Source organism: Apteryx rowi, unplaced genomic scaffold, assembly GCF_003343035.1.
Source record: "Apteryx rowi isolate R43461 unplaced genomic scaffold, aptRow1 scaffold_157, whole genome shotgun sequence".
NCBI lineage: Eukaryota > Metazoa > Chordata > Aves > Apterygiformes > Apterygidae > Apteryx > Apteryx rowi.
Window position 1 is genome coordinate 1,133,610 of NW_020447830.1, and position 71,866 is coordinate 1,205,475.

Consider the following 71,866-nt stretch of genomic DNA (forward strand, 5'->3'; position numbering starts at 1 on the left):
GAAAAATTTTGTACTCATTTTTATTTCCAGTCTTGCCTAATCATGTCTTTGTGTATGTCTTTGACTAGGTTTTGCGTATGCCTTTGACAAACATGACGATAGTTTCCTTGATGACCTCAATACCCCATATGACTATGAGTCAGTCCTGCACTATGGACCATACTCTTTCAACATCAATAGCAACGTCCCATCCATTACAACAAAAATTCCTGAATTCAATGAGATTATTGGGCAGAGGTTGGATTTCAGCCGGATTGACTTACTGAGGTTGAATCGCATGTACAACTGCAGTAAGTTCATTCTCACACGTGTTTGAAAATCCTTATTCGTGCTTCACAAGAGCATGGATTGAATCACCTGACAGGCATACAAACACTTCACCTTTGGGAGGCTAAAAGAAATGATAGTTCTTATGCAGCAGCACGCTCCATGGTGGCTGGATGCCCATTTGTTTACAGAACACCTTTGGAGTGAATCAGGGGTCTAATATCTTTCATTCACATGGACTTCACTGTGAGTTTACTTGTAATAATACTTGTTTCATTCAGGTATGCTGCTAATGAAGATAAAATCTTCAGATAACAGTAGTCTGGAATTGGGGTCTCTGAAATCAGAGTATTTCAAGTTCCTTTCACTGCCTGTGTGATGTTAGATAAGACAATTGGGGTCAGAAGCATGGATGCGGATAATTGTACTTTCCATGGGCAAAGTTATGAAAGTGAATATTCCACTACACTGTGTGGTACTGACATACTGTGTTAACATAAACCCAGCAAAACCAAATATTGGTCCAACAGTAATACAGACAGGCTTAGAGAAAATGACAGATATCTGAAAGAGAAAATTAGCACTCAGGGGCCAAGTCTGGTCCCAGCAAGGAAGTATCAATGGAGAGGAGGAGAAGGAGATAGATGTTGCCTTCAGGAGGAAGCATCGTTTGGTAACAGAGATGTAGACGCAGAAGCCTGTGTAGTCTTTGGTTGCATTAAGAACATATTTACTGAAGTTAAATGCTGTATGTAAGCAGTCTGGGAATGGGGGTGACAGTGAAAGCCTTATTTGATATTGATGGACTGAAATATGTTACCCTATTTCCGGCAGCTTCAAGCCTCACCTTCTTGGACCAGTGCTCCTTTGAATACATCAATGTCTGTGGGATGGTGCAGAGTGGACAAGATGATGCTGACTGGGACCATACGTTGGGCAAACCAGGATATGAAGACCATACCATGGTGGGAAACTGTGCAGGTAGCAGCTCTATTTTTGGATGGTTATTAGACTTTACTATGGTTTTAAGACATGTGAAAATGAAAATACACAGAGATAAATAACAGACATTAGAAATGCCATAGTATTAAGCTTAATCACTGTATATCTGAAGGTAAACATGACTCAACTTTTCAGGTAGAAAGGCTAATCATTTTCATTTTTTAATGTTTAACTCTTCCTTAAACCTCTTTCCTACATTGTAACATCTCATGAAGAAAGGGGAATTTGAGATTTAGCTGCTGCAAATTGGTTGTAGTTCCATTAAAATCAAGGGAGCTCCACCACTTTGCAGTGACTGACTTCAGGGGAACTCCATGGAATTGAGTCAGGTGAGGATCAGTCCTCCTTTTCTGCATATTTTATGGCATTATGGTGGTTTTCTAGCTTTTTTAGTTAAAAAAAAAAAGCTAAAAGACACTTTCCCTTGGCACAGGAGTTCACTTCAGGTGTCCCCAYGGAATACATAATTAGACAAATATCACAAAACACAAACCTTGTTTATAAACAAAGTCTGACACTGAAGCTGATTCAGGATCATCAGAATAGCAACCTGAGTTTCGGCAAAGTGACACAAAGCAGGAAGCAACCACCCTCAGAAGACTTTGAGGGCTGGGTGCCGAGCAATACGGAGCCATATCTGCAAAGTGTAGCGGCTGCTAATTTAAAGTTTGTTYGAGCTGCACCACATAAGGAGGCTGAAGAATAATCCGAGAAATAAAGCAGCTGTGATTTCCCCTCTTCTGAGGAGAGTATTGCAGGGATCCTTTTGATCAAGGCTTTGGCTCAGGCTGCGCTGATTCAAGCATATATTGAACAAATAYGAATGTATTGAGTTCTGCAGTGTATTGATTGCTGTTGGGATACAGGAGTTGTGTAGGGTTTGTTTTTAAGGGCAGTGGGCAAGAAGTTGAACACCACAGAGCAAGTATTGTGCAGACACTCCAAAAGTCCTCTAGCAGAAAAGCTTTTTTTTGAAAGTCAGGTGCATGCACCTGGCTGTGCTGCGTACAAGTGGTCGCAGTCAGGCACATCTGTTTCCAAACCACAAATGGCAGTCAGTCACAGAAGTCCTCCACRGTGCAGGAGAGGGGAAGAAATACAGAACGGAAAAGAAGGCTGTTTCTGTGGGACTTGTTCCCAGGGAAGCGAGAGCAGGAGATGGCTTTGGGCAGTAACAGATCTTGTCTGTAACCTGTGGTTATAGGAAATTTGCAGTCTGTGAGGAGGAGAGCGGCCGTGTCGCAGGCCTGGCATGGGTTCGGATGTGCCTGGGCGAGAGGGCAGATCTGGGGGAAGGCGAAAGGCCACAGCCAGCGCTCGGGAGAGCCAGCGAGCAGGACGCAACRCGAGTGGGGGGGTTGTTTACATCCCAGGGCTGGCGAGGAAGGAACAATTTCTTGTTTGTGGGGCAATGAGCCTGTTTGTCTGTTGTTCGATGGGCTGTTTGCTTGCAGTCTGCAGGATGTGTGGTTTGCTGACACTGTAAAGACTGTGATGTGTGATAGAGCATGTGGCTGAGGAGCTGACAGCCGCTTCCTGCCCTGCGAGCCTAGCCACAGACAACTAACTGCCCATCTTCATTGTGGGAGAAGAAGAAGATGTAAACACCAAACAGCCAGCCTTCAAACGTTCCCTGAGAGCAAATGGGTCAGCAGATAGTGGAAAATAGGCAGCTTGCATGGGTGTTTGTAGGGGAACTTAATGCAGAATGCCAGCAATACCTATGGAAATGCACCCAAGGTGAGGAGGTGAGAGTGAAGCTCAGACTAGGACTAGGTGGTGGTTTCAGATCCATCGTTGTCTGCAGGGTCTCTGCTGTTGGCATCACTCAGCTCCTGAATGGACAGAAATCTGCAAACCCATAGATGCAACCACAGGGTATTTGGGGATCCCCAATGTGATGCAGCTTGAAAATGTTCATGCCACCAGGATAGATATTTCCTGTAGATATGGGAAATATTGACGCTATTACTGCTCAGCCACCTTCAAGAGACCGATTTAAAATTGGAATATACAGAACAGGGCTGATCCAGAGAATGAGAGTGGACTGAAAGTGGTCAGCCTCTGTAACCAGGAAGATCGCAGGCTCAGAAGAGGCATTGCTGCAGCCCACAGGTAGAACTGCAGGCTAAAAGTGAAAGAAAAGAAATACTTGAAACACATTAGCATGAGTGGGTAGAAGCTGGTCATGAAATAATTATGGCTAGAAGTTAAAAAATACTTTACTCATAGCAGAAGTAAAGCAAAAAAAGTCTTCAACTACTTTTATGGTGCAGCCTGATAAAAGGATTACATTACATGACACAGTTTCCAGTGAATGTAGAAGACTGAATGYCACGACCTAACAGGACCCTTCCAATGCATTCCCAGTTTGTCTTCAAAAAAATCCCTAGCCAGGTCCATTCATTTATATTTGTACATGTTCAYAGGATTGGCTCATGTACATTTTGCACTTCATTTCTAATGAATGGAACTGAATGGTTACTCCATTTAGTCAACTGAACACTAGTTTGCAAGCCATATTTCAGTGCATTCTCATTTTAATATGGATTTGCAATGTCAAGAGAATTCTCTTCTATTGATTTTTGTTTTCTACTTTGAAAATAATTTTCTAACCAGGCAAGTGGAAACTGTACTAAAGCTTGTTTAGCACTGGAGTTTCATTACTGAATGGAGCAAAAACTCGTATTGCATCACTGTGTTATGTGTTTCCTAGATGGAGGATATTTCATGCACTTAGATACAAAAACTGGACATGCTGGTCAGTCAGCTCTTTTGGAATCTCGTATCCTTTATCCAAGGAGGAAAGAAAAATGCCTTCAGTTTTTCTACAGGTTAAATGGAARTGCACAAGATAAGCTAGTTATCTGGGTTAAGAAAGATGATGGCACTGGAAACGTTAGGAGGATGGAAAAGCTGCATACTATCACAGGTAGGTGAATATGTTTCTTTTGTACCTGAAGTGCTGATGAACTTTGATGTAAGTCAGACCTGGGATGGTTTGTTGTACGATAATTTGCTTAAATGCCCCTGTAAATCTWACCTTCATTTCCTTTAGCTGAGTAATTCCAGAGTTAGTGCCCATGAAAGCAGAATTCGACCCAGCAGTGGTTTCTTTAAGACCATTCTTAGATTAGTTTGGRTGCAGGGCATCAGACAATCCTCATTCAGACAAACAGATCACAGGAAGCTTGAGGAAGACCCAGCATGATTTAGGATTGTGCCCTGGACTTTTCATTCTTAAATAGATTTATTTCTCCCTTCAGGTGATGGAGACCATCACTGGAAATTGGCCAGCATTCCCTTCGGTGTCCAAACCAAATTCCGCTATGGGTTTCAGGGCATCAGAGGAGATCCAGCCCAGTCTGAGGGGGGGATTGCCGTCGATGACACCAGCCTGACAGAGACAAACTGCCCCACCAACATCTGGCACATCAGAAACTTCACATCCCTTTTTAGCAGTACYTCAAAAGGCGATTATATCATAAGCCCTGTATTTTACAGCTCGGAAGGCTATGCCTTTGCTTTACAGCTGTATCCTCATGGAAGAAATACTTCACCTTACATGAATTACATGGGGATTACTTTCCATCTCTGCAGCAGTCAGAATGATGGCCTTCTTGAATGGCCAGCCGGACACAGACAAGTTATCTTGTCTGTTTTGGATCAAGACCCTGATGTAATCCACAGGATGTCCCTCAGCCTTAGCTTTACTACAGACCCAAAGCAACTAGTATTTGGTAAGTCAAAGTGCATCAGGGAGAAATATAGGAATGCAAAGGTTTTCTCAAGCTGGAGAAAAATGTTGAAAGCCAGGAGACTGGGCTGGATTTGTTCTGCATGTAACACTAGTAGGCTGACTGCTGATCAGCTTTAATTACTTGTATATATTTGCACAACAGGCAGAAATGACACRCTGCAGTGGGACAAACCATCAATCACTGGAAGTTTTTCTTCTTTCTGCAACTGTTATATGAGCCCAGGTGTTGGCTGGAATACCTTCCTGACACACAGGGAGCTGCATTGGAAAAAATTCCTTAAAAATGATGATCTTTTCATCTTTGCAGATTTTGAAGGTATAGTATTATCAGAATCCCCACTGGAATAGAGCACGTACATAGTATTCTGTTTGTAAAGAAAGCACAAAAGATGATGCTGATTAACAAACATCTAGAGTCATCTATTCCAGGGACCAGGTTTTCAAATGCCTAGTGATTTAAGGGCCYGGATTTTTGAAAGCCCAGCATGACCCTTTGAATAACTTTGATTCTCTGATCTTGGAATACCAGATTATCAGGACAGATTATACTTCTGTATCTTGAAAATAAGCTTACTTAATGGTGCTCCTATTTGCACCCACCCCCAAATCACTTCCTACTTAAGAAAATCCTGGTTTGAAAATGAAGGGGTTGTTTATTGGACCATGAAAAACAGAAGGAGTTTTTGATCGAAAGCCTTTTTCCTGAGGCTGCAGTTTTTGCCAGGAACGCATTTAGCTGCTCTGCTCTGACAAAAGAGGCAGGGGAGAGGAAGAAGGAAAAGAGCCGTCTAGTGCAGTCCTGGCACGCAGGCACCTCTCTGAGAAGGCCAAAGGGACTGTGCATGCCTGTCCTCTGTGACACAGCCCCATCTCAGATGACTGGGTTCATCTCACCTCATGTTAGCTGTCCAAAATTGAGCTTTCTAGACTCCCCTGTGGTTCATTAGAGAGCAACGGGTACCTCTGGGGAGCAGTTCAGCCCATCCTAAGGTACATGCAATGAMTTGTTCTTCTGATGTGCTGATCTCCATTTGCTGCAAAGCAATCCATCACTGATGGCTAATGACTGGTGAGACAAATCCCATCACTCTTCTGGGACAAGTTTCCTTTGGGCAACGGCAGTGCCTGGAAAGTGGAAACACTGTGCATAAACGAATGATCATGAAACCAGTTCTGACTCTAACACAGTGGTGAGAGCACTTGTCTCAGAGAGAAGAAGCCAGTTTGGAGTCTGCTGTGAATGTGGTGGCAATGGCACATGAGCCAGAATCACCCCACGTGGCCAAGCCTGCGACCCAGGCTAGGGACTGTCCTGGCAGGAGGCTTTCTCCCTGGTTCATCATGAAACAGTTTAGCAAAGTTCTTGCTCCTTGCACTGGAGAATGGAAACACTTCTGCAACTGCGCAAAGTTTTGCAAGGTGGGAAAACTGCTTCCCATGAATCTTTAACCAGGAAYGTGTAGTGCTTAATAAACACGCAAAGGGAAGTCTACATTCCTGGCATACAGAAAGGCCCAGCTTTTATGCAGGCTATGTAGGGCATTTGGCAACTCTTCCAAGTCCCCTTTGGCAATAAGAAAAGCAGCTGAGGCCTGATTCTGCTTTCCCTGACAGCACTTTGTACCAGGAGTAATTCACTGAGGGCAGTTCAGTCCCTCTGTGTGACGTGGAAGCCAGTGAGCCCGCAAGCATTGGTGAAATGGTATCTACAAAACTGAAAGCCTTGTTAGGAGACTGCAGTTAGGCTCCAGTTATGATCTGGTTCAGCTTAATTTCCAGATGTTAAATTCAATATGGTCACCTTTATAAAGGTCCAGCCTCTGCATTTTAATATTCATTTTGAGACCAGAGGCAGTGTTTCATTACCCTCTGACAAAAGTTGCAGGTTGCCTCTGTATAACCACTGAGGGTCTGCCCCATCCCTCCCACCTGTTCACAAGCCCTTCCACCCTCTCTCCTCACCTCCCAACCCAGTTTCAGATCATCTCTGACCCAAGCAACCTCCTCGCTTGCCCCAGTCTCCCTCCAGTTCCTATCTGAACTCAGTAACCCCAAGATCCCCCACTGTGCTTGACAAAGGCACAAGCTGGAGCTCCACGCATGTCTGCTACTCTCTGCCTCTCCAGTTTCCCCTCTCAGCTATTTTCCTGGGCACTTCTGCAGCCTCTGGAGCTATTAGGATGAGTTATTGTTGCTTTGTTACTCGCCCCTGAMAGTCAGCCTAACACACACGAAGGAACTGTACTATACGCCATGCATTACATTCTTTGCTGTAATCATCTTTTCTTACAGATCTCACCCCTTTGATTACATCGGAAGTCCTAGTCCATCACTGAAGTGCTCTGAAGCTCTTCACTGCAATTGCAAGCAACTACAAKTCCATCCATTACAGATAAAATACACTACTTCAATTAAGCAGCTATGTTCTGTGGCTTCTTCATTTTAAGACTTTGAACTAAGCTTCCCTGCTAGTTTTAAGAGAGTAAACACATAGGCTCAACATAGATTATTTTGGCCCAAGTAGCAAAGTTCTTCTCTCAGTTGTATCCAGTCTTTTTTCTTCCTACATTTTGTTCCTTTTGTTTMTCTCTGCTGTTGACAAGGCTTCCTTGTCAGCTTTTGTGTTTGAAGTCTCTCGGTCCAGTCTCGCCTAGCCAAGAGCACCAGTGCTTGACTTTCCAAGATCCTGTTTCCAGATCTTACATTCCCCCATGGCCATTACAGCTTCCACAAGTTCAGCTTTCTCTGATGCTCACTCCCAAGTATCCATCATGTTAGGTTATTGCCTAAAGAATGGTATGCTTTATCTGCTTCTAGACCCAATTAACATTATCGACAAGTTTTCAAGAAAACAGTATGGAGTTTGGTTGGATTTGGGGATGCAACTGGGGATGCATACATTGTGCACGAAAGGTGCTATATGAATATGTTGTATTGCATTACTATAACATGAGGCGGCTCCAAAAAAATTGTACTCTGTAACCTCAAACACATGCCTGTGTAGAATGACTGATCTTCACACATCCTCTTTACTTTTTTGGGTAGTCTTTAAGTTAAGGGAACTTAAAAACAAGTGTTTTTCAAGCTACTCCGATTTGGCTTCAGGTTTTTGTTCTTTTCTCACATGCACTGCCACACATCTACAAATCATGGTCTTTGTGCTGTGTTTTGACTCTCTTTGCTTGTCTGTGAAAACAGCTTGTACGTGATGTACTTTGAGACATGCTTCTCTAAGTCTTATGTGTAGGGCTTTTGCACGTGACTAGGAGCCACATGCACACACAGAGACTGCAAAAATGAAACTGATTTGAGGAAATTAGTTTAAATGATGCCTGCACATTTGGGATCTCTAAGGTTGAGGGYAGCAAGCATGCAGGCTAAGGTCCAAATTCCCAATGAGACTTACATACAGATCACGATATTCATAAATTCAGAGTCTTATTTCACCAAAATAAAGTAAAGTACAGGAATGTACAAGTACACACATTTTGTTATAGGGTTCCTTAAAAACAGTTGCTGGTAATACAGCATTTCTACTATGAACAAAGAATCATATCTTTAGTCAGTCCTTTCTCAGTTTAGCARTTCTCAACTTTATCAAATAGGGGCTATATTCCCAGGAATTCCTCTGACAAAGGGGTCTCCCAGAATCTGGAAGACTATCCAATTATAATTTAAAGAAATTTACAGCAAGGACAACTGGCTAAAGATTGAAGTCTCTGAGAGCATTAGGAAAAGAGAAGGAAAAAGTGTGAGACACTGAGTGAGAGAGAGAGAGCTTCACTTTCTCATATGAGTAAAGTGCGGTGATGCCTGTCCTTAAATTTTGTGGTAAGTGGAGTCAAGGTCCCTGGTGTCAGGTTGGGACCTGCTTGCTTTCCTTCCTTTCTTCTTTGCTTCTACTTCCCTCTCTCTCCCTTTTGCTATGTGCAGGCCCCATATTTATACAAAAAACTTACATTCGTTCTTATGGAGTCTTTTTAGATGTACATGTGTTACCAAAAAGGGGCTCCTATCTTAAAAGCTCTGTTTGGGGCCGTACTGGCAGAGAATAACCAATTGCTGTTCATTCCCTGAGTCAGGGGAGAGGTCAATGGCTGCTGCTCCTGGGAACAAAAGTGAGTCTCCAGAGAGCCATTACCTTGGAAATCCCACCCAGAGCAGGATCATCAAGAGTTTACAGGAGCTCTTTCTAGCTCTTTCTAGGTAGTGGGAGTTGTCCACAGAAGGAGACTGTATGATCATGAATGGAAGGAGAATTGCACTATTGTGCAATCCCATCCCATGCAGACCATAAGTTTTGCAGTCCTTRAGCTGGCACTGGAGAGTGTCCAGTTGATTCAGAAGCATTTGAGATTGACTGCCAATCAAGCCCATTTACTCTTCTTTATTGCCAGTGCTCCTGCCCAACTCACCCTGAGGCATGGTTGGGCTCAACAAAACATTTAAGCTATTGTCCACTTTGTAAAACTTTATAAGCATCATCTGTATAGATGGGGGAAATTGCTGGTTGATTCTCAGTTGAAATACAAAGGTTAAATAGCAAGTGAAGAACTAGGGGACTAAAACAGGACAAAGAAGAAAATGGATGGACCAGGAAACTAAATAATTTCATATCACCTTCAAGACAATATTTTTAAAATGTGCGAGTTATCTGAAAGGAATGATGCCACTATTGAAACGATCCCATGTAGTGGGGGGATGGTGGGTCCGACAGACCATGTTCACTTTGTTAGGTTTATAACATGTGCCTCAATAACATTTTCTCCTGCTGATTCAGATCTCAGATCTCAGTTAGCCCATGAGCCCTCCCTGACCTACGTCCCCTCAAAAAGAAGACAGCAAACAGCGGAACAAAAATTTTCAATCATTTTTCAAGTTTGCAGGGTAGCATGATGAGGAGTGGGATTACCTCCTCTTTCCTACCTGTAAGGTCTAAATCCTCTCTGAAACTCTCAGGAAAAGAAAGGGGCATTGAGCTGAATGGCCAAGGAGCTACTGGTGTGTGTGACCATCTCTGGAGGGCAGGGCTGGCATGTCGTGTGCTGGGGCATCAGTCCTGGGATGGAACCAGCCTTGGGAAACCACTGCCAGAGAGTTCATAATTATTTCTCTCTTATCTCTAAGTTTTATAATGTGGTGTTAATTATTAATTGAAAACAATTRGGGGCCAAATTCTAATACCACTGCAGTGCCAATAAACCCATGTGGACTGAAGATCAAAAGTTATCAMATTCCCATCTGTAACATTCCTTCAAAGTGGACTTAGGTAAATGATAATAACAATGCCATCACGTGTCATTTAGCAGGGAAACCATGCTACAAAGGTGGAAAGCTTAAAGCTGGTTGGCTGATGTTCTGTGAAAAGCTCAGTGGCATGCCCTATAAATTGCAAGAGATGAAAGGGACCAGTTTGTTTTTCCATYGCAAAAATGGGTTCCACCAGCTTCCTGCCCTGCCTAGCTCTCCTATTATATTATGCTTATGTTACTCCAATCTCTGTAAGTAGAAACCTGGTTTCTACAGTTCTCTCTCATTCCAGAGACCTATTGTACCTTATACTGGCTGTATTTTACTCTCTTTCAGGTCAAGCATCTCTCCAGTGAAGTTGGTAAGGACTCTGAGCTGTTTTGAGTACTGAAGCATTTTCTTTTGCTTGCTGTGTCACCACATCTGAATGCATTATTTTTTGTCCATCTTACAGCACAAGACGCTGATACTGGTGAGATAGTCAAAGACATTCCAGACATAAACTTAGGTGAGTTCATGTCTAAATTCTCATGCAGTCCCTCTGAGAAAGTCGTAAGCAGAAAGCTGAAGCTTCAGCATAGTAAAAAAGAGGCGGGTGACTGATGGTCAGGAAGAGAAGACCATGGTAACACGAGAAATAAACAGATATAATGAAGTGGGCTCCAAATTATCTTCCTCAGGCTGTTTTGCATAGACTCTTGAARTTATCCTAGGCTTCAAGGCACTTCAAGGCTTGGATGAAACTGGGCATCAGGTTGTAACTCTATATAAATGAGGGATGCAGATGTCTTTCACTTGAGGCTGTAATATGCTGTATCAATAGGAAAGGCTTTGGAGTCCCACTAGCGTTTCCCCCCATCTTTATAGGTGATTTTTATAGAATTTAACAAAGTGGACAATAGCTTATATGTTTTGTTGAGCTCTATATAAGCAGTAAGGTAATCAAAAGGAAAAGACACAAGACACYGTACCTTCTTTCTCTAATTTTTTAYGCCCTGTAATGCAAATTTCCAYATGTCCTTTGATGGTATACTACACAATATTGCTTACTGATGCATTATTACAAATTGCTATGTTCTCTAGAGTGTTGTTTCATCATGTGACTGTTGCCACTGGCTGGTAACAAGCAAGAGGTTATCACACAGACCACCAGATTTCTGCCACCCAGAAGCAGCCATTGCTGAGTAGTAAATATTGAGTAGAAGCTGCTCTCACTTTGAAGCCAGTGTAAAGAGAGGCTGATCCTTCTTTATTTTCTGTAAATGCCTGAGGGCATAAAACGTGTACAGTTCATAAATAGGTTCAATAAGCTTTATGAATTAAAATATATTTGATATTTCATTTCAATTGTCTTTCATTATACTGCTTTTCAGCTGCTGGACTGGACCTCTTTCAGGGGGATATCTTGCTCCCAGTAAGTAATGMAAAATGTTGTAGCTATTATTTGTCCTAATTGTATTTTCAGCACAAATCAACCCATCTTCCTACAACAGCATCATCATCAGCTGTTAATTCTCTTTTCAGCAAAATCAGCGAAATGCMCTAAGAAATGAGACATACAGATGGAAGTTCCCCATTCCCTATATTCTGGGTGATAACCTAGGTAATGCAGAYACTTTATTCAGATTTTAAGTCCAAACCCTGTTTGCACTGGAGTCACTGTGAGAAAAAATTTGTCTTTTTCAGAAGGGCTCTCCCACATTAAAATTCACTAATAACAACACTGCTCCTTTACTTGAAGATGAAATTTTTCTTCTACACCTATCGTAAAAACATATAATTTAATCAAACTCGATCACTTTTCCTTTGGTCCCACATGTATATCTCTGTCTACTTCTCACTTCTCTGGGGTGAGTGATCTGCAGTATGTTAAAAATGCGTTCCTGAAATATGTTTTCCAGATCTGAATGCCAAAGGAGTCATTCTTGAAGCACTTGAAATGTTCCGTCTGAAGTCTTGCATTGATTTCAAGCCATATGAAGGAGAGACAACCTACATATTCTTCAGAAAAGAAAATGGGTAAGGGTTATATCAGTTCCTGTTTAGTTTTGCTCTGCAGAATTAGTTGGAATTCATCTCATCTGACTTCCACAGTCTGAAGGTTTAGTCTAGGCTTGTTGTCTAAGCTCCATTTATAGTCAGTGAAGAAAAAGAGGCCACCAAGAGAACAATTCATCTCATTTTCTTAGACACATAGTTTAGAAGCAGCTGCCTCCTTCTGCTGACCACAGAGGATGCTGAGATGATGAACCTGGAATGGGCATCTAACATTTAGATGGCTCCTCTTTGATGAGGTGAATCCCAGCCATTCCTGGGTTGTCTTCAGCAGCTGCTACTTTCCTACCTGTGGATGTTTCCATTTCACTGGTGCGTGAAACAACCTCTGTGTATATTCTCTGAACTTGTTCCTGGGCTACATCAAGAAGTCCCCAGTGAACTGCCCGAGGAGCTCCTTTCCTCCTCAGCATGCTTGGCATCTGCCAAGCTGTGGAGAGGGGGCTGGATCCTTACACAAGAAGATATGTTTTCTCACCCCAGGCCAATGTATTGTATAGTTGCTCTTAAAAAGGACCAAATAATGCTAAAACCTCCCAGCTACTGGTGATCTTTTCTCTAGCCCAGGTGATTGRAAGAAAGCTCAGTCTCCCCTGATGAGTTTGCTGTTTCTATCTATGTACTGTTTCTTGTCATGTTTCTTGGCAAAACAGCAGCTGATATAGGACAAAACTGCGGATCTCAAAAATCAGGGGTGACCTTGTCTAACATGGAGGGTATGTAACATGCTGGCCTCATGCATGTGATAGCGAGTAAGTTTTCAGGGCTCAGGCTGCCTTCATTCTGCAGAGCATCARGGCACACAGTCAACAATTAAATAATAATGTATATATTTGTTTTGTATTTAAATCTTTTTTGATATTACTTTAAATCCAGTGAGCAGATTGGGACCTTAAATGCAGAAAAGAATACTTAATAGRCAATGAAATCTCTTTCTCAGGTGTTGGTCCATGGTGGGAGACCAGCAGACTGGACAGAACCTCTCTATTGGGTCAGGGTGTGACTACAAAGCAATTGTGGAACATGAGATCCTGCATGCTTTGGGATTTTACCATGAGCAGTCAAGGATGGACCGGGATGATTATGTGACAATCTGGTGGGATGAAATTCTTGCAGGTTGGTTTTGATCTTCAAGCCAAATTTTATGAAGTGCAGACTGACGGTATCTTCCCYCCTAGTTTTTAAAGCCTTCTTAAAGACGTGAATTTAGTGACATGGGGCCACACCTGAGACCCCCTGTATATCAATCTGTAGATGAAGCATGGTTTCCATGGAGTTTCTCTGGTGGAAGATAAGGAACAATCTAAGCCCAGAGGAGAGCAGTGCTCCTTGCAAGTTAGGAGGCTTTTTTGCCCCTTGGCTACAGGACTGGTCTACTCTCTGATTTTGAACAAAACACTTTCCCTCTCTAAGAGACTGTTTCCTCTCTTGCTGTGTAATGTGAAATATGATCTTCTGGGATGGTGTGGCGGGACTCCAACTTGTCCTGAGTTTTAAGGCTCTGCCACGCCCTCTTCTTTAATGTCAGGTCCTCTCAAAGTCTGAAAGGGTTTTATACTCAGAGACTCAGGTCTTCCAGAAACTGGAAAGATTCTCTTTGTACATAAAGAAGCTTCAAAGAGACTAGATCAGATGGGATACATAAAATAGGGTTCTGTCCCACTCTTTCCTGCCCACTGTGTCTCTGCAGATCCTTGGTTTCATGTTTAGTTTCATCAGATTTGGTAGCTTTCTGAGTTTCAGCAAACTCTCTATAGTCCTCCTGGTCCCTAGGTAGTTTCTCCTTTTGTCTCCTCTGAGGTCTGTCTCCCTTACTATTTAATGATAACATATTTGAAAAAGAGTGAATGGTAGTCTATAACATTCTTAAGGGCATGCTAGCAAAGGCACCAAGTGTAAACTCTTCTCTTGCTCCCAGTAGTGGTGCATTGTGACACCAGYGCAGCTAAATTGCCCTGCTATTGCTTGTGCTTCATGTGGACAAACAGATCATTTTGGTCTTCAGGGTTATGCACTTGCCATCTTTGCAAATAAGTGTAAAATACATGTGACATAGCGTGACAACATGCAAATGAATAGGATCCAGAGAGCTCTATGTTCTCACTTGGATAGATAAGAACTGCTGTACAAGCTATCTCTTCTGACCTCTAAGTGCAGTATCTGTTATTTTGTATTGCTCCAAGCTGTACAGCTATGTGCATTCATACCTGCCTCTGCTTGGTAACTGCATTCTCTTTTGAGGTGGCTGAGCAGTAGATGGGATGTGGATGTTGATGATTCTGCAGACCGTGATTTTTATTATTATGAAAAGCACTAAAACCAATTCACCTTATTACTAACTTGGTCTCAACTTGAATCATGGTGATGATGATGAYGGTGGTGATAATAATATCTAGAGCCTGACTTTTGGGACCCATTATCCTGTGCACTGTAACTAACCACCTCTTAAACCAAGAGTTTTATAATGGATTGTTATGAGCTTCATGTTGTACAGAGCTATTGAAAAGCTCAACAAAACAGTGCCACTTCTCAATGCAGGTATTTTTTTTCTTTATTTTCAAAAATACCTTGTTGGATGCTCTCATTTTATTTGTGGTGTATTCAGGAGCCACAAAAATGAAACACCAAAAGAACGATACAGATGATGCACTTCAGTGTAGCATTATTCTGAATGTAGTAAGTCCTGGGGCTAGTCTGATATCATTACAGTCGATTCCTACCTTCTATAGGTTTCCATCCATACTACGTAATCCTATTTTCCAGTGAGGAAAATACATTAGGTAGAAAACTAACTGTAGCTATCTGAAAGAACTAAAAGATTGGAGATGGAACAGAAAGGTTAGTCTGATGACCTAGTTTGCATTGGATTTAGCCAATGGGCAGAATTTGTTTCTTGTGGCTTTTGGTTTAGGATTCAGCTCACAGACTAATACATCTCAACATAGACGTCTGCCTCTATGTGTCTGCCAATGAGCTGTGTGTCTAAGCATGCGTTAAGCATGCATGTCTAAGACTGCGTTACCATGAGATGAGTCACTCTGGTCAGATGAATTCCACTGTGTTTGGGTCAGCATAGCCTGGATTTACTCTATGCTACAGAGGAAGGCACAAACCCCAAGAACACAAACAGCTTATCAAGTCTTCATTCAGGCAAGGCGCTTCAGCCTGGGTTTGTGGGTTTTTTTACCTTGTCCTGAAATATTATCTGCTCCTCTAAAGGGGAATATAAGGCTGGTGTGTCTGTCTGTCCATCTGTTTCCTCATTAATGATCTGAAAACCCAAATTTAATAGCATGGTAACAGTTTTGACCATAGTGCATTTCCATAAACTTCAGTGCAAAAATCTGGCTGATTAGAAAAAAAGATCTCTTATTCATGTTCCTGCTGACAGAAGAGCTAATAAGCTTATTAAACTTCAGAGAAAACACACAGGAAAGCCTAGGAAATGAAGTTGCCTTCTCRCTGAAGGGTTTACTTCTTTTAAAAACATCTAAAAGTTACTCTTTGACTGATAAGTATCTTAAAGAACAGMATTATTACATAGGGCTGTGTTTTGCCAAGATTTTATTCCCAGCTATAAAAAGCAATAGTACTTGATTAGCAAGATTCTCAACCTTTTTGATAAAAGGTCCAGTTCAAGTATCTGTAAGAAAATAACCCCCAAGCTCTTACATAATCTYGAGCCTCGAACTGAAGACCTTTGTGCTCAGTATAGAGCTCCAGAAGGGAAGGGCAGTTGTACACAGAGAAGCTGCAATTATCCACTGCGTACAGTCATGTGCTGTTTCTTCCTGGAGAGAGAATGAACCCAAATATTCTGGAAATATTATCTGTGGAAATGCTGGGAATCTCTCTTTACTTCCACACTGAAGCGTGTGAAATGCTCCCTCTCTCTGCCTCAGAGGATATTTCCACAGTGAAAAAAGAACCCTTTCTCTTAAAAGAAATGATTTCACCAAGGAACCGCAAGAAACGTGTTTCCATAAGACTTTTCAGAAAAAATTTTTGGTTAATAAAACAGAAACATGCAAATGGGTGTGACTGTAGCAATACCATCAATCTAGGGTAAAACCTCATTGCCTTCACACATTCATACCRTGTTTTTTGCACTGAAGGACAGCAGAGGCTGGGGGCACTCCAGAACTGCCATTGCTGTCCCCTCGATGAGTGAAGGGCTCCTCCTTGTTCCTATGGGATCTAATATCCTGGGAAATTTTTGCATYAATGTTCACAGAATCTGGAATGGAGTATATTCATCTTTAAATTTATTCCTTCAGGATGTTTACCAGGGACCATTAGACAATCTAATCTGACCTCCAATATATCATAGGTCTTTATGGCTAGCTTATATTTGATTTTGAACTTACAGAACTCACGTGGGGGCAGGAAACTGCAATCTAAAGATGTTTTGTGTTCAAATTACCTCATAAACAAATCACATCGAATTTGAACCCTTTATCAGAAAGCAATYGCTTTTGGATATATCAATTCTACCTCAGAGAATTGTATYCAAGGGGCCTGGCTAAATCCATTTCTTTTCTGATTACTCTAAGAATGAACCACTTTTCTGTTCTTTTTGCAGGAAAGGAACACAACTTTCTGAAGTATGATGACAGCTACATCACTGACTTGAACACCCCCTATGACTATGAATCAGTGATGCACTATGCACCATTTTCATTTAACAAAAATGAGAGCATCCCCACAATCACAGCGAAAATACCAGCATTTGATAACATCATTGGGCAACGTCTAGACTTCAGTGCCATTGACCTGGAAAGACTCAATCGCATGTATAACTGCAGTAAGTCATAATTTAAGTATGGCAAACTGTTTCCTATATTTACACTTTAACCTGCCTGATTTAACTCCCTTAAGTCTCTAAAAACAAGAAAATTCTTCTCAGGTGCTCTTGAGGCAATACTGAAGAGGGCCTGTGGTGCAGAGACTCAGATTGTTCATATCTTCCTTGGCTCTGGCTTCTCTTTGGCTCTGCCAACTGTCATTACTTTTGTAACAGTCCAATTAGTCAATGAAAGACAGTTCATTCCATCTTCCCTTCCATGTTGCTCCTAGGGGCTCAGACACACAGTTGYGTTCTGCTGGTTTGTGGGCAGTTTCCCTGTGCCTCTGTTGTGAGGTGAATGCAATTGTGCTTTGTTCTCTTTTACTGAAATTTAGACCAGATGCATAATTTTGCACCTGGTATGGGCTAAGTCTAGAGTCTGCCATTGGTTACTCAGCTGGTTAAAGATGTCATCACCACCTGTATTTTTTAGCAAGAAATTATCGTCCCCACAGCTCTGCCAACAGGAACATCCACTTGCAGGCAAACTTAGCTGAATTGACCTAAGCTAACTGGACAGACTTTGCCTGAAGTGGGTTAAACCATGCTCCTGAATCCAGGCACCCAGGTGAGCCATGGAGACTGATAACCTCCAGCAGTTAAATACAGGAATGGGATGATAACATCTTTAATCAACACCACTGTTCATAAAGTGACTGTGTCTCCAAGACTTACAAGCAGGCACAGAGACAGCCACCAGCAGTCACTCTGTTTCAGCTGATACATGCAAGTTTGTTAAGCTTCTGCAGTGTGGTGGGATCGTGGTATCTTTACGCAGGGAATCCCTCTGGGAATTAACCTTTTCTTCTCTTGAATCCTTGTCTTAGGACTCACATCTGCTGTGATCAGGTCTTCTGTACATGATATCTATACCAATATAAACAAAAAAACAAACCAGAGTAGAAATATCCAAATTTTGTTTTAAATGGGATACTTCTTTGGGKGTAACCATGTATGCGTTTTTTTCAGCTTCCACTCACACTCTTTTGGACCAGTGTGCTTTTGAGTTTGAAAATATCTGTGGCATGATTCAAGGCACCAGAGATGACCTAGACTGGGTCCATCAACAGAACAGTGCTACAGGGCAAGAAGACCACACACTTGCTGGGCGTTGTAAAGGTAAAGCCAAGTAACAGAACACTTAYCCATAGAAAAGGGGTTAGCTGGGGAAATGGTCACTTGTGCATGTCTGTGCTGGGCTGTTCAGTTTAAAGGAAGGTTTAGAGAAGTTGTTAAAGATGTTATCACTGTAGTCAACCCTCGAGAAACGCTAGCATTGGCTACTCTGAAAACARAATATTAGATGACTACATTCAGGAGACTATCCAGCAGACATCTTAGCTGTAATGTTTCTAGTTAAGCAAAAAGTCCCTTTCCTTTTCACATGTCTTGGCACTGTGAGTCTGAGCTTATATTCTCTTTAGTGTTATCATTAAGCTTTCTGAACATAGTGCAGTGTTCTCCAGACCAGCAGTATAAAAGGGAACAAAGAACCATCTGAACTGGAGTCCTTTTAAATATAGCCTGGAAGAGGATTTACTGCAACTTTCAAAGTCTGAGTAAGAGTTATGCTGCTACATGATAAGAATGAAATAGCACTCATAAACCACTGATAAATGCTGCATTTGCAAAGTGAACAATAAGTTAAACTTGAGGAGTACATGCTCTGGAGGTAGAAGAAAGTCACGTTTTGTGATAATGTTCTTTTAAAATGTTAATTTGACATTTTTCAAAGGAAGAGAATTTCAAAAAGGGTGGAGTCAGCTCCAGTCACAGTTGCAGGTTGCTCGTTTACAAGTGAAAGTAAAGATTAAGCAAGGGCATGATTTGTCATTATTTAGTCAGCAGAAACTATTACAGACTTCAAGAAACTTTAGTGGAAAAATCTGCCTAAGTATAGAATGAAAGAATCATGGCCCAAAGCACATTCAGTTGTGCTTTTTTATTCTTYGATGAGGGAAGAATTTGACTTGTTGTCATCAGGAAGAGAGTCTATTCTCCTTATGTTGAACCAGTCACTGGAAAGAAGAACAGAGCCTCAACCTCTCATAATGCTGGTAGTTATCAATCAGGTGTGAGAATGAAAAATAACTCAAGAAAACCATCTGACATCTTCTACAAGAACATGCTCCTAACCTTCCTCTAATATTTTTCCTTCTTTCTCCTTTTTTTTTTTTTGCATTATATAACTGTTACTGAAAAAGAGTTCAGCTGAGTTGTTTGATATTATCGGGTTTGAGCCTGTCTAAAATAAGTACTTAACTTGCACTTAYGCTTTAGCATCTAGTGACTCAGTTAGCATAAAATAAGTAACCATGTTCCCTGAAGAGTTAATGGAGAGAGGTAGGTGCCTTTGAGGATCTCCAGAGTGCCTAAATGAATTGCSAGGTTAGGGAGTGCCTCTCCTTTTGAAGGCCTTCAAAGGCTCATTAACTCCATCAGGAATTTAGATACTTTTGGAGAACTGCTTTTGCAGCTATCTCAAGTGGGGGCTAATTTTAGGTTTCTAACACAGATGGACCATATTTAGCTCAAACAGTCGCCAATCCAGTGTTTTTTACTTTTTCCTGGCCTACCTGAGGAAGGGAAAGTACAGCTTAATGGTCAGAGAGAGGACCTAGCAGCCAGACTTTTGCTTTGATCCCTGTATGCCCTTGCTGAAGTCCCCAAAGACCATATCCTGACTGTCTGCCATAGGTGCTTAATGTTGCCTTTGTTAATGTTTCTCTTTGTTAACAAAAAGGAGATAAAGTCTAGTTCCTCTGGGGCTTTGATACTATAACACACTCCACAACAAAGTTAGGCACCTGAATAAGGCTCACAGCCCTGTCTCCCACTTGGAGCAATAGTAATCATAGATCCTACTTGCTTAACAGTGCATATAAAGCAACTAGGCACCCTTGACAAAGTTTCCATAGGGTATGTGATCAAAGCATTGCTACCAGGTGGGAGGCAACAGAGAATATTCCCCAGACCTGGTTAGAAGGAACATGAAACACAGAATAGCTCTGAGAGCTCCACTGGCCATGCAGGTGGCTGTACTGTGATTATGCAACTGCAGGTTTGACTGGTGACGCCCCAGATGCTAGCTGCAACCATGAGAGTCCAAGAAACCTGCCCCAAGAAGAGGAGGCTTTCACACAATAGCTAAAAGAATTTCACTTAATAGTGTAATCATAGACTGTAATGAATAGCTATAGAGCAATACAATACAGATAAGATGCGACAAGGTCGTGTGATACCAAGATAAGAAATGTGTGCAAATGGTGAATTTGTGAATGTCAAATGAAAACAAAGGTAAATATAAGGATAAAGGTAGATACTTCAAATCTACGTAAAGATCACTTCAGAGAATGTTAGTGGGGAATTAAATTAGAGGGGTAAAAATTCTTACCCCAAATCCCCAAATTGAGGAGCTAAGTTTTGAAAAGTATTTGGACAAGCTGTAAAAAGGAGCTTCTCCATGTTCAAGGTCAGGAGAGTGCTAGTTCAGTGTCCAACCCTTTTTTATTATCTTAATCACTGATACAAAATTATCTTATTCTTTATAAGGTAATAGCATATGAACATATCACCTTATCTTCAATCTAAATCAAGTAATAATTATGTCTACTAGTTACTTGCAGTTAGGTTGTTTCCTTCAACCCTTCTCTGTGTGGAAGGCCCTATATCATTTTTGTCTCAYATCTTTGACATTTCTGAGGCATCTAACTTCCAGCTAAAGCAACTGACACAAAATTGACATAAGGAGCCTGCAGTGAGTTACAAACATATATATGCTAAACTACTAGTCATATTCTTACCTTGTTCTATCTTAACTGGTTATCATATACTGTTTCCTTCTGCTATTTATGTCAATTACTACATTTAGGCCTACTAAAAGAGTGGGGTTGAAATAACTGGTTTCTACTATGCAGCTAGCAGGAAAGCTGGGAAGAGACACTGATACTCTGCACTTTCTTCCCAGATGCTGGCTATTTCATGTACTTCAGTACCAGCTCTGGCCAGGCAGATGAGGTGGCAGTTCTAGAGTCTCGAATCCTTTATCCAAAGAGAACTCAGCAGTGCCTCCAGTTCTTCTATAGGATCACAGGAAGCCTTTCCGACAAGCTGGTCATCTGGGTCAAAGAGGATGATGGCACTGGAAATGTTCGCAAGATGAGGAAAATCCAAACCTTTCAAGGTAATTCTGGAAATATGAGGAATATACAAAATATTGGGAGAGGAAAGGTTGATTTACTGAGTTCAGGAATAWGGTGAATTGGCTCAGAATTCAAAAGGTGTTCCCTAACCTACCAGAAGAGCATCTTGCAATCCAGCTAATGATTCTGGTATTGCAGAAGTGTATGCGTCAGTGAAACTGTGGCTTTTAATAGTGCAATTCAGGTGGTCCACAGCAGAAGTCACAACTTTCCTGATAATATTATGTTGCACTTAATGAATGGGACCTCAAACTTTGCTGGAGTTTTATCAGTCTATATTTCCACTGGCCATAATATGATCTGACGCTGACTTGCTGACATGTAAATACCTGTGCTCACATTACTCAATAAGAAGCCCAGGCTGATTTTTTATATGGCCAGAAATGAAAAAAATACAGGTAATTTTGGAAATGTGAGTTCCCACTTTGGGTGATTTTGCTGCATAGGACAAATCCAGCTACCGTGGGACTATGCATTTAATGCTGTCAAAACCCAAGACGTGATAACCTGCCTATACTGAGCTGCTGGAATTTCATGGAAGAAGGACAAGTTCATGAAAAACTGGTGGTAATACTTGATTCCAACATCCTGGGATACTTACTCCCATCTGTTTGTTATGTCTTGGCCTTTAGCATCTTGCCCTTTGAATTAGAGACTGTCATTCACTAATATCTGCATACTTCCTAATACAATGTGTCCAAGGCATTTAGATGATAATGTCTTGTAATGTGAGTATATTGTAATCATAATAGCAACTTAAGATCTCTAGCCTTCAGGACTCTGTGAGAAAACCAGTTGCCTAAAAATGCAGCTTGGATGGATGGATGGCTAGGAATAAGCTGCTTCATAATATGACTAATCATGCTGATGGCAGTTTTGCTTTTCTTTTACAAAAGCGGATAATGACTATAACTGGAAAATTGCCCATGTAACCCTCAATGCTCAAAAGAAGTTCCGATACCTCTTCCAAGGACTAAAGGGCGACCCCAGCTCTTCATCTGGTGGGATTGCTATCGATGATGTGACGCTCACAGAAACACCCTGTCCCACGGCTGTGTGGGTCATTCGGAATTTCAGCCAAATCCTCCAAAACACATCGAGCAGTGTTATTCAAAGCCCTCGGTTTTATAGCCCTGAGGGTTATGGCTATGGCATAAGTTTGTATCCCCACTCCAGAATCAGTGGCTACACTCGGATTGCCTTTCACTTRTGCAGTGGAGAGAACGACGGTGTTCTGGAGTGGCCAGCTCTGAACCGCCAGGCTATCCTCACAGTGCTGGACCAGGATCCTGACATCTTGAAAAGGATGTCCGCAAGTAGAAGCTTCACCACAGGCAAAAACCATGTTATCTCAGGTAAGTGGTGTTTGCATGAAAATGGAAAAAATGATGAAAAAGAAAGCTAAGGAGTCTGAGCCACAGGATTGAGTGCAGGATTCAAAAGTTGGGCARCTTTGTCTGCCTTTCCTGATTTGGGCCTTTTCCCTGTGTATGACTCRGAATTCCTGTCTATTAAAGGCCATCTGATGTGAAAAGTGTTGCAAAGAGGGTTGTTGTTGTTATTATGAAGAATCCATGGGATGTCTGAGTTTGACTATCTGAGTTTGACACAGTTCTCCTGTGYCAAAGAGTTGCCAAATCCCATTCTATCTGCAGTTTGAGAATGTATTTCCTAGTTTCTGTGCTCTTTCATGTTAGTGCCCAATATGATGAGTGTTACGTCAGCACATGATAGTGCAATGTCAGCAGGGTGCTGTATTCCAGTGCTAATACAACATTAATTAAGTTAAAACTACATTTTGGGGGCTCAGTTAACTTGAATATAYATGGTCTGAAAGCATAGGGTTCACACTGTAGCTGTATTCAAGGAACAAAATACCTGCAAACACCTGTGAGATCAGTCTGCAGCATTTGAAACTTATCTCCCTTTGCTGGGTGTAGACTGCAGGCTACAAACTCTTTCAGATAGGGACTGTCTTGTAGCTCCAGATTTATATCGCATGTAGCACCACTGTTCTATGTCCAGGCCTAGGATTCCCTATGGGTGTGGTAATTCAAAGAAATAAGAAAAGGACAATACTGAATTTGCTGCAGAATAAAATACTAGCGATGAGTTTCCATCCGTCTTTACTTTTTCCAGTGGAACAATGGTACATGCCTTTTCAGTAGGAAGTTTTAAATTCCAGGTATGATTTTTTTTAACACAATCATAGCAAYGAACAAAACCCATTAGACTCTAAACCATAGGTGCTTAAAAGCTGAATGTGAGCACTCAGCCATGCTGAGGGGTGTCCTTRTGCAGGAGGGTGCTCTTAGTTGGTGACAACAGGGAAAGTAATTTGAACTAGTTTAGYCCTCAATGAAAGGAGAGCTGTGGAATTTAAATGCCCTCACATGGGCTAAGAGTCCTCATGTAGACTATTTCTAAGCACCTGCTGGCACCCATAGTTTGTCAGTGCTCTGTGACTTCTTTGGGCATCTGAGCCCTGAACTTGATTTTGCAGCMTAAATCCTGTTTAATGTGGGGTAAAAGTCATGTCATACTTCCAGTTTGGAAGATTTTATGGTGCTCATTTCTCACCCATACTCTCTTTGCAGACGYTAACACAACCTTAATATGGGAGAGACCATCTATTGTTGGAAAATTTGATGCCTCATGCAATTGCTATAGAAGTATAGACTGGGGGTGGAATAACTTCATATCCCACAGCCAGATGAGACGGAGAAGCTTCCTGAAAAATGATGATCTGATTATTTTTGCAGAATTTCATGGTAAAGACTCTTTTCTAGCTTCTCCTTACAAAAACAAGTGGATCATCTCTTTTCTGTCTCTTTTCTATCTATCTCTTTTCACATGCTCAGTCAAATAACTATTGTCTCCAGTCTCTAAGCCCTCTTCTCTTCTAACAGGAAGAACTTTTAAAAGGATTCGTTCACCTTAATTTCAGCAGGCAATATCAACTGAAGTGTTTGTGAGTTCAGAGGAATCTAAATGGCAATGATTTATTGAGGGTTAACTTCTTAGGCACCTTTAAGCACCCTAACCAGTAGCTATCTCCATTTCTAGGCATGTGAACATATTAAAAAGCCTTTTCCATTGTGTTTGTTTTCAAAAAGAGCAGTCACACTTATCACAGTCTTCCAAAGCAGGAAATGCTTCTGATTTACCTAACTAGTTACCATATATTCAGTATTATTTTCTATTTTGTGCTTTAAATATGCAGTACTTCCTGTGGCACAGCAAGAGCTCTCTAAGGGGCTTATGGACAAGGAGTCTCCTCCAGTCCACAAAGCAGCCTGTGAAGCTCTGACACAAAGAATACTGCATAGAATAAAACCACTCACTGTTATCTGACGTCCTTCTCTCCTCTTTCTTTCTTTAAAAGATCTAATTCACCTCAATAACACTGAAGTCCCTGTAGAGCCTGCACAATCTTCCATCACGGAAGGCCTCATTCTCGAACGGCACAAGAGAGCAGCCCAGGATACTGAGCCTGTTCAAGACTGGCTTCCTTATCTGCAAGACCCGTGTAACCCAAATCCTTGCCAGAATGATGGAGTCTGTGTGAATATCAAAGGGAAAGCAAGCTGCAGGTACCACTGACCTCTCCCCTGTCAGCCTCGATTTTCTTATGAACTAAGTAACACAAGTGATAAGTATTCAGAGCTACAATCCCCAAAGATCTGAGCTACTAGGTTTTCAGGCAACAGCAGGAACAAAACACCTCACTGCAGTGACTGTTTTTTACTAGCAGCCCCAGGAAAACCCTCTCTGTGGTGCTTTTCAGGGGATGTAAATAGCCTTCCAACAAGGTGGGGATGTTGTGATGTGAACCTCTCTAATGGGAACTGCCCATGCAGAACAGTGAGTGTGGGACCTATAGGTGGGTCTATAGGGTGGGACACAATCCCTGCTACACATGAATCTGTGGTTTATTTTCRCAGGTGCCCATCAGGACAAGCCTTCTTCTTTACGGGTGAGAGATGTCAGTCAATGCAGGTCCATGGAAACATCCTGGGACTGACAGTTGGTGGAATTGCTGGAACCATTGTCTTAACCATTGTCCTCGTTTCCATGATGGGCAGAAGATAAAGAGTTGTAGGGGGATAAATCTCAGTCCAGTATTTTTCAAGACTTCAAAAGACATCAGTTTGCAGTGAAAAATTTTAAAATACAACTTGTAAAAGACCAGTCYGCATATGAACGTTGAAAGCAAAACAAATAATTTTTTAACAGTTTATGCCTTAACATGCCTGATTATCTGGCTGGACCTGACCATGGGCAAAGGATAGTTACAGATCCAATTACCTTCTGCAAGCTGCTCCAGCCAGGGGAGTCCCCCACGAAAGTTTTCGAGTTCATAAATTACCCAGGTTTATATAAMAAATGACAAAAAAATCCATAAAGATGAATAAAATTGCAAGCCCTGCTTGGTAGTTCATGTGTGAGACAGAGAAACAGGAATGAAGCCATGTGGCTGMTCCTTATTCATCTGCAAGATTTATGAGAGGAGTTGCCATCATTTCATGCAAGCATGTCTGCCCTCARGTTTCCCCCCCTTCATTTCTCCTCTCTCCAGATCTCTTTCCCCCTTAATGMTATACAAAGCTTCCATGCAGAGGGACATCACATGAAAGCATCCAGGCAAGTCCTGGTTAAATCCTCTCCTCCACATAATTTTGGTGRTGCTGGACAGCAAGTTGCCCCTACCCTGGAATTACTTTACCCTCAGTCAGCAGCAGGTATCAGGGGTCTGTGCCAGACAGTGCCWTCACTGATAGAGATGAGGAAGATCACAAAGATATCTCAAGGATTAGGGCTGTGAAGAAAACACGGGKGAGTGCCAGTGGTGGGACACATTCACCAGAAGAGGCTTCTGCCCACTCCACCTCTGCACCAGGAACAGTTGCTTTCTGGAGTTTGGGCTGGCAGAGTTTCATGGCAACAGGCTAGAAGCMTGCTCAAAATTAGTGACTGCCTCTTAGCTGAGGGCAGTAAGCTTCAACCAAAGCTGCAGGGGAAATCACSTTGTCATTTCCTCTAACACAAGTGCAGGCACTGTCTTTACCACATCTGGAGTAATAAGACATTGCAACAACTGGCAAAAGACATAAAGGCATTAAGTGGATTAGCAGAAACATAATAGAAGAGCAATCAGGAATAGAAAGAAAGATTTAACCAGCTGAGAAAGCTCTTTCTTAGTGGTAATGACATGGAGGCAGAAGGAGACTTGTCAGAAGCCAAACTGAGTCTGACTTTGCAAAGGAAGTGAAAACAAACAGCAGTGGGCCTTTTTTCAGCCCTATTAATGAAAAGAAAATATGGGACAATGAAGAAATGCAGCAATGAGCATAGGGGTAAGACAGAGAGAAGCTCATCCAAGTGCACCAGAGTTTTCCTGTGTTTTGGTGAGGAGCACGGGCAGGAAGGCAGGATGGCTATGAATATAATGGTGTGGAAAYGGAAATTACTCTGAGATGGAAGTGAAATCTGGTAATCAGGCTGAATGAAGAGCAAGGGCTAGATATGCCCACTTGGTTCTTTGGCAAGAGCTGGAAAATGCTCTTCTTGCTTTCACAGTGATGTTCTCATAAATCCCCTGACTCCAGGGGCTGGTGCACCAAACACCAAGAAAATCAAGGGTAGAACTGCAAGTTGGCATTAGTCACTACAAAAACATACATGGACTCTGGCGCTGTTCAGTTTACGTATGTTGACAAAGCACATGTCTTCATGCCCTGCCAAACCACACACTGACTTCTCCATACAAGGGGACTTGTGATGGTGTCCAGTCTCAGAGGATGTCGAAACAGGGAGGTTTGGGTGCACCTGGGCCCTCCTTGATACTCTAGTTCTCGGTTGAAACCTGAGAATAAAAGTTTGTCCCCAGCCCCAAGAGAAGGGGATGGAGCTGCTCTCCCTTAGGAAAGAAGTGTCCCCACCCTGTGCACTCCATATCAGGGACATGTCTTTATGTGSAGAGCTTCTGTCCCCTTGTAGGGCCTCACTGGGATCTGTGGCTCACTGGGTCCATGTCCCACTTCACCCAAGGCCTTCTGGAACGACACTGTCACATCTGTCTAGGCTGCTGGTGGCCAGGCCCAGGGATTTCTTATCCTCCATCAGGAAGCTGGTTTTACACTGCTCTCCTGCATCTTCAGAGCCTGTTGACAGCAGAACATGCTGGTTGGGAAAGATGGCAGGGACTGGCCCTGCTCCCTCTGGTTGCTCCTACTTTGAGCCTTTGCATTGGAAAAGGAACACATCCCAGCTGCACCTGGGCTGGGCCCTGGCCCCRCCAGCCCCTCACCCTGAGAGTAACAATCAGAGTCCAAATCATCTCATCAGTACAGAAAAAATGCCTCAAGAATACAGCTGCAGTCACTCTACAAACATGTCAGTATCTGCCCCTTTTCTGAAGACCTGTGCTCACCTGCTCCGTTTTTCTTGAGATCTGAAGACTGACAGTGTCAGTCTTCCAAAAAGATGCCCAAAAGGACAAGCCTAAAACAGATTTCATCAGCAGACCATCATATGGAAACCTCCTAAACTCTGACAAATGAAGCTGTCCCTGACATAGGGACTGCTCAGGCCAAACTGGCATTCATAGGAACCCCACAGCACGGGACACAAGACAGTCCTCTCTTAGCAGCTCAAGGCAGAGAAAGCACTTCTGTCCAGAACTGCAYGTCCCCAAGTGCCCAGGAACTTGCAGCTCTTCAAATCATCTAATTCTGGGAGCTCCTTATATCAAGACGGTGAAACAACTCTCCTCCAAAATACAGGGATTTGGATGCACSACCATGACACAGAAGAGAAGACAYGGTGGGCAAGATAATGCTCTGAACAGAGCAGCAAAACCAGCAACAGTTGTTGCAGGGCCAGATGCTTGTTGCTATACTGTTGGAAGGGGAAAACTCTCACAAGGGCAAGAACAGCCTCAGAGAGCAGCTTTGTCTTTMCTGTGTTGTCTTCCAAGCTGAGTTAACTCATCCATTTTTAATACAGGCTTGTGGTTCACATTTCTGGATCTTCCTGCCTCTGAGTTGATGCAGGAATACAGCACAAGAATGGATGAAAGCAGCCATAGCTACAGGTGCAGTGCAGTTTTCTGGGACTCCTGGAGTTCAAGTAAAAGTAATCATCATGGCATAAACTATCTCCCAAGTGCAAATGCTGCAGTCAGCCCATGGGCTATAAACAATAAGAAAACCAAGCTYCTAAGGACTATAGTTTTCGTTAGTTCCTTTTCCCAGTGTCTGTATTGCAATAAAGTCATGTGTTTTCTCTCTTGGCTCTCTCAAACATCATGTCTAATAGAGGCAGCTTTGCCACAGTCRTTGGAGCTGAATGTTGAAAGCATGAGTTTCTAAGGCTCTTAAATAAAGCTGGCATGAAGTTACCCTGAAGCACTGAGTAYCTGCAATTTCTAGCCTGAGAGTTAGTTTGATCTGTACCTCTAAACACCAGGCCAGCTCTAGCAAGGCCCCTTAACTCYTATCCTCCAAGAGGGGGATTGCTATAACCCTGACTTGTCATCTGGAATTTCTCTAGAGAAATGGTGCTTTTTGGAAACTGTATCTCAGATTTCTTTATACACAGTGTTGTACCAAGGAGAAAAATTGTTTTGTGGACAAATGCAAACAGTAKCTGAAGGTCCGGTGAATTTAGCTCATGGCAAAAGCCTGAGTAGGTCTTTGTTTCTTCTTCAAACTGGCATCTAGGAGATTTCCCTAAAAGCAAAGAATTGTGTTTCCAGTTGTCGATCTTTGCTTAGCTTGTATCACTTGCATGAGAAGTTGGAGTTCCTGTAGTGTAATGAAGAACCTCTTTTACTGCACACCTCCACCCACAAGATTTCAGTGCAGGGCATCATTCTTGCTTGGTTGCTCTAGGCCAGTAAGGCTGATGGAGCTGTGTTAGCTTAAAGCTCGTTTGGACTTTGCTTTTTTTAGCACAGACCTGCAACTCTGGCAAGTGGTAGCAATTGCAAATATCTTGCTTGCCTTACAAATCCATTCTACCTCACAACACTGAAATGAAAACAACAGTGGTCCAAGGTGACAGAGACTGCTACCACTACTGACCTGGAACAYGGCAAAGAGATTCCACACTAACCCCTTAGCTTCTGAAAAGGTMGGGGTGTTTGTGGGGCTGCAGGGGAGAAGACTGAGGAAGAGCTCCCAGGGCCTCTGCCTCGTCTTCCAGCAGCTACCTTCCTCCCCATGGCACACACGGAGGGGTCTGCAGCATGCCAGGGCCCGTGGGCACCTGGTGGCAGGGCAGGCTACATGCTGCCCACGTGCCGGTGGCTCCTCGAGTGTCAGCCCTGAGTCAGGCAGTTCTTAGAGGGCCCCCGTAACACAAGCTGGGCACTTGCCCAGCCCTCCCACGCAGGCCTTTGGCAGGCTGCTGCCTGTCCAGCCATCCTGGCACCACCAGCGAAAGGGCCCACTTGTGTTGGAGCCTTCAGGGAGTGTGCGGTGTGCTGGCACTGGCCTAAGTGTCTGGGGAGATGTCACTGCTGCGATTCCCTGCACGGCCAGGACACGGGATTCTGGCACTGGCAGGCAAAGGCCACCGCCTTTGTACGGGCTTGCCAGGGACGGGTCTCCGGTTTTGTCAGGGTTTCTCATGGCTGCAGCTGTCTTGGGCTCGTCCTTGCAGTGCTGAGAACTGTCAGTGTTTGGGTGACGGGAGTGACAGTTCAGCCCCGGGGGTGCCCTCACACCCGAGSTGTGTCGAAGTGATGTCGCCATCACAACCCCTGCTCTTTCTGAAGGTGGGGCCGAGAGAGCCTCAGGTGCCACTTTGCCTGCGAGCGAGCGAGCGAGTGGGTGAAGAGTGTGGCATTGAGCTGGGACGAAGGAGCAAGGCAGCCRGGTAAGAGCTGGCTCCTTTGGTCTCTCCCCAGTCTCTCCTCCTCTTGCGGTGATCGGCCTGTGTCTGTCGGCCTCCTCAGTGCCCAAAAACYACTGCACGCTCCCTCCTTGGGCAGCGCCCACCCAAGAAACTGGGTGGATGCGCTGCTGGTTGGGGGACGTGCTGGGATTGAACTCCCCCTCCCTCAACATGTCCCGCTGCAAGTGCCAGAACCATGGAAACATCCCCTCAGCAAAGCCCAGCAACGTTCGGGGACGATTCTKTGCACTTCTTGCCGAGGACAGGGTGTCCCAGTGGAACACGTGTGAAACCAGCCCCAGCAGCGGGCAACCAGGGAAGGCAGATCGACTGAGCTGACTGTGCCCTTCTTCTTCCCAAATTGCTCTCTTGGCRGCCTTTTGCTCTTCTCCTTGTGGCAGATTGGTGCTGCCAATCTTGGGGCACGGAGCAATGTGCAAAGGGTGAGCCCAAGAGCAGAGAAGAGGGGGCAGGGACTGGGAGGATGGTGGACCGCATGGGAAGGGAATTGTTCAGCAGCAGTTTGTGTCATGCTGACCTCCCTTGGGCTGGGAGGGTCTAGGTTGCTGTAAGGGGACCACTGCTAAGAGCTGTGTGCTGTGTTTTGGCTTGCACTCTTGAAACAGGACTTGGACATTGAGCGCTGTGCAGGCTGCACGCTTGAGGTGCGCTCCCTTTGGCGGCATGGAGCCGCGGAGGCTGAGGGCCATGTGCGAGCTCGTGGCACTGAGCTTTTTGCTCCTGTGCCTGCTCAACATCCCCTCGGCCTGCAACGTCCTCCTGGCTCTCCTGATGGTGGTCTTCAGGCCTGGCTTCAAAAGCCCCTGGCCCAAGGTAGGAATCAGGTTTGGAATTGCCCCAACCATTCCCAGGGGCAGGGCCCATCCCTGGGGTAGTATGCATGGGCCCTGCTTTTGCAGGCAGCTCAGCGGCCTGGCCAGGGCTGGCCTGGCTGCAGGGGGCTTCTGCCCTGGTTTGGCCTCTGGTTGACCTGCTGCCTGTGATGCTGGCAGCACCATATTCCTAAGAAATCCCATCATTTCACCAGAGTCCTTGTGTCGCTGGTAGTTTAGATACTGAAGCGACTTTGAACTGCAGTATGCTAAATGCTGTTACTGAAATACTATGTAAAAAAAAAACTATTAAAGGGCAGTAAAATTTTCCAGTTTTCCCTTTTTTTTTTCAGTCGGTGTCTTGCTCATGGGCTGCCCGGTTTGGTGGTGCTCCCAGCAATGCTGGCGGGGGGTGGGGGTGGGGATTCTTCTTTCTCGGGGGCCGCGGCTCCATGCCCTTCCCTAGGGGCTGGGAACAGGCTTTTATTCYCCGGTTTCACTACCGATCTGGAGCGTTTCGTAGTAGCCGAGTGCCCCCGCACCTCCCCGCCGGGACACCGCGGGCCCGGCCGCCGTTGCCCCGGGTAACGAGCCCCGCCCCAACGGTCGGGGTAGCGGGGCGGGCTCCGCGCACGCGCGGCGGCGGCCGTTGCCAGGCAACGCGGGGGGCGGTTGCCCGCCTCCGTGTGGGGAGAAGGGCCGCGACAGGGGCCCCGGGGAGTGGGAGGTGGGTGYTCGTGTACACACCCCGGCCAGGTTTTCCCACTGACACTTGCGATGTGGCTGCGTGTGTGGGAGCGAAAAGTGTCCGGAGGGAGGGAGAGGGGGGAGAGAGAGCGGGAGGAGATAGAAGGAGAGAGGGAGAGGGAGAGAGAGCGAGGGGGAGAGAGAAGGGGAGAGGGAGAGAGAGAAGGGGAGGGGGAAGAGGGGGAGAGGAGGGGAAGGGGGGGAGAGAGAGAAGGGGGAGAGAGGGGGAGAGAGAGAATGGGGGGGAGAAGGGAGAGAGGGAGGTGTGCCTGGGAGGAATGATCCAGGAAGAGGCTGTAAGAGGATTAGCACTCCTTATCCTGAAGAAAAAGTGAAAAGAACTTGGAGTAAGTTTGAAGAAATGATCCTAGATTTTGTGGAGATTGTATCGTATCTTTTACCCTGGTTTTCTAACAGGAAAATTCTCAGGAAATCACATGGTCTGTGTGTGTTTGCTGCCTGCCAGCCCCCTGCTTCTCAATAGCACTGAATCCTGTTGGCCTTTTTTTAACCAAAAGCGCTGAAAAAGTTCTCTTTGTAAGTTCATGAGTATTGATGGTTGGGTAGAGCTTATTAAAGTTTCCCCYAAGGGAGAGATAGGCAGGATGTGACCACTACTCGTTCTCTTGGCACAGTGAGCTGCGTAGTCGGCTGTGTGCCCCAGATGGACATTCAGCATCTCTGTAGCTCRGCCCTTGCTGCAGCACATCCAATTTCCTACCAGCTGTTGGCCAACGAGGTGGGTGAGGGACAATGAGTCAGCAGAAAGCTCAGTGTGCCTCCAGGGCAGGAGGTTTAGGGGGGCCCAAAGCTCTATGGGGCAGGGAGAATGGATGTGTGAGGAAGACTGTGGAGGCCAGGATGATTGGAAGGATACAGGACAGAAACCTTTAACAAATTACTTATTTCATCTGCTCATGGGATTGACCAATCCACTTGTGATCTCAGGTGCTGCAACATAAGTATCCAGCTGGATAGCCCTTAAAGACTATGCAAGTTGTACATGAGGTGTTCTTATTCCTGCCTAATTTGACTTTTCCAAAATGCAGCCGTTTCCTGAATATAAGTTTATTGGGGCAGTGTAAGAAGCACACACTGGCCAGACCACTAGCCTGTGAAAGCATCACAGAGATCAGAGCATAACTGGCTTCATGGTCCAAAGAAAAGGCATCCGGAACTGCACACCTGTAAACCCCTGGTTTGGGGCACATATATTTTCACTGTCTGCTGCACTATGGATAAAATGGTCCTGGCCTCTTTGCACCGTTCATTTTGAGAATTCCCAAAGCCTTTTAGAAGCAAAGGGTGAAATCTGGGCTCGTAGCATAAACAAGAGATGGTCGGCAATTGACACAGTCCAGGAACAACTAGGGAGGGTGGAAGAAGGCAGGTCTGTCCCTCAGAGGCCTGAATGTCACAATTCCATCCTTTGCTGTTTTTCCTGAATTGAAATAAATCACATGAAGGTGCCAGGGTAGTGACTGTTCCCCACCCACAGCCACAGAAGGAAGGTGGGTAAGGGAGAGATCCCACCTGTTCTAGAGATCAGGTGGGCTTGACAGGTCAAAAGAGAGCTCTCACTGCTCTATTCCGCCTGGCACAGGCACATGCTCGGACTCAGAATCTCGGTCTCTTATTTTATGTGTTGTGCTCCCCTGCATTCTACCTTTCCAGCTACCAGGGATATTCCTTAGCAAGAAAGTATTTTGAGCCTGTTTAGGCCTCCTCAGCTCTTTAATAAGATAGAGGCTCTCATTGTGTTTTGTAACACTGTACTTATACCTGGTAGGTGTACTTACCCTTCCAGCTTACCTGGGGGAGGTATGTGGGTGATAGTCATACATAGTAATCATGAAACAAGCCCTGCAGCAGCCTTTACTTGAGGAAAGAGGATGACTGGAGGACTTTGGTCAGGATGCAGGGGAGTCAGGCTTACTGTTTGCCATTCTTCCTTCATTCAGCACTCACTTCCAGCTCTCCTTCTCTCTCYGTTTCTCTTTATCCCTGTGTCAAGACCAGTGAAATCCTGGCTGCTAGTCTTTAAGGCTGGCACAGTTCATTTCCTAGCCACTTCTCTTTCACAAACTATCACGGCATTTATAATGCTGACAAGGACCTTTTGAAGATCTACCCAAAGGTAGCCCTTCAGTGCTGGGTAGCTCAGCATCACACCCTGATTTCTCGTTCACATACWCACTAGACCCAGGTTTACCTGATCTTGGAGATGTGATGAAACCTCAGAGATGAAATGGCTGCAGAGATAAGTTGTGGTGGAACTGTGCTGTCTATAGGGACTCACACTGCACAGTTTATAAGCAGCCTATCCCACTGAAAGGGGATTCCTTCTGCAGCATTATTGCATAAACTACTTCTGGAGTAGGTTAGACCAAATGGCTGTCCAAAGTCAAATTTTACTTGGAATAATAAATGGCCTTTCTGGAAAGGTGAAGGTCTGATTTTCAAGTTTCCACTGTCCATACAGTTCAGAGATTCTGGATTTTCAAGTAACTCTTAATCTGTAACTGTGTTCTAGTATTACATACAGTATACAATTTCAAACAAAAATGGCTTTCTCTATAAATAATACACTTGGTTGATGCTTGTTTATTGTCTTCAGTCATCATTACCATCAACACCTGCCCATCTCAAACTTCCACACATCCCCATAACTGAAAACAACAGTTTCCCATTCTGGCCCATTCCAAAGTCCAGGGAACGAGTTCTCTGCTGCTGAACATAGGCCTGGTTTTCCCAGGAACCAAATGGGGCTTCACCACCTGACAACAGTATTTGATATTGGCCCCAAATCTAAATCTTCATGATTTGTGAAATTCCTTCTATCATATTTTGCATTAAGATTTCTTAACATTTGTCTGTGCTACAAATACTTTGCAGGCACTTTCATAACCCTCTGCTTAAGCCTGCCTTTAAAGGCATAGGGGCTTGAAAATAACATTGCACAAATGTAGCATTAGAGCAATAATTTATATAGAACCTTTCATCCTGCCTGGCACGTGGTGGTTTCTATTCACTGCAGAATTGACTCTCTGAGCCCTCCAAGTGTGAGTCTCCTCTGTTGAGCAACAGAAGATCTAAACATACAGACTTTATACAAGAGAATCCKTGTGTACTTAACACTAAATAAATGCAGCCCCCTCTGAAAAGGTAAAGGGCAGCAACCATCTTTCTCTTATCACATTACGTATCAAGGGAGGCAGAATTAGAGAATTGTAGTTAGGGATATAAAGCTTGCTTCCTTTTCTTAAAAACATGCCACATGGAGCTTTCGGTGCATCCCATATGAAAGATAACCATGCAGGAATCATCATGGTCTTCATTTTTATCTGACTCAAAAGTGAAGATCTGAAATGGACCTTCTCAGCTGTGAATCTTTGGTTCCACAAAGTCTTAAATAGAAAATGCAGAGCACTATACCCTTTGGCTGTTCCAGACTCTTAACAGGAGGGTGGATGAGAAGCTATGAGGTATTTGTGTATCTACATAGGCTTTTGACATCGTTCAGAGAGTTGGCAACAGGAAATACTAGAATCACTGGACAACAGCTGTGATAGCACTGTGTTTTATGGCTCAGTACTGTGCAGTGCGAAGCACCCTCGTAGAGGCTGAGAATTCTTCAATCCCGATGTCTTTACTGGCACTTGAAGGCCTTCAAATCCTTCTAAGTTTGAAATGTCTTGTAATCTCTTCTGGCATTGGCAGAATGTAAAATTCCACCTCACAAAGCTTGCTTGCCTTACACATTAACCAGAAAGGATTATTCCAGAAGTATGCACCAAGGCACAGTTTAGTCAATATGAAGCAGTTCACTTCTTGATGATCCACAGATGCTTTTGTCTGCGACTCAGAAAGGGCATGGGTCCTTTTACAGGTACATTGTTTAGCATTTGCAGTGCCTCAGTTCAGCAAAGAATATGACTTGGAAGTGTTTTCAGAGGAAGAGGTGGATGGCTCTGAAGAAGATATTCTGTATTTTCCTGCAAAGCAAAGCAAAGTGATTAGACATGAGGACAAACAGTGTGAGACATGTTGGCAATGACAAATAAGGACAGTTAGAGATACTCATCCTGATGACCCCAGAGGCCTTGACTTGCCCTGCAGCCCTGACACTAGCTTCCATTTCTGGGTTATGGCAATGCCAGAGAATAAAAAAGTCAATGTGTTTGGTAGCACAGCCTAGATCTGTCAGTTTGAACTGAGGATCATGTCATAGGGTTGTAATTTACTCACACGAATGGAGCGGCTGAGTGGTTCTCCTTGAGCATGGGGAACCATCTAGAAAATATGTTCTTCAGGTGAGTCCCAGCTCCCTCCCTCCTGTGACCACGAGGCTCTAAACTGAAACCCTGACGCACAGAGCATGCCAAGTGGTGATAATATGGGAGTTTCAGGCACAGCAGCGTGGGAGGCAGTTGTAGGCAAGTTTTATTGCTGTGGTGGGAGGCTTTTTGTACCTGGCTAGTATGCTCACATATACTTTCAGTATCAGAGTCAGAGACTAAGTTCTTGTTCCACTATCTAACTCATAACCAGATTATTAAAAAGCAGTTGCTTATCTTTATATCAACCTCCTTTATATCCCACACTTTGACCAAACTCACCATCTACTCTGAGCAGCAGTTGAACATAAAGATCACATGTTTAGGAATTAAGTTATTCATATTTTCATCACTGCTTCTTGTAAAATAAAGTCATACCTGAAATGGTAACCTCCATAAAATAACTGCCAGAGAACCTTTGAATAGCTACAGCTATAAGCTGCAAGGTGGTAGGGAGTACAGGAACACAAAACTGAGGAGCACTGTGTCATGAGATCACTGAGTTAAAAACAAAGCTCAAAGCTTAGTGGATTTTAGAATTGATGAGACATGCTACCATCCAGTTCTCCTTTTAGTGTTAYACAGTTATGCTACAGATTCCAATGACTTGAGTTATTACAATTCCTTCATACTAGAAGATGAAACTGCCATCTATGGATGGATGGATAGAGGAATAGATTGATAGATATGGGGATAGACAGACTCTGGGAATTAGAACTCAGGAAAAATCCCTTTTGAACTTCAGTAGGAGAAGTCTATCATCACATACCTGTTTTGCCACATAAGTTGTTAAAAGTTCTTGAAAATGGATAGCTCATAGAGAACATTGGAGTGACCAGGATCAGGGAGGTTGACTGTAAGAGAGAAATTGCTTTTTGTCAAAAGCCTAGAACTTTCTTTGTAGTCACATTTAGGGGGAAAAAATAGTTACAGTAAAATGCTGATCAGTGGTACAAGCAGGCAGTCCAAAAAGGGGCATCATACATTTGCATGTTCATGTTGGCAATGAAGGAGATAAAGTACAGGACACAAAAAGAAACAGGCTGTATCTAACTGTTGGCCAGGGAACATGGCTTAGGCTTCAGAGTCTGTCATGCCAGACAGCACAGARTTCTAGTCCCTCATCTGAGGGAGAATATCCATTAAGGTAGCCAGAAAAACTGTGATTTTTATGCTTTTGGGGAAGGCCAATGGGCTGAGATAATCAGAGGCAAATTTAACTTGATCCACTAGAGGGCAATGGAACACAGCTTTGTACAGTCCAGGTGGGAAGGAAAAAAGTGAGCTTTTGCTACGGAAAACAAAAGAAGTTTCTTTTTTGGTTCTGAAATGATTCCATCAGGTTTGAGAATTTAATGGGATTCCTGCAAGAGATATGTWAAAAAAAAAAAAAGTATGGAAAACAAATCTCTGTTCAGTTCTTTGCTGTTCTTTAGGTTATAATGCGATGTGGAAAATTACTTCTGTGCACTGTCACCTAGTTCATAAGGTGATAGAGGAAGAATGTAAATAAATCACATCTGAAATAAATCATTAAAAAGTTTGATCAAAGATTTTGATCATGCTTTGTTTGTTCCTTATCAGCAGAACAGCCAGGGAAAACAGGCGCACTGTCTGGGGCAGTTTCAGCAGCATCAAACAGAGTTGAAAGCGTCTGGCCCAGAAGATTTTGCCGAAAATGAATTCAGAATTGGGGCCTATGACTTAACAAGTTGTTCTCTCTACTTTATTCTGCAGGATGTATCAATACAGGAGGGAATGAAGAAACTGACATGCTTATTTGTTAGTTGTACTGTTTATTCTTGGTTGGGAATGACTTAATCCAGCTGCCTGGGGAAAAGGAAGTATTCCCACAGTCCAAATAGCACCACATCCAGCAGCTGCCATTTTCAAACCATAGAGAAGGAACAGCACTTTAAAATGCATTAGGGAATGTTCCCAGCCCCAAATTTCCAGCACTTATACTCCTGCAGAATGGCCAGAATACTTTGAGTGCCAGTTAAAAAAAAAAAAGAACAGGTGGATGATTCTGGGGATCCCAGACCAAGTGGAGTGAGGCAGAATCCTCATCATCCCTGTCTTATTCTGACACAGAGCCTTGATGTGGAAAAGGGCTGAAGCACCTAAAAATCACACTGCTGCTCTGCCTTGCTGATCAGAGGCTGCCTCCTTCTGGGCCTTCAGCACGTCACTTGAGGGGACATACAGTGGGGTCAGTATGGGGTCCAATACTGTTTCACATCTTCATTAATGATTTAGACAATGGGACAAGGTACACCCTCATCACGTGTGCAAATAATACGAAACTAGGAGAAGTGGTTGATACGCCAGGTGGTTGTACTGCTATTCAGAGGGACCTCGACGGACTGGAGAAGTGGGCCGACAGGAACTTCCTGAAGTTCAACAAAGGGAAATGCCAAGTCCTGCCCCTGGGGAGAAGTAACCCCATGCACCAGTAAAGCCTGGGGACTGACTGGCTGGAAAACAGCTTGGCAAAAAAGGGTCCTGGGGCCCTTGGTGGAGACCAAATTGACCATGAGCCAGCCCTTGAGGCAAAGAAAGCTAACAGCCTCCTGCGCTCCACTGGGACAGGTGTTGCCAGCAGGTTGAGGGAGGTGATTATTCCTCTTCATTCAGCATTGGTCAGACCACATCTGGAGTACTACTCAGGCCTGGTGGCTGGACTGCGTCTAGATTCAAGCTAGACACTCTCACCACCCTGCGGCTCATTGCATGACTTCCTTCAGCTCAGGTCACTTCTCTGCACTCAGCAGGATATGGCTTATTCCACCTTATCCTTCTGTCCAGCTCTCAGATTTTCACTCTCTCTCTCTTCCAGACAGACACAAGCCTCTCTTGAACCATGCCCAGCCCCGTGTCTTTTCTAGGGTCTTTGGGACACGTGTTCTCATTTGATACCAGAGTTAGTGCTGAGAAGACTTCCTGGTTCTGGCTGCATCTGGAGCAGCGTGCCCCGTTCTGGGCTGCCCAGTGCCAGAGAGACATGGACATACTGGATTGAGTCCGGCGAAGGGTCACGAGGATGTTTGGGTGGCTTGGAGCGTCTGTCATGCAAGGAGAAGCTGAGAGAGCCGGGCTTGTTCAGACTGGAGAAGAGAAGGCTCGGTGATCTTATCAATGTGTGTAAATACCTGATGGGGGGCTTAAAGAAGATGGAGCCAGACTCTTGCCAGTGGTGCCCGGTGAAAGGACAAGAGGCAATGGGCACAAACTGAAATACAGGCAATTCTGCTTCAACGTAAGAGAAAACTTTTTTCCTGTGCGGCTGTTTGAACACTGGAAGAGGTTGCCCAGAGAGGTTGTGGAGTCTCCATCCTTGGAGATATTCRAAGTCTGAGTGGACGTGGCTCTGAGCAACGTGCTCTAGTTGACTCTGCCCTGAGCATGGGGTTGGCCTAGATGATCTCCGGAGGTGCCAACCTCAGCGATTCTGTGCTTCTGTGGGAGCTGGGATGACTGGAGCCAATGCTGCCCGCCTCAACTGAGAGTCCAGCCATGCTTTCCTTCATTCCTTAGGGACTACATACTCAGTTCTCTTAACCACGTCATTCTTCCAAGTCTGCTTTCCAGTTCTTGAGCAATCCATCTAGAGGCTCTTCTGAATAAAGCCAGTTCAGATACCAGCCTAAACTCTCATCGTATAATAGCGATGCAAACATTTCCCACCATTTGCTCTTTCCAAAGCACGCCCCAGTGGTTAAATTCTGGTGCCTTCATCCCTGATCCACCCTGGAGTGCCTTCTTTGGTGAGGGGTCATCAATGCAAAGGTGTAAGTTGAAGCCAGCGTTTCAAGGGAAGAGAACATTATGGCGGCCACAAAGGCAGTGAACCGAGATGTAATAAGATGAAACTAAAAAGAGGCAAAAGGAGATTTGCTGTCCAGAAGAGTTCCCCAAGGGTGAAGTGAAGAAGGCAGTGGAATAATTTCCCTGGTGAAAAGTGCTGCCAAGTTAGAGTAGACCATGGCACTCACAAATTTACTGCAAAGGGATGAGCAAGAGATGGCTCATAGATTTATGGTGATGAGGCTGGAGGAGATCGTTGTGATCTCTGCTCTAATATCTTGAATGACATAGGTTAATGATTCCTCTTTCAGGAGCTAATGYGGTAGGGCTTCCATTTTTTTTACTCTGCAGCTGTTATGTTGAAACATGAAGTTAAATATATTGCAGTGTAGAATACCCAGAAATATCCATCTTCATGTAGGCTTCTTGAGCTAGTGTTTTTTATTCCTCTTGGCTGAAACATTTATATATTCTGTGTTTGGGAATGTGACGCTTCCTGTGGGAAGTGTTGGCAGTGACAGCAGAGGTAGGGGTGAACACGTCTCTACCAGAAGCAGGAAGACAGTAACAGCCAACCATGTGAGAGGAGCCTTACAGGAGCTCCCTTAAGGATCCAGGCCCTTTTCCCAACACTGTTTCTATTTTTTAGCCCCAGACTGTTCTGTACTAAATTGCAGGAGTTTGCTGGGCATGGAACCCAAATCTCTCATCTTCTAGGAGTGTATCCAGGTGACTCGGTTACAAAACCATCTGCATTTATGTGCTGTTTTTGGCTCAGTGAAGTCTGATTCTTTGCTTCAGATGGATACAGTTTTGACAAGAGATTCTTACTTCCTCCCATCCTCTGTTCTCAGCATGAACTGTGGGCTAACCTGTCTTGGAAGTCCCAAGGGTTAGAGTCTCCATCCTTTCCTGCCCATAGCCGAACTTCTTACCAAGAAGTTCCCTTTGCATTTCTGGTATGGTTGCATATATTAATGGTGCCACTGAAATTTTCTGATTTTTCTAACTTTCAGTTACATTTCTTCTTACAGACTTTAGCAAGTTTTTTTATATATTGCTTATAATCAAATATCGACCAACCTCCTCTCATTTTTGAACCACAGGTGAAATAACTTTGAAAAAGGGGGGAAGGGAGCATTTTCGTAGTTATGTTGTTAGTTTCTCTGAGCACTCTTTCACTGACCAGTTCTAATAAATAATTAGTAATATAAAGTGCATTTGACTAAAAAGACACAAGGAGTGTGTTAGACTGTTCAACGGTAACTCAGAAATACATTCTTAGGGAAAGAATTTAACCTTTGTTTGCTGTGAACTCCATCTGGACAGTGAATTCCTCTTCAGCAAGGCTTCTTGTATCTATTTTTTCAAAAAAAGTCAATCAGTAAATACAGCAATTATGTTTGAATTCCAACAATATCTTTCACACAATATAAGTAGTAGTTTGAATTCTTACCTTCTTGTCCCAGAGAGTCCCAAACACCAAAATGAATAATCCCTAGGGGACAGAAAATTACATTCAGTCCTTGATGACATCAACCTTTTATGTGCAGTACCTCATAGTTATCTCAAATGTTGTCCATATTGACTATTTAAACTCTGATTTCTTTGGTAGAGGGCATTTTTCTTACTGCATCTCACTTAACAGACCTCTGATATGGTAGAGGTCTCCAGGCCTAGCCTGCCTAAACCATAGGTATATCTGGTCTTCAGAAGTGACACAGGTAGTTTCCTAGCATTAAGCATACTTGGTAGGATAGACTTTCATGTATGGAAGACATGCCCTACCTGTGCCCCCAAGGTAAGCTAGAAGGCTCACAATATAAAAGGCAGGTGAGTTTGGTCTGAAACGTGCAATCTTGAAGCCACCTTAAGAGAGAGAGTAAACATAACCATTGCGTCCATAAGAAATCCTTTTATATCTGGATACTGGTGGCTAGTTAAATATGTTATTAGAAAAATCTTACTGATTGATTGAAAATAATCAGTCATCTGGATTTCGGTCAGTTATCCTCTTTTTTCTTAGTACTGATCTGCTGGTTTTGGTGACTTCCCTGCTGTTTACACTCCCTCATTACTTCAACCCACAAGAACATCCTATGATACTTCCAGATGCACTGTAAATGAGAGCAGACATGCTGAAGCTTGCCCACCTGCATACAGCATGGTTATTTTTTTAATCTTTGGGATGCAAATTCTCCCCAAAGCAACTGTCAAAGTCAGAAGTTATCTTGATGTTAGCTTTATCTGCAAGGCTCATCTGTTAATGATGCTGCTAGAATGGGTTTCCCAAAGAGCCCTTTGGAAATAAGGATGTGTAAGACAAACCTGAACTTTTTTGCAAACTGTGTTTATTCTCCCCAAGCACAGCACTGCAGTAATGTTACTACATGTTAAATGGTCATAGAGAAAAAAAACCCATGCACATGTGTAACTCACCTGCAAAGAATTGAGCAGAGCAAAGAGGATGTGGAATGCCCGGGAGCTGCTTTTGATGATGGTGGCAAGGCCAAATCCCCAGGTGAGGCCTAACAGCGGTGTCAGGACGGCCACACTTTTGCCAATTTGAATCAAAGAGTTCTTCTCCTGCTTGTTTGTCCTGTCCCCAATGGTTGGCCTCAGTATTTTTATTATGACGACTGCAGTGATGAACAAATTAATGGCCACAATGACCAGGACAGGTATGACAAAGGCCAAGAGAGCATTGCTGTCCTCCCAGTTGAGCCAGCAGACTTTCTTTCTGGTGTAAACGTCCCTTGGCAGAGTGACAGCGATGGTAATGACTGCAATGACAAAGGGGCACCCATATCCCAGACAGAATGCCACCACTTTCTGAGCGGTCTTGCTTGTGTTGTGTAAGATGAAGACCAGTCGGTAGAAAAGAATGAGGCCCAGGCTGAGCATCCAGAAAAAGACACTGAGGTAGAATAAATGGATGAAGAAGGTGACCACTGTACAGATAGGCTTTTTGTTATGAATAGAGGCAGTGACAAGGAACCAAATGTCAGCAAGCAGGAGTGACATAGCTATGTTGAGTATACAGACATGGCGTATATAGGAGGTTGTGTTGTTCGTCACATATTTCCAGACTAAGGATTCAATTATAATGCAGACCACCAAACTGAAGATGGAAATGGCCAGGCCAGTGTAGGTAATATAATCTTCAGCGCTTCCCTGATGGGATTCATCAGGTGACATAAGAATTGAAAATGATGTCAAGTGAGTGCAGGAGCAAATGACATCACTTCCTACCTCTGTGGGTGTGCAACCACTACTATTCCAATCGCCGCCGCTACTGGGACCGAAGTTCCAAAAGACACACTGTGGATCCTTTAGGGAAGTATTTTTCTTTGCAAAAGTCATATTAACAGAGATGCTCTGGCTTCTGTTTCTGCTCACAGTTGTTGTTAGCAGTAAGCCATTCACGAGCATGGACTTATTCTGGGGCAAAATACGTCCAAGTGTTGAGTAGGCCACACTGACAATGGTTGAGTTTTGTGGCAGAGTCTGAATTTCAGCTTCACCTATTAGCACATTAACTGTGAGGTTTTCTTTACTGGTGAAGTTCTTACTATAGTCTGCCTTGCTATTTTCTGTCACTACTATACCATCTAGCTGAATGGTATTTGTGTTGACAAGAGGAATGGTATTATTAACTGGTTGGAGGTGCTCTGAAAATCTTTCTACTGAAAGCAGTAACAAAGAACTTTTATGTGGCTGCTGCATATCCAGTGCTTCCCAAGTTTCTATTTTGGAATCATTAACAATCGTGTCCACTGTAGAGAGGAAATTCTGTAATGACAAGAGTAATGGTGTTATTGAAATCCCATACAAATCATTGTTATTTCTGGTGATATTTTCTGTGTGGTACTAGAATTGCCTTTTGGAAAAGCCCAGCATTTCCTCTTTTTCCCAAGCCATATGAAACCTTCAGTCATTATCCCTCTACATGCCGTATTTTCAAGTCAAGGTTTTGAAAAGTTCAGCTGCTTGGCTTTTCTTGTYATATTATTTACTACTTTCTCTTTTCCAGCCTTCTGTCTGAGGCCTCAGTCTTTGTGCTATTCTTGATTCCTCTGTCTCTCATTTATGGTTCTGTAGCTACAAAACATCAAATATTCTGGCACTTTTCTGCTTAGAAAAGCAGTGCTGTTCTTCTATTCCTCACAGTTAAGGCTTTCAAGCATTTCTGAGATATGTTCTGCTATTTATTTGTTGTTACATTTGGTTGATTTTCCTCACTTGATCATGGCTCCTGGAATTAACTCTCCTCATCTTTATTTTAACCCTTTCCTTCTTTGTACTCCCGCTCCTAGTCTATCATTATTTGTCCTTTCCTCAGATGTTTAGTGCCAGAGACATTTATGGATCCTAGAACATTTCTATTTGCTAAGCATGTAGTAGTTTCTCTTCCTAGCGCTTAAGTCCTTTTGTCCTCTTTCATGCATAGGCTCTTGGTCTTCATCTTGGTTTTTCATAAGCTCTTCTGTATCTTTCTGTCATTTCATCTCATTCCCTTAATTCCCACCTGCTCATGACTCTAACTGTTAAATTTCTTGAGGAGAATTTCTTCCTCTGTGGCACAGAGGCCAAAGGGCTTGGTAAGTATTGGTAAGACTTAAAATAAAACCTTACTGTAACAGTGGCAGTCTTTGCATCTACGGGGATAGAGGAGACCAAATCCAGGATGGTAACAATTGCTCCTAGGTTTGCAGTCTCATTTAGTGCACTTTGCTCCTCTGCTGACTTTCTCTGAAGCTCCTCAAGATATTCAGGTAGGTCTGCTCTTGCCTCAGGGTTGTTGACCAAAGACTGGAATGGAAGATAACACTGCGTTACTTGCATGCAATTTGCCTGGAGTTTGATCCTCCTTCATAATGGCTATACCTATACTAGTTAAGTAAACAGAACCAGGCCCATTCTAGCCATGCTGATAGTATTGAACCCTCTTGTCCCTCCAGAATGGGGTATCCAGACTGCCTGTTGAAAATGGTCTCCTGCCTGTGCTAACTCCTAGGCTGTTTCTGGGAATTATTTGGGAGAAAATAGTTGGCCTGGGCCTAAACCATACCAGGGAGTATCCTAGAAAAAAAGTTATGAAAATAAATGATTGAGTAGCTGTACCTCTGCTTGGGCCCTTGTTATGTCTAATTTACTAAAATAAACATAGTCAGTGAATATTYAATGAAAGAAAGATAATTTCTGTCAYCTAACTTCACAGAGAAAAGGGTGAYTCTGGATGGTCTGTGGAAGTGAACCACGCTATATGATAGGACAGCTACCCCTCCCCAAAAACCTAAGCCCGGCACCTATCTGGGAAGTGCAGTGGCTGAGGGAACATGCTAAACAGGGTCTGCGCATAGGCTCGGGCAATGGCCCATAGTTGTCCATACTGCTTCATTGTTAGTGTGCTTGGTGGCATGATTTGGGCTTGTGCCAACTAGCRTTCACTCAGGCAACACCTGAGCATGGTTCAGAGTATGCCAGATGCCAGGGACTTTTCCCAGTAGACACTATGAATAAGGTCATCTTGTCTGGGGGAGAGGGCATTTAAGTGTATGGATGTCAGCCATGCAGTGCCACGTGCCTCTGGGCCAGAGAAAGGGAGCTGGCCTCTTTTACTGRCTTATATAGATAGAGCCAATTGTTCTTTATGTCTTTTAAAAGATATAATTAAATATTTTTATTTTTAATACTTAATATATTTTAGATATTCTTGAGCAAAAAGTCCATTTTTGTTCTCTCTTTTAAAGCTACCCCTTCCCCCGAAGCCCCAAACCTCAGAAAAACTCATAAATGTTACCTCAGCATTCAGAAGCAAGTTGTTTATTGGTACCGAAAGGCAGTCATTTCTGGCAACCACCCAGGAGGTGCTGGAACACACATAAGTTACATTGCCTCGGTTAAAACCATCTGCATTGTTTAACTCAGTGCACGGCTTCGTTATTTTGGCCCCTTCTTCTCCAATGCCCAAACTGCCTGAGCAGTGAACTTTCCCACCTGTATTGAGAAAAAGAGAGAGAGATGGAAAACTGAGAAATAGAGAGATACCCCTTATCAGACCTGTGAGCTCCCAAAGTTCAGAGGTCTTTAACCCTTAACTCGCAGGGGTTAGCATTTCAGTTTGCCATCTTTGATAATCATGACTTTTGAGTGTGTATATGCCTTGGAAGCTGTATTTTTTCAACAACTTCCAAGCCTTTGCTACTCTCCACAATAAGAATAAAATGCAAATATTTATATCTTCAAATCTTGCTCTGAAGCCTGAGAATGAGCTTTCTTGAGGGTTAGGAAACTTTTCTTGGGACACTGTAAAATGTTTTCTCATTTACAGACATCTTAGCACCTGCTGATTCTGTCAGGCACGAGAAGCAAGATGCTTGAAACTCAGTATTTTTTGCAGCTGAAACAAAAGCAAGAAGCAAAACCTGGTGAAAAAAAAAACACACAAAAGAATGAAAACAAAAAACAAACTCCTTTTAAATTCCCAGTCTGATTTTTTGGGAATCATGAAATTAAAAAGAAAATTGAGTCAAACCCMTTGTTTTTGAGTACTGAACCAAGTCCAAAAAGCAAGACCCAAACATTTAGAATTTGTCCATTAGATTWCATAAGAAAATAGGGGTGCAGGTGAGATTATATTGGCCACTATGTGAATTGTAATTCTTTGTATGTACGTGGCCATCTCTAGCCCGAGGGTTATTTTACTCTTTTAAGGGGACTCAGTGCTGCTGCAGCACTAACAGGAAATTCATTTAGACCTTGATAGTGAGGCCTCAACACCTTTTTCATGAACAGTGACTTTTTCAAATAATCTAATCAGCTTTGATTAAGTTAGTCATACCAGTAAGTAGCTACTGACTAAAGTAAATAAAGTGTTTGCAGCCTGATCCTAAGGCACACTGTATTTATTGCCAAAGAGAGTGAAATCTGGCCAAATACACTTGAGTCCGTGGTAGGCTCCACTGTTTATACTGTGGAAGAAACAGAATTTCTGCACCATAGGGATGACTATTGTTTTTTGTTTGTTTGTTTGTTTGTTTGTTTTTTTCTGATTCAGAATAAGAAGCTGAAATACCCAAACTCTGGTCAGAACAAAACTTACCATTAAAACTGGATTTAGGAACGTTGAATTCTAATTACCCAGTATTTCTTCCAGAGCTGACTGGAAACTAGGCCTGCCCAGGTCTCTGCAACACTTCAGGGAAGTTGCCGCTCTTGTGTTTAAGGTGGATATGCTCTCCCACAGACTGACCTCCTGAGCTAGACAACTTCTTCCTGAGGCACCACAGTTTTTACCCTTGCCAAATTGTTGGTKCAAGCTGAGATGTTTATGGCTACACTACAACGTGGGAGACTGCGCAGTGGGGCAGGCCACACCAGGCGGAAGTAGGGACAGAAGATGACTGAGCTATGAAAGCTCAGGAACATACTGGGCCACTGTCAAATAGAGTGAAAACAATTTTTTTTTTTTTTTAATTTCAGCAAAACCCATTCTTTCCTCTGTATTTCAAAATTTCCCATTAAAAAAGAGACAAAAATTTCTTGGCTAACACAAACTTGCTCCTGTTACATGTCATGAGTAATAAATTTGCAGCCTCTGACTTAACAAAGTTATGGGGATATTTAACAAACAACTTTAAATAGTAGTGTTTTCTTACCAGATATCGGCTTCAGTGTTATATTGTTACTCTTGACTTCATCTCCAATGCGATTAACGAACTTACAATATGCCTGGAGGGGCGGTGCRTTGCTGTCTGGTTTTGGTTCTGTGTAGTTGTACATTGTGTAATAGCACAACAAATTCCCTTCTTTCTTTTTCCCTGCATGGAAAGATTGAGACAGGTTAATATAGATTTGGGGTCAATCAGCTAGCAGAGAGCAGAAAGCTTCTGTAAAACTTTTTTCCATGGGTCCTGGAGGAAGGCTTTCTTTGTGGAGAGTCTGTGTATGCTGATCTGTCTGTTGCTGATTTATTAAAATTATTAAAAAGTTTAAAAATCTATTAAAAGGTAAATCTTYTGGCAGCTACTGTATGATCAGCATCCTTTTCAATTGTTGGTGTATGAGCAAATCCTGCTCAAACACTCTTACTATGCAGGAACCAAAATTTGCCTTAGAAACACTTCTGGTGAATGGTCTTCCTGCTTCTGCTTCTACCACAGGCATTTGATTTAGGCTGGGAATTTCTTTTTTCTGTTCGCACATGATTCTTTCAAACTCAGGATCTGCCCTGCACTCCCACTGCTTTTCAGTGTGCCTGAGGGTCTCTGGTTGCAGTCTTTTCCAAAGGGATCTTAGCATTTTTTCTTAGCAACTCAGAGATCCAGCCTCCACCCACCTTATATTTCAGCCTGTTGTTTTTGCACTCCTGCATGTTTTCTGAGTTAGTTTAGGTGGCTCTTCTGTGCTCTTTTCTAATCTAGCTATTTTGTGAGCCACTTGACAACTCCTAGCATATAAAACATGCCACTAAGTTTAAGATATAGAAAACTAGGCTTTTGTGCTGTTAATTATATGTTACCGGTATCCTTGACGAATATAGTATAGTTCTCTGAATTGCATTCTTAGTATATTATTCTACATTTTTCATGAATTAATAGATCTTCTTTGTAAGTAACATTTCCTCAATACTGAATTCATAAAATGTCAGAGTGGAAGATAAAAGCAAATAAACAGAATTCACCAATTTCTAATCTGAACAGTGGTGAGGATGCTTATTCTCACTGCCTGGCAAGGCACACCAAACCATTGAATTTACTCATTTTTATATTTATCACTACAGCAGTTGACTTTAATATTCTTCTGATTAATGTTAGCCATGCTTCCCAGGCACTGCAGGCACCCTAAAAAAAAATGGTCTATTTCCTTGTTTTTATACACTCGGGAGTCCTTGTAGGTGATCATAATAGCAATAAGTATGAATTGGTTACATGGACTCAACTGAAGAAAACCCCAAACCCTGAGACACTAAAATAAAATATTCAAAAGAATCTAAGTAATGACAAGGTGAGTAAAAGTCACTGGTAAGAATAAAGAAGGATTCTAAGAATATCTGTAAAACATTACGTTAATCACATTTTGACTGATTCTACATAGGCCRAGGTAAAGATCTGATGCTTTCTGACAACTAGTAGTAAGAAGAATGGGCTAATAGACGATAGTAAAACAGGAAGAAACTGGACATGAGTAAGGGTGAGAAGGAACTTAATGTATACAACCCCAAATCATGTGAAAAATAGTTACATTTGTTAATTCACTAACGGTGGAGATCATGAAAAGAATCCTACAGGCTGGGGTTGTGACTTGTAACTGTTAATTCAACAAGTTTATTGTTTCTTACCAACTTGAAGTTCATTTTGTTGAACCACAAATGTAACATTATAATTTTCACTGGCTTTAGCATCTATGCAGCACTTAAGGGCTTGCAGCTTGTTGTTCTGTATAAATGCTGTGATGGGATCTAGCAGGATGTTCTGCTTCAGAGGCAAGAGAACAACTGTGACTGTCACATTGGCAGAACTGTTCAAATACTTCTGGGAGAACGTGCAGATGTAGGTGCCTGAAAGCAATGACACAAAAACTACGTCTTAGTCAACATAAGGGCTTCTCAGCTTTTGTCTGGTCATGAGTCCCAATACTGAACAAGGACAATGTTGTGGCCAGCTTCATGCCTTGCTGTCCTCCAGCAGTTTTGATTTTAACACTTTTTTATTTCCTGTGGTCAGGCATCACAGTAATTTGCCGGACTAAGGATGCTGTAAATGATCTAGTACAGAGAATTCATTGCCTCTGTAGTCAATACAAACTGTATTCACTCACCGCTCCAGTCCTCAGTGGCAGTCCTCACACTGAGCACGGATTTGGCTGGGAATTTGCTGCTATTGATGCACATAGCACAGTCGATAATTTTCGTGTTATTTCTGTCCTGGATTTCCCAGCTGACGCTGTCATAATTGCTCACATCACTTGTGCACGTTAGATTAAATGAACGTCCCACAGAAACAAATGTTTTTATGCTTGAAGTTATGGTTACATGTGCTGAGATGACACAAGATAAATGACATGTTATTGACAGTCACTTGTTATAGTCAGTCACTTACAAATGGCATGTGCCACAGATGCCACCTGGGCATCAGAGAGCTTATGGTCTGTGTTACATGCTACCTGGTTCTTACCTGTTTGGAAATATGTCACTCGGATGTTTTGACTGGTGCTTGCACCGTGTCCAGTATGCAGCTCACATGTGTATGTTGTCACTGTACCTGACTTCTCAGGTGGGCATAGCAATGCATTGACTTTGAGCTTGTATTCAGTGCAGTTTCCAGTGAAACTGGAGACTCCTAGAGTGAAATAAATGATCCTTGAGGGGCTATGGATGTCCAAAAATACCTGGGCTCTGAAAATCGCAAGCAATCACAATAGCTAAGGAAAATCCTGTGGGTTTATATGTCGTCTTTGGTAGCGTAGCACTTTTAACTCATCAGTGCTAAAATCCATGCACACCCTTTACTCTGGCAGCACTCACAGTGGTCTCCAAAGGCCAGAAGCCCAACTCTCAGCCCAGTGCTGAGCACCTACTGCCAAAAACAATCCCCCTAACCTTATTACCTGTCATATTTAAGATGAGTAAGATATAAGTAAAATAAGAGGAAATACTGCAGATTCTAAGGTCATCTTATTTTGAAATAAATATTGTGAGGATCTTGACAGGCATTCAACTTTAAATCTGAAGAGTGCAGGTTTAGCTGAAAGGGGACAAAACTGCTAAAGCTATCCCATGCTAAAGCTGAGTGTGCATCTGGTTTATGAGCAAAGCTCATAAAACCTGGCCACAGTGAATCGAGCAAAACAGCTGATTACAGTAGGCCAGTATTTCATCCTTTCTGTCTGCAAACACTCCTGCACACCCTTAACTGTCCTCTGTAGAAATGGCTGGGTGCATGAACTTTGAAGGTTTTCTCTCATTTTGCTGTTTCACTTTCTGCTAAAGTTTCATTTATAACAGACAGTTAATAATAAACGGTTAATACACAGCCATAAAATATTTAAGAGTCCAGTAGGGCATTAGACTGTTTATGACTATGTTTTATAGACATTTATGATGGTTTCTATTCATGCTATCTTGTAATTGTCTCTAGCACACTGTTCTTAGAGCTGTATTAACTCTTTATGATCGTATTATAAAAAAAGCCTTTCGGGAAGTCTGACTGAATAGGCATGTGATAGATCGCAGCTACACATGGAGAGGGAAATTGTGGAGTCATTTTTTTGCTATGTTGCAGGTATGTTGTACCACCTGCCCCCTTGGTTGCCAGATCTTGGTATGTGGTACCCAGAGGCTTTTCACACATCAAGGGTGATTCTGGATATATCCCTAGAGGCTGATCCACCACCCTTGCTCTCAAAACTAGAGAATGCAAAAATAAGCTTTTTGGAAAAAGTCACTATGGTGCTGGTCCAGGCAGAGGCTTCCAACCAGGATGGCACAGTTTTGAGCAACAGTGTTTGCACAGTGCATGGAAATGCCCAAAATCCTACTGGGACCAAGACAACACAAATGAACCACTCTGTCCCCCCTTTGGAACACATACCCAATATTCATCCTAGGACTTGGCCTTTTGGGGGGAGCTGCTGCAAAATAAGAGGAGGCCTCTGAAGAACAAACAAACCAGACAGGCTAAAGACAATCTTTTGTTAATCTTACCTGTAATGTTGACAGGTCCATTTACTTTCCAGTCACCAGTTAGTGATGGTAATTGTCTGTCAATACAGCAGAACAGCAAAGGACCATTTGTCTGCATTTCAGGACTGTCACACGTAACATCAATGTCATTTAAGTGTGAAATGATGTGTAGTGGAGAGACATCTATTGCTTTCATGGCCTTATATATCAGCTTGTAGTACAGACTGCTGTTTGTGAAAGTGCACATATAGGAACCTGTAAAGCATAGGCAGTATCTGAGAACATGTTTCACTGTTGTTTCACCTAAATTTAGAGTTAGGAGCTGGGAGCCACTTCCTTTCCCAGTTTTYACATCTCCTATCACACTGCAATACAGTGTGATTGTAGTGACTGCAGTGACTCTACTATTGCTAGTCAAAATTTGCTCTCAGATCTGGGGCTGCAATGCCTAAAATCTAGCTGAGGTGGTGTTTGGGGTCTGAATCCAGGTGGTAGCAACATGTCATGGTAAGAAAATAGTAAGACCGTGCAAAAGGTTCCTACAGGGAATGAGTGAGAGATAGGTGCCTAAGGTAGACTCCACAAGAGCTGGCACTCAGCGTGCGGACACCTACACTGCTCAGGAGGTGCTGTCAAAGAGAACAGGGTATTTGCTGGCCACTTTCTTAGGCATCTGTCCCCTGGATGCAAGCTAGGCTTCCCTCTGAAACAGGCATTCAGAGCTCTTCCTCCTTACTTTAGGCACACAGGTTTTCCTTCCCCTTTTGGTCTTGTGAGTAGACCACTCTCACAGGAGTGGGGACACCAAGATTCAGGCTGACCTTAGCCCGAGGAGGTTTGAATACACAACTCTGACCTCCCAAATATCACAGGCTATCCTGCATCATAGCATCCATGCTTTCTGAAGTTGGATGTAAAATTCTTGGTCCAAACTGAAGAACTGAGTGGGAACTTGAGTCAAGACTCTGACAGTACATGTAGAACTCCTCCCACCACAATTCCACCAGCTTACCTGTTTCTGATTTTCAGACAGCCCTAAACATGAACACATGAAAAATGCTGTAACTCCAAACTTACTAGTTAGCTTATGTTTGCAAGGGGCAGAAGTGCTTGATGAGTCGTCACTACACCAGAAGGGTGGGAAGGCTGCACAGCTATGTAGCTACCACTGTCTCCCATGATATGGCAGTGAAGCCTGACACTGGGAAGACCCAGCCTATATAGTCACTTCAGTCAGTTCACATCTGCCTGGCATTGCCAGTGAGTAGGTGGTTCATTAAAGAAAGAACAAATACAAAAATTATGAGGGACACTATACTTTTCCCTTTTACTCTAGGTAAATGCAGTCACCGCATTCTTCTTTGTTTTTTTTTAATAGAAAACTATTCACGCTAGAGATTTGCATCTACTGTTTTAACAACAGAGAGAAAATCATACCAGAATCCATCGTTGTAACTTCAGTAATTTTAAGAACTGTCCTTGAGGTACTATGCGTAACTTTTATCATCACTGAATGCCGGTTGCTGCTTGAGATGATCTGACCAGAATGATACCAGGTCACATTCTCGGAAGCTATATTTGTCTCACAAATCAGTGTTATTGTATCGCCTTCAAAAATATCTACAGGACTCACAATGAAGTTTGTCTGATCTGGGAAGACAAAGAGCAGCATTCAGTATTATTGTCATTCAGCTCACATCTACAGGGCGTCTTTCATCTYGTGGGAATCGTAGATGTTTCACAACTTATACATACTCATCATCATTTACATGACACCATCTCTGGTGCAAGGTATGTCATTTTCCCATGACAGATTCTTCTACTGTCTTTGTCAGCCATAGATCCCAGAAATATTATCACCACCCCTACCTTATAAGTGGAGAAACTGGGAAGAGAAGCAACCAGGTTGAGGTAATCCTCCAAGTCTGGGACAAACAGTCCAGTGCTCAGTGCATGGAAAGTACAACACTTTCTGGGGCAGTTGGTCAGGCTACTGAAGTGTGGCACACCATCCTCCAGCAGTGGCATGGAAATGTGCCAAGGGAACCAGAAGGAACTCACTCTTATGTAAAGTGAAAGAGATTTATCAATTTGTTTAAAGAAGAGGGAAATGCTGGCAGCCTGATATGCTAAGGGTTGTCACAGTTCTGAAAGTGAGCTCAAGGGTATTCAGTCTCTCTCCCATGGAGAGATTTTATCAGGGTTCAATGGAGTTGCTGGAAGGATTTGGTTTTCAGTGGGAGATACTGGGTGGATGGCTATCTCATCTAATTCCTCAGCTTTGATGGAGTGTGATGAGATGAAATGAAACAGCCAGAGAAATACACAATTTTTGAAGGGCCAGTACCAAGTATAAGGCGGCTGCATGGATAAGTTTAGCAATACTGAGGAAAAGGTCAAAGGGAAGTACTGAGAGAGCTTTAAACTTACTCGTTATTTCTGTGGTAAAGGAGGTGGGGACTAGCCTGTACGTTGTGTCTAGAAATTGTGGTACAAATCTGTTAGAATTTTCTATCTGTTTGAAGGTTGCTGATGCTGCTTTTACTTCATAGTTCACAGAAACACTTCCAGGCCTGAACAGATACAAGAATGAGAGAAGGACCAGAAATAAATAACCTTGCATATTAGTGGATTTATTTGTTGTAGTGACCTGTCTTGCATGGCTAGGGAGGTATGAGCCCCATGAAGGCTCCTCCTGTGACACAAGACTTGCTCTGGTGCGCAAGAAGGTTATGCTACAGCTCTTCCCAAAGTCAGGACACTTATAAGGGCCATCTCCTTGGCCTGGATGCCTATTCCTAGTAAACTTCCCTTAGAAATCCTAAAATGCGGCTGCATTTAAGTATGTGTTGACTTAAGTAATGTCTCTTGTATCCAGATCCAGTGTTACACTCAGAGCCAATGTACTAATTCATCTTCCCAATGGCCTGGGAGATGTTCCTATAGCGTTACTTGCATCCTTTTGCCTTTTGGATGGAATTCAGCCTTTTCAGAAAGCCCATAAAAGGCTTTGATCCAGCTGGAGAGTTAATATGGTGCATTAACTTTTGYGCAGCAGTGACTTTTACCACAATCCCATTTTCATGCTAATAGTTGGGTTTTCCTTTGCTCCTATTGTACTGTTATTCAGTATGTATGTAACTGTGCAGTTCTAAACACAGTGAATATAGTCTTTGCTGACCTGCTCCTAACTGTGTCTCCTTGAGGAGACAGGATGGAAAGATGCCTGTTCCAGAAGAAAGAAGTTGCTTCCTTACCTGAAACTGGTTACTGTTGCCAGTACAAATCCTGGTAAACATCTGTAGCTCTCGTTAAACTGCAAACAAAGAGATATTACATGGCATGAGTCCTCTATATCTTACTCCAGACTGCTTAAAATAGGAAGCTCTCCATTCAACATTGACATGATTAAAAACATATAGCATATATATGCTGGTATAATGGGCCTGGTGCTCTTCTCCCTTTCACTGGGATAAATTTGTGCTTATAGTCTCATTCTATATTTATACTGCTTGCATGGAGACTTAAACTGGGACCAATATGGTGAATTTTTTCATGCTTCTTTATACAAAATATTCCTAAATACTTCCCTGCCTATTYGCAAATTAAAATGAATGGGAATGTTGTTAATGCCTTCCAGTGGAGACCAGCTTTGGCCCTCTTCGTAGCTACCACTGCTGCATGCTTCACAGCTCCCCACTGGGACAGTGACAGTACACACTATTTTACAGGTAAGACACTGATACTTAGGATAAATTCCATATTTCTGAGGGGACTAGGTGCCTTCAGGGATGGAAAAAAAAAAGTCTTTACCGCTTTTTCAAGGTCAGCCTTGTATTTTTTGTATAATTCAGAAGAAGAATCATTGAGATCATTTGTAAAGACTGTGTCGAGTCTGACTGACATATTTATTACAAGGGGCTCTCCCATACCGCAAGAGTCTGTAAGGAAAAGGATAAAAATGAATGTATAAATAAAAACAATTATTTCAGAGTGATTTCTTGGCTTTTTGTTCTAACCTAATCTGCTTTCTATTCAAGCCCGAATCTTACAACTTGCCCCGATTCAACTATATGACAGGAAAGGTAGGATTCTCCTAACTGTCTTTATCTGACAGGTCTGGTGCCTGCTAGATGTCTGTGCTCCTTCTTCAGTTGATGCAAAGCTGTAGATACCTCCAGAATGTGATACATTCAGAAGGTGATAGACAGCTTTCCTACCACGGTTGAATTATCACTAAAGAGTTCCAGTTGTAGAGGGAGTTTGGATGACTAACTTTGACCAGATGCTTAACTTCTACATGGCTAAAATTATATGGGATGAATCTCCTCCACAGGACCGGTCTATGTTCCACTGAAATTAATGGAAAAATCCTTGATGACTTCAGGAGGGTAAAGTTCTGAGTCAAGACCTATCAATGGGCACAAGAGAATGCAAAATGCTTAGAAAACTATGGGAATTTTCTGAGCTGGATCCATTTAAGGACATGTCCATACCATGCAATGGAGCATGGTGCCCAGGGCCCTAAACTTTCAAGGGAGCTGGGACTTCCATGCGGTGGGCTGCCTCGCAGAGATACTAGCTCTAGTCCTGGAAGCAGTATAGCTATGTTGGCATGAGGCTGCCCTGGGACAGAAGCATTGCCTTTCAGCAGCATTGATTAGCGTGGGCAGACTGACGGTGTTGAACTGCTTCCACCTCTAAAGATGYCTCTGGGTATCTCTGCATGCTGCTCCATCACAATTCATAGGCAGACCCTCATGGGGTTTGTCCTGGACTGCGGAGACAACAGCTAATGCTCCACTCCAGCACTGGCAAGCCTAAGTGTCCAGTCATCAGTCAAATTCCTAAGAAGTCATGGGCAGTTTGGCATGAGAGTCATGAAATAAAAGAAAACAAAAGATACAAGCTTTTTCTTTTTTTTGTTCCCTCTCATCTTGTCAGAATTAAGACACACTTTGGTCACATTTTTAAGTTCCTCTCTTGAAAGTCTGAGGATACAAAACTTTCTTTGCTTAGCAGAAGCTGAAAGTCTCGAGGAGGCAAGGGAGTGAGCTGGGGCTCCAGCATGGACACTAAATATTTCTGGGTACATGGCTCAAGGTGGGCTCACATCACAATGTGAAATAAGTGCTCCGGAGCATCTCTACAGACTTTGCACATTCATTGGCAATGTGTAGCCAGTTCTACCCAGAGGTACTGCTATATAGCATCCTTAGCACTATCCCATATTTCTTCTAACCAGCGTGTGGGTTGTACAGTGATGAAATTCAGCGCTGTTTCTCCTTACCTCCCATCTGAGGCTCACAGTAAGGCCCATAGAAAGGCAGTTGTTTGATGTAGCCACAGGACTGTTTGTGTGCTAGACTGAGAGAAGGGCAGGTTATCAGGTCACCGCAAACTGCTCTTGGCCACGCATATCCACTTTCGCAGGAGCAACAGCTCTTGTTCTCACCAGTGGGCAGACAAACTTGCATCAGACAGAAAAAGAAATATATGAGAATGGTAAATGGGGCATAACATATTGCATGAGATATATTTACCCTGCTATATCTTTATGCTGGTGATCTTAAATAAATGTTGCCTTTCTTGTGTGTTCACTTAGTTGATGTAAGCATGATGATCTGATGCCTTGCAAATCTTACTGTACTAATCATAAATGACTAACCAAAAAGGGGAACTAGACTTGTACAAGGATAAGTCTGATCAGTTATCTTTAAGTGTTACATGAATGGAAATGTGAAGCCTGATCCTAAATATTTCCCTGGCATATTGGCCAGGGTCCTATGATAGTTTTAAGTCTGGATATTTAATATATTGCCTGGGCTAAAAGTAAACATCATATATGCTTTTCAAGCTTGTAATAACAGCCTTCAAAAGTATGTAAYGGTCTTTGAGGTCTTGGTGGCTAGTGAGATGCTGTGTCATTCTGTATCTTGACATCTTGTCATTGTGTATCTTGACATCTGAGTGCTGCATGAGAGAAGGCAACATTATCATGAAGTTCTTTAAAGACATACATTCTCTAATCAAAAAACTCCTTTTTACTATAAGTTTTTCTGCTCTTAATGTGCCATTGGCTACTCAAATGAATTTAACTCTCAATAAAGTAGAATAAAATATTAACAAAATGTTTTTTGCACATTGCGTGTGATCCTGAAGGCCCTTAAAATACCAGTTTGCATGTTGTTTTGAGAACTGATGGACATTTCCTTTCACTGCTCTCAGTCCAGTGATAAGAAAGCACAAAACATCCCCCTCTACTGTTGTAAATACTTGGTGTGTTTACATATCCTCTACTATTTTTTAATTATTTGGATGTGATGTTGCACAACCACAACTCAGATAATAAAACCTGTCCCATACTTGGCCTGTAAGAATAAGTTAGAGAGTTACATCAGGAAAAGACTGCATCCCATGAAGCATGTCTTTGTTGGGGACAGAGTACAGCCTCTTATAGTAATTTACATTCCAAATGCAACTCTGAGGGAAGTAAACTCTCTGATAATCGCTGTTACAGCTTCCTGAAACTTTAAAGTAACTCAGAGTACTTGTTATTCAAACTGGAGCAAAATTCTTTGGCTCAGGCTCTCTCACACTCTGTCTCTTCCTTAACAAGAGAAAAGAATTCAAGGCTACTCCTAATGCCAACGTTATGTAAAGAGCAGCAGTGGGGATGCAGATAAGACAGCATGATGCTATGTTGTGTGCTAAAGCTTCAGGCCTGGACCCTTCAGTAGGCAGCAGAGACAGTTCAGTTTTGCCGATGTTTAAGTGAGGTGGGTGGTAAAACCGGGAGAGATCAAATACTGACAAACAAGCGTATTTACCAGAATGCAAGAAAAACAACCAACCCACCTGTTGTAACATTGACGCTTGAAATTGTCATCTCTACATCTGAAACATTTGCTGAAACCGGAAGATTAAGGTTCTTGAAATACTCTTTGATTGGCACCAGAAAGGATGAATCCGTAAGGCTTACTTCAATGTCAACGGTATACTCCACAGCGGGAAAGTCAAAAGTAAGCACTGAAAAAGAAATAGGATGCAACTGCAAAGCTATGTGTTAGGGTAAATCATAAGCTGATAGCTTCCAGGTCAGCATTTGGGCTCTTTGCTGCTATTTAATGTTAGCTGAATGCGGTATTCTGCTTCCCGTTTCCTAATCAGTAGATATTCTGCACATGTGTCTTATCTGCTGCTTGTCTGACAAAACCCAGATTTCTTTGGACTCAGAGCAATAGGAAGCTGATATAAGTGGCATAATATACGCAGAGAAAAGCTGCCTCATCCCTTCTCCCCTTCAACTCAGCAAACAGATAGGTTATCAGCTGTAGACTGAAGCTGTATGGGATTATCTTGTGATCTCGTCCTGCCAAAAGTCCCTTTTTCTTTCTACACCATGTATTTCATCTTTCATAGAAAGCTGTGCTCATATATTTCAATCTCTGACCAGCTAATGTTTCCACCTCTGTGGTTTATGCCTTTATCACCTCCCCCTTTTTGATGACAATTCACTACCTAGAGAGATGCTGTCCCCAGTAGTCATTTCATCCTGGGCTTGCTAGAATCTGTTCTGATACCATACATTAGTGCACATACCGTTTCGCTTCTGCCTTTGCCACTCCCAGTGGAAATGTTCCTCTTCCAGCATACTGTCAGTCTGGTGGAGAAGACAAAAGAAAGTTTTAGCTGCTGTTGCTAGGATGAGAGAAATAGTCAAGAAAATACAGGCATAAATAAGAATGCTCCCTCCGCTGTTCTCCCCCCACTCATCCTCTTTAAATAGAATATTTATGTCTTCCAAGCAGGGAAATGTTAAACACCAGCTAAGGGGTGTATATCTCCACAAGGCGATATGCCTGAGCTTAGCAGGAACTCTGCAGCTGAGCCGCAAACTGCCTGCAGGGCTGCCTGCACTACTCTCTCCCTCTGGCAGCCTTGCAAACCACTCAGGAAGCCATCTGGCCCTTCTACCCACTCTGCCCTCTTTGCACCCCATTTGGGCAGATTTGGGTGCTGCTGCCCTGGAAGGCATATTTCCTCCTGAGAGAAGATATTGCCTGTAAGATTTTGGGTCCATGAGTTCCACTTAGTCTTTGAATCCAGAAAGAGAACTCATATTGCCTCTTTGCTCTGAAATTCCAGCTCTGCAGCAGCAAAGCCAGCTGGCGTAGGAGCAGAAAGGGGATTGAAATGTCTTGGCTCCAGCTCAGGCGTTAGGTCAAACAGCTATTTTGTGGGCCATTGCTAACACATGATTGATCAGGGTAGTGGTGGCACAATTTCAGTGTGACTGGCTTCATGAAAGATGCAGCCAAATGAGATGCAGACCATCTTATTTTTTTGCCATACCCTAAAAATACACTGGCACCATTGTTAGAAATAAAGCCTAAGGAACTAGCAGAGACACAGGCAGGAAATTTGAAGCTTTGCCAGTTTCTTGAACCCTACTGAAATCTTTATTTACGGAAAGGGTGAATAGCTTGGCAACTCTTAAGTCATCTCTTTACATAAAGGAACCATCTGGTGTGTGATTAGACCTGGGCTTCATATCACAGTTGTGCTGGAGGTGGAGATCCCAAGGAGTGCTGGCATTTTTAGACAGCCAGGGGTACTACCTTTCACCTTGCTCAGAGGTCAGCTGGAATAGTTTAAAAAAAGCCCTCTGCAATCCACTTCTTCCTTCAGGTTTGGACTAGGTGGTTTCCTTTTCTAATTGTTCTCCCAAACAACTGCAGAGTATTTTTATGTTGTTAAATACTTAACACCATATTCACACGAGACATGTTTCACACCAGTAAATAATGACTCATTTGCAGGGTGTATCATGGATCAATGATGCTAGGAAATAAGTTATTGCTCTTTTCGTGGAAATGCCTAAGTGCTGAGTTGGAAGCAGTTTGAAAACATAGAGCAAACAAGATACTCGGTCCCTATTAACCATCCATGGTAGGGCAGAAGGTGCTGCAGGAACCAGTTTGTCTTGGTTTGCCAGGGCGGGGATGGTGGCAGTAACATCTTGAGGAGTTCCCACCTTCCTCTCCGCTTCTCAGTGCCTCTTTTCAGCCTGATCAAAATAAGCTCATTGTCCACTCAATTGTGTTGATAAAACCAGAGCATGGTGCCATCAACAAAATCAGGGAAGGAATGCAGCTTACAAATAAACATTTTATTTTTGCAGTTGTCTTCTGTTAAATCCAGCAAGGTTAAGGGCCCTGTGGTGCTATGGGCTGTACATAGATGTAGTTAGGACTGTTTTGACTTGAAAGGATTTATAATGCAGAAGTATTTTCTGGTCTAGTAACTGTGATTGATAGACTAGAAGTTGGTAGATTTGTAGACTAATTTTCTTTAACAAACTATGAAGTCATACTGAGTAAGTCCTTTTTTTTTTCTCTGTTTCTCTTTTGTCCTTTCTAGTTAGGACTATTTGTGCAGAAACTATCATCTTCTACCAAACACATATACAGCACCAAACACAAATGGATTTCCATAATACAGAGTACTGGTATGAATGAGGCAAAAGAAAAGAATAAGTATCCCAGAAAGATTATTGAAAAAGTAGGAAACTGGAATAAAGTCTGAGTCCAAGCTCAGCATCTTAAACAGAAGGTCAGTCAGGAGCGGCATTTTTATTCCTGTGTACTCATGTCCTACGGTGAAGACATCAGTGAGACTCCTGTCACCTTCATGCAAGCACCTCCATATCTGCGYTGGTTGCATCAACCCCCCACTTCTAAGCAAGATTCATTTGTTCTGTTTTAGGTATCTGTCACAGGATGGGTGAATCCCATTCAGGAGCAGTGCACACATAATTGTTACCCAGGCTTAACTCAGGGGAGAGCAATTTAAAACCCTTGCAGATTAACATGATGAGGAAACAGAAATTTTGCTCAGTTGCTTTTGGAGAGTGGGAATCAAGAAGAGCTCAGTTCCTGGCTTTTCCACTCATTTTACACCTTTGGAGAAACTTTCGGGGCCTCAGTTTCCCCACCTGATCTTATACTGACTTCCTTTAAGATTTTGTGGATGTAAAGGAGAGCTATGGCAGCTGGGCATCACAAGCAGAGACCAAGTAAAAACCAGTGGAGCTGGGAAAGGATACTCACTGAGTCCTGTGATGTCTGGCACCTTTCTGCAACAAGCAGAAATAGGCAGCAAAGAGCTGCAGTAACCCAGGATGGCATTTTGTCCAGTGCCTTTGCTGTACAGCCTGAAAGGGAAATGCAGCAAAATCATCAGGAGATTTTCAGTTGACTCACACAGCAGGAAGCATCAGCACACTCTACAAAAACAGTATTTTCAGAATATTTCAGTACACACGGCCTATTTGCTCTGTACAAGACATAGCATGGAACAAGGCCTATAATTATTTCCCTGCTGCTGTCACCAGAGTGTTTCTCTCATGTCTCCTTTTTTTCATGCAGCTATGCCTACACCAAATAGAGAGAGAAATAAAGGGCTTGGAGAAAGCAGAGTCCCAAGCAGATTTCTAACAGGGACAGGGGAGGTGGCGGAAATTCATCTCCCGTGATAAAAGTTGATTTTGGCTTTGCAAATATTTCTCGCAGTGGCACTTAGCAAATGCACAGCCAGAACATGGGGAAATAGTCAGAAGTGCTGCCATTAGTGAGGGCCTGCTCCATTGCAGCAGGGAGAGCTCTGTTACCAGCGATGTCTCACCCTGGAGAGGGTTGTGGTAACACTGTGGGCTCAGCCAGAGATTTCTGTCCCTTAGTTGCCCCTTGGCTAACACGGGTTTTTCCTTAGTGTTAGGCTTCTCGTGAAAAACCTCCCGAAGTAAAGCTCCTAAGATCTCTGTGGAGTCAACAGAGTAAGTCTCTCAAAGGGAGACCCCATGTGCATAGCTTTAGGCACCTAAACTGGGTGGAGAAATCCCCTTCTTAAGGCTGTCTGATAGTTGCTGATTTCTTGTGAAGGGTGACTGCTTCAGTAGGAGCTAAAGTTTCAGCAATGCTAATGAACCTGCCAGACTTTTAGCTGTGTTTTAAAACTGGATGGCTGAAGTTGTTACGTGCCCAGCCTCCTGCCCCAGCCTGAGCTTGGACATCCCTGCCTCCTGGACAGGGGTGTCTGACCTGCTCCACTGCCGCTCCTGAACTACCTCAGTTTTCAGCATGGCTGTTAAGGTAAACTAATAGAGGAACTTTACTTGGGCCTGCCTGGAAAAGACCATGTAACTAAACCCTTTGTCATCCTGGGCTTTCGTCATTTGCCCCTTTTTATTATCCACCCTTTTGAGAGAAAGTTCCTGGATTGCAGATGATACAAAATGTGGAGGAGTGATTTACAGACCAGATGGTTCTGCTACTATTCAGAGGGACTTGACAGACTGGAGAAATGGGCAGACAGGAATCTCATGAAGTTCAACAAAGGGAAATGTCAAGCCCTGCCCCTGGGGAGGAATAACCTCTTGCATAAGTATATGCTGTGGGCTGACCAGCTGGAGAGCAGCTTTGCAGAGAAGGACCTGGGGGGTCCTGGGGGCCAAGCTGAATGTGGGCCAGCAACGCAGCCTCATGGTAAAGAAGACCAACTGCATCCTGGGCTGCATTAGGAAGAGCATTGCCAGCAGACTGAGGGAGGTGATCCTCCCCCTCTATTCAGCACTGGTGAGGCCACACCTGGAGTGTTGGGTCTAGCTCTGGGCTCCCCAATACAAGAGAGACATGGACATGCTGGAGTGAGTCCAGCAAAGGGCCACAAAGATGATTAAGGACTGGAGCATTCGTCATATGAGAAACAGCTGAGAGAGCTGAGACTGTTTAGCCCGGATAAGAGAAGGCTTGGTGGGACCTTATCAATGTGTATAAATGTCTGATGATGAGGGGGGCAAAGACAGAGCCAGACTCTTTTCAGTGGTGTCCATTGACAGGACGAGAGGCAACAGCAAAGACTGAAATACTGGAAATTACATCTGAACATAAGAAAAAACTTCTTCACTGTGAAGGTGGTTGAACACTGGAATGGTTGCCCAGAAAGGTTGTGGAATCTCCATCCTTGGAGATATTCAAAACCTAGCTGGACATAGCTCTGAATAACTTGCTCTGGTTGACCCTGTTCTGAGCAGGGGGGTTGCCCTAGACGATCTCCAGAGGTGCCTGCCAACCTCAACTGTTCTGTGATTCTGTGATTTCACCTAAAATATTTTTATCAGCCACATCATCTATGTGCATTGTCTTAAATTACATGTAAAGCCTAGTAAAGTGATCTCTCGCACACCCARGGCATTAACGAGCCCTTCTAGTTCAATGCATTTAAGCATTTTCAAATTATCTTTGTGTGAAGTTTGAAGTAAACACTGACACCACCAGAAAGATCTATAAGGGAGAGACAATCTGAATTCACTGCCAGAGAGACATTATCTCCTGGAAAAATGTGTATTTTAAGTTTTTAGAATACACCTCCATTAACAACACTGACATCAGTAAATAACCTAGAACACAAGAGTACTGACATACAAGAACATAACATGGTGCCTGAAATCAAAGTCCAGAAAAAAACAACCTTTTTCATATCAGTAATACCTAAGCTGATTTACTCATGCAGTAGATTGGATAAGGAAACATAAAGGGGCAGGCAAGCCATGCATGGACTCTTAAAGAAGGTGCTGACACACTTTATGTACCAGCAAGGAATGAAGAAAAGGAGCTGAAGAATACTGCAAGTTTTGTGTTTTGCTATGAATATGTGCTTTCTGAATATCCCTAGCAGAGCAGTTATCAAGCTCCAGAATGAACAGCTAATAGAGAGCTATGGAAAAAGGCAGAACTCAAGCAGACTACAAAAATCATTTTAAGAAAGGCAAGCACTGGGGGAACATTCTTAAGAATAGCACTGAACAGCATCGGAGCGGAAAAGATTAACTTGATGAAAACTATGAGCTGTTGTAAAACTGAAAATGCTGTCCATGCAAACCAGCTAGGACCTCCGACTTTGGAAGGCAGTGAATCACCAGGTAAAGCAGACAAATCAGCACCTGCTGAGACAGTGATGAACACTGGCAGTGGGTGCCTCAGGCCACTACATTGCACGTAGTGCATGATGCTCCCAAGTAGACAGGGTGCTTCACTGATTAGTAGGCCCTATGACAAAAAATTATAATGTAAACRTGATCTGTGATCTCACCTTGTGAATGGAGGGAGGACAGCAATGAGCTTATAGCCAAAAAATACCCTTGAAGTCACTGACTTGGGTTTCACTGACATGCATTTGTCACGGTTCCTCAGCAAAGCTGGTTCTTAGAGAGATTCATCTGTTGTGAGATTTCACCTAGACACAGACCTGGTTAAAAGATAGGAGACAAGAGTAGGAAGAAGTGGTCTGTTTTTCCAATGGAGAGATGTCGTTACCAGAGTTCCATAGGAACATATGCGTAAATCGGTGTTTTACTATCTCTTCTCAAGTGATGAGGAAAAGGCAGTGATTAATGAGGGAACACTGTGGGCAACATTAAGTGACTGAGATTAACAAAACCTTCTGTCTATGAAGATCTGCATAGGGACCTCATGAAATGGGGAGATGAAATTCAACACTGATAAATATAAGGTAGGGTACCCAAAAAAGAATGATCCTGATATTATGTATTCTGTGATGCATTACATACTTGCCCTGCTTTTAATACTCTTTTAAGTAAAAAATACCAGAGACGAGATACTGTGATATCTAGACCTTTGACCAGAAAGAGAAACCAGAAAGAGAAGGATCTCACCAATTCTTAGTATCCAAAATACATATCCTTAAAACAAATGAATATTAAAGGCTTTGTTTATGCAACAGATGAATATCTGACAGAATTGAAAAAAATATAGGGAAAAGGAAGTGTCTCCTCAGTTCCCTGGACATCTCTATCAATATCCAGAATTCCACAAAAGAGACTATTTTGCTATTTGAAAGACATCAACCACTTGTGATAACATCAAGACTTCCATGGATCTGGCTGATCCCTAGATCAAGATGGATCAAGAAGGAACATTGCCAAGCCAGAAGCAGTGAAATGAGTCCTTGAGACTGTGATACGACTTAGTAACAGAAACACTAAAAAGAACAAGATTTATAATTTTGCATGTATGGCATATACGTACTGCATATACTGCAGTGGCTTAATCTGTACAAATAACTTGTATTTCAGTGATAACTGGCTGCTAAAACAAATATTAATAGAAAGGAAAAAAGGCCATTAAAAAAGAGAGGTTGTAGTAGCTGCTATAGTTTTGCATGTATCTTTCCACTGTTCACAAACTTGCATTCATATTCAAATATTGTGGGTTATTCTCTATTCTGAAATACACCCTTTGTGCAACCCAGTAGCTGAGACCAAGCAGCCCATTAATTGTATACATGATAAACCATATAGAAGACAACTCATGTAAATGATGCTTTGCTGTTACTCAAGCTTTAATAGCTAGTTAAGAGTCCAAGAGYCTCAAACCAATATCTGGAAAATCAGAAAACTAGCAAACAAAAATCAAATTGCAAATGGGACAAAATATTAATTTCCTTCTCAAGTAATGTGGCTGTTCCCTTTGTTCATTTAATTTCTTGTTGAAAAAAGACTTGATGGAAACATTTTAGCCAGCAATTGCTCCATTATCTATGTACACATAATTGGAAAATCAGAAGCTATGCGGACATGTTCAGCATTCCTGATACAAACCAGCTCCTGGGAGTCAATAAGTACCATAGACTTAAAAAGTCCAGGAGAACTAAGGAAACCCAGGCTTGCTAGCAAATCTCTTGTCCACAGCATTCGGGCCAAAAAAAGGTTATCTAAAGTAAACTCTAAATTACAAAARATTCCATAGAGTTAAGTAGCCGAGTTTCACTTTAACCCAGAACATAGATGATCTACAAGACCTTCTATTCTTTTTTCTCTTAGTTTCTCTTTTTCATAAATGTTGCAAAATAATGACACCCTGTCTTGCAAATCCACCTAGCACAAAAGATACCAGCCCATACATTTTAGAAAATAAAGAAGAAACCCAGAGATATAATATGGTTTACCTTTTCAGATGATTCAAAGAGAAGGTCTTTTAATTAGTTCCATGCCATCTTAAAGTCCTCTCCCTTCCACAACAGTCCAGGTTGCTTTGATCTCTCTCAAATGGAATACGAATCATAGGAGCTTGTATAATTAACTGAACATGTTATTCCTGCCTGGAGAACATGTTGTCTCTAGAGTCTGCACTCGATTTTCAAGTGTGAGGCTGACCAGAGATGCYGCTGCAAAAAACACACAAGGAATTTTAAGAGGAGATATTTCCTGATACCATTCATCAGGTAGTTGCATTATTTCCCCCTGCGCTGATCTAAGTCCTTCAGTGTCTTATCTGCAAATTACTTTATCACGTGGACTAACTTGTTCCACTGCTGTTACTCACCTGCTTTGTTCTAATGGAAGAAGGGAGTTGAGAACCAAAGGCAGTAAAACTCTGTTTGTGTAGCTGGGGCAAAATGTCTGTGGGCTCTGATYTAAAAAAGAACGGAGGAAAAACCTCAAGTCTTTCCTACCTGAGTTTGCAGCATGCTCACCTTGTCAGGCTTGCAGTCAAGGGGGTTGAGGCTGGCGAGCTCTGGGGATGTGTGCCAGTGCCCTTGGAGCAGCTGCACGGACTCAGACCTGGGCTCTGAAGGCTACTGTGGTAGACGGTGAAGAGCAGGAAAYTCCCCAAACTAGGCGGGGGCTCTGAGTTATTATCTGTGTTTCTACCTTGAACAAATTCAAGAGCCAGGAGCCCACTGCATAAACACAGGATGCCTGTCCAAACAACGATGGAGTCTTTGTCCCTACAGTATTTGATCTTGACCAGTTTATCAATGGAGTTTGTACCTGTAGTGTTGCGTGTGAGGCAGTGGCTTGCTGAACTCAAGCAATTTGTCTAGAAGAACCTGGGATTAAGCTCATATGTTTGTTTTTTTTAAAAAAGCAGCAATCTCTTCAGCAGATGAGTCTATGTAGATAGCTCCTGTTCCCCCCCAGACTGGGAACGGTCCCTCTGGAGATCTTGACTTCTCATAAGAAGGCCTGGGATGGGCTGGTAGGGGGGCGATATACATGCAGGGCAGGCAGATGTGCCCCAGGATCTCCAGGGCCACCAGGCAGCAGCTGAAGGCCAGGTAGGACACACCAGAGCATCCCAAAAGGCAGACAACTGAGTCAAGCCATAAATGTCACTCATTGTTGCGCCGCAGAATAATGGAGGCAAAGAAGTCGATAAGATGTACGTTAAGGTGACGTGGCTTTCCCATTTCTGCAGTACTTCCCAACTTAAGGAGTCATGACCCCGGGGCTGGTCCCAGGAGCTACAGTAAATCACGGCTCTAGCAGTACTGGGACAGGAGGGTTGGCTGTCACCATAGCTTTGTGCATTTTTTTGTGTTGCCCTTGGTATTAACTGCCTAGGGTAGCAGCAGTGATTTTTGTTTCAGAGTGAGCTCTGACTGGGTCTTCATCCCTGCACCAGCTGTCTGTGGTGAGTGTGCTTGTTGCTCGATTTCTAACAGCCCTGAGACGCGTCACACCATATTTGCCCCTTGCTGTGTTTGAGTCACTAAAAGCAAAATGCATTTAGCRAAGTTTGCCCTGCAGCCTTTGCAGGTCTAGCATTTGTAAGGATATTGTGGTGCGTGACCGTAAACTTCTCCCCGATAAGCCAGCTTGAGGGTACGTTGTCTTTGGCAGCAACACCAGCCTATTCCTGTTCCCCTTCCCACAAACCTGGCTGCTCACGGCTCCCTGCACTGTGGTAAGTCAATGCTCAGCCTGCTCTTCGGCAGCAGTTTTAAGCTGATTAAATCGGCACAGCTGATGCCCCCCTGCCCTTGCGGCCTGACCCAATGTTGCAGTGGCAATGGTCTTTTTGATGCCCACCTGAGCTGGTTCAGGGATCTAAACAAGCAGAAAACCAAGGCTACATCTACAGCAGTGTATGCAACCACCTCTGTCTCTGCAGAGGAGTTTTACTGCTAACCTTATACTGGCTCTAGTGCTTTTCAGACCCTCTGTGAGGTGATTTAACTCACTGTCCCTGCAGAAAACTAACACAGCAAAAAGGCATCTAGCTTTCTTTCATATGAGCGAGTTTAATCAGCTCAGAGAAGGGCTCAGGGAGTGCCAGAGGCAGAGCAAGGAGGGTAGCAGCTCATGTGGCCCCAAGCAGGGAAGGGGAAGGAAGGGATGGAGGTGGGCAAGAAGGGCAGGAGGGTGAGGAGCAGGGGACCTCTTCCTTTCTGCCCTAGCAAGCAGTTCAGCTGCACTTGAGGCCACAGCCTATCCCTGCAGAAACAGCTAAATAGTTTTCACCCAGTGTTGCTCCCGCAGCTGCCTCCTTGCAGGTCCAGACAAGCAGCGGTGTCTCACAGAGGATGGGGTGCAGAGGAAGGCAGGGCTATCACATCCCTGGCTTAGACAGGTTTAGCTGTGGTGGATCCACACCTTCCACAGTACCAGTCCTAGACCAGAGAACTGATCTGATTTAACATCCCCCCCACCCCAGCCACACACACACACACACACACTTTTTTTTTTTGGTTCTGTAGCTTTCAAAAATTTTAGCCATCAGCACCCTGGGGTATAGAAATGGGAAAAAAATGGTGGCAAGGGGAAGGGACTCCTTAAAATAGGGTTTCTGCTGGAGACAGTGTGTATCATCAAACTGCAGCCTAAAAGGTATCAGAAATCCATGTTCGCTTTGCAGGAAAATGTGAAAATTTTGCAATGTCGGAGCATTAGATACATGATCAACATGGTACATGAGCACAGAGGGATCACTGAMTCTCCTAATCATCTTGCTAAGTGTTTTTTCCTCTATTCATTTGTCAGCTACCCTCCTGTCACCAGAAACTGKGGACGTTCTGGATTTTAGAGTTCTGGTTTAGCAAATATTTTGAAGGAGAAAGCCTAAAAAGATCTCATCAGCTGAAGGAAGGGGATTTAGCTAGAGGTWAACGTGCTTCTAAGCCAGCTGTTGTTGTTGCTTATACATTTCTAAAGCAGTGGCAGGTGAGCAGGTTGCAGAACGCCCTGGGTGCTGTACAAACAAAAAAAGGAATTTCTGCCTTACAGAGCTTAACRCTGGCGAAATGCAGAACCAGATGGTGGTGCTGACTGGCCCATTAGAGGTAGCTGGAGGCCGGGCGTGCGTTAGGCCACTGGCAGAGAATAGCTCTCTTTGTTCTTATGCTGTAGGGAGTAATGGAAAAAAGCCTGCCTGCCTGCACCATGCCAAAGGCACATCCATCATCAGGGTTGCACGACAACTGGGCACCAGCTACAGGGTGTTCCCCCTAGCCTGCCTGACACCGGTCCTGAAGTACTTCTGCCATCAATTATACCCATCAGGGCACAAATCACCTGTGTTTATCATCCCGATTCCAGCCCCAGAGCAGTTGCACTTTAAACATCTGAGCCTGCACTTTGAGAGCCAGGGCAGGTCAAAGAGCATGCGAAGGGTGTGTTACAGGGTATCTACTCTGAACTAGGAGCATTTCATCCCAAACAAGGCAGAGCTATGTCGACCCTGTAATTCACTGAGAAGGTGCCATTGCAAAGGGAGAGGGACACATTTCACCTGGTGCAGGCAAACTAGGCCATGGCAATGTTCCTATGTAGATGCAACCTGAGAGATACCATTCAAAGCAAAATTAGACTTGGGAACAATTTAGAAATGAAACTAATAAGATACATCCCTCTAAACTCATCCACCTTCATTCCAGTCCTGTGAAGGCTGTTAACACTTCAGTAACTAGGAAGCCTACTTTGGTAAATCTCCTCTCTAGGATCTAACTGGCATCTCAGCAGCTTGTGCAATCATATTCCATTACTACTTTTATTCCAAACTCAGAAAAAGCCACCAAAGCCAGGCTGAAACTGGATGCAACACACACAAATGCAAGAAAGGAACCACCCTGCAGAGGTCTGATACACTGCAGGTTCTCATGATATTTTTCTTGTGGTGTTTTTATTTTTCAGTCTGAATTTTGCATGGTCAGCCTCTCAGAGAGATGTGTTTTACAAATAGAAGAACAGACTGAATCCCAAGCATATTGGAACTAATGGGCAGATTTTCTTTGAGACAAAAGGGTTTGGGGTGAACCTGGCAATGCCTAGGGCTTCATTTCTTTCAGGTAACTTCATTTCTCAGGTAACTTTGTATGGTTTCACCTACCTCAATACCGCAGTCTTTCAGAAAAAGATCTAGAGGAAGTCAGAGCAAATGGCTGCCTAAATCCAGTCAGTGTAATTTGTTGCAAATTAGCTAATCTCATTCTGAGATATATCAACAAGCATTTTGAATTTAAGGCCTAGAAGGTAACTAGTCTGCTCTACTTGATACTTTTGAGGCTGTGGCTGGAGTGCTGCGTTCAAAGGTTGATGAACTGGAGAGCATCCAAAAGAGAGACATGTGAATACTAAGAGGTGAGGAGAGTGTGACCTATGCAAAGAGGTTGAAGGTTGTTCAATTTAGCAATGAGAATGCTCAGGTGAGGACACAGTAATGGTCTGTCAGTCTGCAAAGGGCTGATATAAATGTTCTCAATGAAGGGTGACATAGAATCACACAATCTGAAGCAAAGACARTTATGCTGGCTATTATGGAAAATGTGTAACTGTAAAAGCTAGAAAAACACTGAATTAGGCTACCYAGGGTGGCTGCAAAGTTCCCTTCAATGGAGGTTTATAAGAACAGGCAATAACGCATCTGACATGGAATAAAGCACTTGATTCTGCCTCCATGTGAGTGTGTGGTGAGGGGGTGCAGCTCAGTTTATTGACCCTCTCTTAATTGCCACTTTCTGGTTCTCTACAGTTGCTTCAATTTCTGTGCAATGAATGAGGTTTAAATCTGGACTAATTTTCCTTTGAAAGAGATTCAGAGGAGATGTGCTGGATCACTGATCTGTGTACTCAAAGCTGTGTTTGGACTCTTCTATTTGTATCTTAGGTTCAGGCTCTTCTGGACCACTTCCGCACTAGGTTCTCTCAGGTTTAAGCACAGAGAAACTGAACAATGAACATCCCCATCAAGGGCTTCCCCAAGGTGATAGATATTTCTAAAAGAGGACTCTGGTTCACACTGTCACACTGTCACATCAAGTCACATTTCCATTCTTTTTTGTGAGGCATAGACTTTTCCTTCTTGACCTATTA

At 43.2% G+C, this 71,866-nt stretch overlaps 2 protein-coding genes across 4 annotated transcripts; one reads left to right on the plus strand and one right to left on the minus strand.

The window, feature by feature from the left end:
• Positions 1 to 5,228: 5,228 nt before the first annotated feature.
• On the plus strand, positions 5,229 to 25,745 carry MEP1A (meprin A subunit alpha). Of its 3 annotated transcripts, none has more exons than XM_026059427.1 (14): positions 5,229 to 5,345; positions 10,616 to 10,640; positions 10,734 to 10,787; positions 11,653 to 11,693; positions 11,804 to 11,882; positions 12,181 to 12,298; positions 13,275 to 13,450; positions 16,917 to 17,138; positions 18,150 to 18,299; positions 21,148 to 21,363; positions 22,279 to 22,737; positions 23,980 to 24,153; positions 24,768 to 24,975; positions 25,327 to 25,745. In XM_026059427.1, the coding sequence occupies exons 1-14, from the start codon at positions 5,313 to 5,315 to the stop codon at positions 25,472 to 25,474; spliced, it is 2,103 nt and encodes a 700-aa protein (XP_025915212.1). In that variant the 5' UTR covers positions 5,229 to 5,312; the 3' UTR covers positions 25,475 to 25,745. The 3 variants fall into 3 exon arrangements, with proteins under 3 accessions (XP_025915212.1, XP_025915213.1, XP_025915214.1); XM_026059428.1 differs by lacking the exon at positions 5,229 to 5,345 and adding an exon at positions 6,433 to 6,448; XM_026059429.1 differs by lacking the exon at positions 5,229 to 5,345 and adding an exon at positions 9,695 to 10,530.
• A 10,033-nt stretch (positions 25,746 to 35,778) lies between these two features.
• On the minus strand, positions 35,779 to 59,372 carry ADGRF5 (adhesion G protein-coupled receptor F5). The gene is made up of 19 exons (XM_026059414.1): positions 59,296 to 59,372; positions 58,552 to 58,722; positions 56,984 to 57,163; positions 55,507 to 55,634; positions 54,951 to 55,009; positions 54,124 to 54,266; positions 53,131 to 53,343; positions 51,715 to 51,948; positions 50,186 to 50,350; positions 49,830 to 50,048; positions 49,351 to 49,569; positions 47,669 to 47,830; positions 45,811 to 46,007; positions 44,643 to 44,819; positions 42,447 to 43,799; positions 41,464 to 41,505; positions 41,307 to 41,366; positions 36,970 to 37,054; positions 35,779 to 35,858 (listed from the first exon to the last, which is right to left on the minus strand). Exons 1-19 carry the CDS (start codon positions 59,345 to 59,347, stop codon positions 35,779 to 35,781), a joined length of 3,939 nt encoding a protein of 1,312 aa, XP_025915199.1. The 5' UTR covers positions 59,348 to 59,372.
• Between the last annotated feature and the right edge of the window lie 12,494 nt (positions 59,373 to 71,866).